This window comes from Schistocerca serialis, chromosome 7 (genome assembly GCF_023864345.2).
Source record: "Schistocerca serialis cubense isolate TAMUIC-IGC-003099 chromosome 7, iqSchSeri2.2, whole genome shotgun sequence".
NCBI classification, from domain to species: domain Eukaryota; kingdom Metazoa; phylum Arthropoda; class Insecta; order Orthoptera; family Acrididae; genus Schistocerca; species Schistocerca serialis.
Genome location: NC_064644.1, coordinates 434844704 through 434916792, shown reverse-complemented (window position 1 = coordinate 434916792; position 72089 = coordinate 434844704).

Genomic DNA, 72089 nt, shown 5'->3' with positions numbered 1-72089 from the left:
CGGTTTCAAGTACTTAGGATGCATATTCTCACAAGATGGCAACATAATGAAAGAACTGGAAGCGAGGTGTAGCAAAGCTAATGCAGTGAGCGCTCAGCTACGATCTACTCTCTTCTGCAAGAAGGAAGTCAGTACCAAGACTGTTATCTGTGCACCGTTCAATCTTTCGACCAACTTTGCTGTATGGGAGCGAAAGCTGGGTGGATTCAGGTTACCTTATCAACAAGGTTGAGGTTACGGATATAAAAGTAGCTAGGATGATGCAGGTACTAGTAGATGGGAACAATGGCAGGAGGGTGTCCACAGTGAGGAAATCAAATAAAAACTGGGAATGAACTCTATAGATGTAGCAGTCAGGGCGAACAGGCTTAGTTGCTGGGGTCATGTTACACACATGGGAGAAGCAAGGTTACACAAGAGATTCATGGGTTCAGCAGTAGAGGGTAGGAGGAGTCGGGGCAGACCAAGGAGAAGGTACCTGGATTCGGTTAAGAATGGTTTTGAAGTAACAGGTTTAACATCAGAAGAGGCACCAATGTTAGCACTGAATAGGGGATCATGGAGGAATTTTATAAGGGGGGCTATGCTCCACACTGAACGCTGAAAGGCATAATCAGTCTTAAATGATGACGATGATTATTATTATTATTTCAATGCACATCAACCCAGTTGTTGTCGTTTCTTTGCATTCTGTTTGGATTGGCTAGTATTACTTGTGCGTACCAGTGTCCCGGTTACAATATTCTACCAGAACTTGTCGTTAGATATTATATTAAAAATAATCTGGCTTTCCTTTATTTTATCCTACCTGTCGTAAGGTTGCCTCTTTTATGTCAGTGAAGTTCCGGATATTTGGACTATTTCTGTGCAAATTCAGGGCTCTGGTAGCTGATCTTCGTCAGCAGTATCATCCTCAATAACTAGTCACCTGCATTTTTGTCTGACAGAACATATGACGTCACTATTATCACTGTCGGTAGCAGAATATCAACATAAAGCCCACTGTTCTCATCACAAATTTTACGTTTGGAAACGTTTTGAGAGGATACGATTCCGATATTTAAAAGCATATCTTTCGATGTGCGGACGTATTAAAAAATAACAGCTAATATTGGAATTCTTAACATACTAAGAAGGTACACATGCGCCCCGAGATGCCATCCCACAATGTCAGTACTGAAACGTTTGACGACTGCTGCTCTAGGCACAATATTTTCTCTGGATTTGTGCTACTGACCTCGTTAACTGCGGTGGACGACCGTCCCGGCAATGTACTCCCCTCTGGACTTCTTTCTTCTGTAAGCTAACCATCACCAATTTATCCAGCAGAACTACCCTTTGAAAGAAGATATACACGATACGCCATCTGTTATACACAAGACTGCGTATGAGTCGTATGTTTAAGAACTGGTCCAGCAGTTTGCTGCCAGTGACAACGATTCCAACACATAAGTAGTTACTGGACCGTATCTAACAGGTGCGTTAAATGTGCTGGTCCGCACCCCTGAGAACACTGCTCTCTACCAGAAACAAACCAGCGGCAGATGTGTTAGCACCTCACATGCACACAACCAGCTACCTTCCTGGGAGGGGTGCTCCTAATACCAATATGCATTAAGAGTTTCTAGTACCGTAAAACAATCACCTGGAACTACCCCCCAACTCAGGCTGAACGAAGACAGCCTCAACCCTGACGAACACTATTTGAATACCATCAATCAGTTTTCATCCAACAGCCCATCACGACTGTCGCCTCAATGAAACCGCCACATCAGCCCAATACCACCATCTCGCTTTGTTGACACTCGCTGAGAACACCCACATCACTTTTCACCATACAAAAGGGAAAAGCAGCCCCACGGAACAGTAACGGAGGAATTGACAATGACGTTTCTTTAAAAAACAGCGTGAAAGAAATTCTTCAAGCCATTATAATTTTCATGAAACCAAATATCAGAACTGTTGTCAAAGATGCACTTCACAATATCCATCCGTCAGAGACTGGCTTTTCGAAGATCACGGCTCTTCATGAATGACTCACAAGGGAACATTCTCAAGTGTCAATGAAATATCTTGATGGAACATGGTGGGTGTGTAGAGGGTCCAAAATAGTGTAATACCTTATTTTCTTTGTTTGTGGTCTATTTTACTTTTAAAGGGTAAAACACACCCCGAAAGGTAATTTGACGTTTCAGGTTTAGGGGGAATATCATCGAACCAGCGATATATAAAAAATGTTTTTCGCATAAAAGTTGATACGTAACTAATGTCCTCAATAATTTATAATCAACTTTTGTGATAATTCGAAATTTTGCAGAATACCCTGCCACCATTAACTAATTTTGAAAAATTAAAACTTTTGTGAAAACAAAAATTAACGAAGCTTTCAAGGCACGTACATCACTGTGTAAGAAAACTGCTTCCAGAAACGCCGTTTTTGGAAAACAAGCTGTACACAATGCACTGCCATAGTACTTTCAACATACCTCATTAAAATATCTAAACATTTATTACTATTCTTATTATTTAGTTTACTTATATTTGTATCTTGTTTTAAATTGTTATTCTACTTTTTACTCTCATGGTTTTTTTAATTTACACCTGTAAATACCTACGCGAATTTTGTCAACGGAAAATAATAAGCAAGCCATTATTTTGATGGAAAATAATTACAATATGCAGGAGCGTATTGACATGTAGGTCCTGTTACAATACGCTGAGGTGGTAAATGTCATGGTATACCTCTTAATACCGTGTCAGAGTTCCTTTTGTCCGGCGTAGCAGCAATCCGACGTGGCATAGCCACAACAAGTCGATGGAAGTCCTCTGCAGAAATATTGTACCATGCTGCCTCTATAGCCGTCCATAATTGCGCAAGTGTTGGAAAACCCATGGTTGTTTGGAAACATGAAGTCCATGAATGGCTGCAAATGCTCTCCAAATAGCAGAACATAACAATATCCAGTTAGTGACAGGATCAGTTGGGCCAGATGACCCAGTCCACTCCTTGCAAACACCATTATGGAGCTACAACCAGCTTGCACAGCGCCTAGCTGACAACTTGGGACCGTGGCTTCGTGGGGTCTCCGTCACATTTGAAACCTAACATCAGTTCATACAAACTGAAATCGGGATTCATTTGACCAGGCCACAGTTCTCCAGTCGCGTAGGGTCCAACCGATGTACGTAGTCAAGAGCAGAGAAGAGGCGTTGCAAGTGATGTCTGCTGCCATGGCCCATTAGCACCAAATTTCGCCTAACGGGTACGTTTGTCGCGGAATAATGAGTTCCCTAACGACTTCCGTAATGGAATGTCCCATTCGTCTAGCTCTAACTACCATCCTAAGGTCTAAGTCTGTTAATTACCGTCTGGGGCCATAATCATGTCGGGAACCTTTTCACGTGAATCACTTGAATACAAATAGAGCTCTACCAGTTCACTGCTCTGTTACACTTTGATTACGCGAGGCCACCGTCATCTGCATATGTGCATATCGCTTATCCATAACTTTTGCCAGCTAATTGTATGTCAAAAAACGCAGCTACTGCAGATCTATGCAATCTCTTTAATCATTTGTAATAACGTTGCCTGAGTTCCGGCATACTTTCTTTGCCCAAAAATTGCTCTAAGCACTATGGGACTTAACATCTGAGGTCATCAGTCCCCTAGAGTTATAACTATTTAAACCTAACTAACCTAAGGACATCACACACATCCGTGCCCGAGGCAGGATTCGAACCTGCGACCGCAGCAACCGCGTGGTTCTGGACTGAAGGGCCTAGAACCGCTCGGCCACCGCGGCCGGCATACTTTCTTTGTGTTTCTCCTCACTACGTGGCTAATCCCCTATTTACAAACCCGAACAACTTGGACAGTGTCATAAATTACAGAATATAAAAACTTACTGTCCACTCATCTTTACCAGTAATGTGTAAATGAGGAGAATGGCTTTCCTTTCATCCATGTTCAACTACGTCTTGCGTTCGGGAATTCTGTAATTCGTTTACGTTTCTCTTAGTGAAGGATGTTTCCCTTTACGTCTTTCGTTACAAAAATACATGTGGCGTACCGTTTCTGCCTACTGTCTCACGTACGGTGTCAGGTTTGTAGTCTGACAGAGGGTACGGTAATGCTGTAAACGAGTACCTTTCCCAGGCAAGAAGTTTTTCCGTAGCTAGTCTTTTCGAAAGGCCAGCCGAATGTGGAGGCCCACTTACAAAATATTAGGAACGTATTATGTGTTAAACACAGTTCGTGATTTCTATAATTCCTTACCGTTTTCGAGGCTCTTAGTTTTCATGCTACTTTTTTCTCCGGAAGTTAGCAGATAAAATTTTAGTTTTATGCAGGGTGATTTTGCTGAATGGGACAAACTGAAAAGGTCCCTGACGGGATAAAGAGCAAGAAAGGTCCTATAAACATACGCCTGGCAATGCGTTCCAGGAAGGCACATCCAACTGATGATGCAGATAAAAGATCCTTGGCAGTGATCCCCGTATCAGCAGCAGGCATGTGATCCTCCAGAATGGGGTAAGCCAGACAACGGCGTGGAACTTTCTCCACATCAACTGCCACTGTCCGTATAACTTACACGACACGTGTACGCCTTATTACCTACGAATTTGTCTCCAGGGCGACGGTTTGGTCTCTGGTTCGTCGCCCATGCCACCACGGTGCTGGAATTTCTCTCCTTTACAGGGGGGCAGTATCGTTACCCCTAACAACATATACATGTGTGATACGAAGTATCCCCATGGTGTGGTGACAGCGAACAGTCAATAGCGGTTCAGCTTCAATGTGTGGGCCGGCATTATTGGCGACCGCCTCGTGGGGCCAACCATCCTCCCATAACGCTTCACAGGTGAGGCATATCTGCACTTCCTGCAGGTTGCCCTGCCTCTCCTACTGAATGACGTGCGTTACGTGATACAAAAGATAACGTGATTACTACATGATGGTGCTCCAGCTCACTGCCCTGACTAATGTAGAGCTAAAACACCAAAACAGACAGAACATCCCCACTTGTCTGGCGCGTTCTAATGTGTGATATCAATCTTTGAAACCTAGGCTGTCAAGGCTCTTTTATCTCTACCTTCATGTATGAGAACCTCACTTGGAACGAACATCCAGCCTAATTTCCTTCTTCTTCAACTTCTGCTTCTTCTTCAACTTTTATAGTCCTGTCTTCCTCAGTTGCGTGTAATATTACGGTATATTAATAATTTTTACTTATGGACCGTCTGACAGCAACTGAATAAAACACAATTTTAGTGTCATACGCGTTTCGCCTTTATTTTCTGCAAGGCATCATCAGTGGCCTGGAATATGTACATATGTTAGCTATTTTATTTACATTTTTGTCATTGTGCCTATAGGTTATAAACAGTTCTGGTGGTTGGTATTTCCTATTAAGTAGTAATGTTTTGAACTGTACTTACAGGTTGTGTGGACAATTCCTACATATTACGCTCCTGTTGCATTTTTGTTGTTGTTCTTCTTCTTATGAACGCCAATTTGCGGTTTTTTTTCCCCATTCCACAACACTATGCACTGAACGCTTGTTTTAAAGCAATGTTTTGGTTTCTGTTGCCGACTGTCAAATGTTTTTGCCAAAGATCGAATGTTATTGCCAAACTTATGAGTGTAACTATTGAAGTATCTGTGGTCTGTTCGTGTATGCATTTGTGTGTGCGTTTGTGTATGTATGTGTGTGTGTGTGTGTGTGTGTGTGTGTGTGTGTGTGTGTGTGTTTTGGTGTGATATATATTTTTTTGTGCTGTGTGTGTGTGTGTGTGTGTGTGTGTGTGTGTGTATTTTGGTGTTTATATATTGCTGTGTGTGTGTGTGTGTGTGTGTGTGTGTGTGTGTGTGTGTGTGTGTGTGTCTCCAGATGATGTGGGGAAGAGTTTCCTTTTCTTTTTTTATAATTTTTTGTTTTATGTTATCATTTCCTTTACTAAGTGTAGTAGGGAGCCTGTGCTGATGTGTGTTTGTTCATTTATCACATGTTTGTTTTCTGCTATGGCTTTCAGGATGTGGAAGTTTTCTTGCATTTGTATAAGATGTTTGTCATGGTTGCTTGTCCTCATTATTTTCATTTCTTGTTCCATGTTTGTAGGATGATGGTTGTAGTGTTTTAAATGTTCTGCAAATGTGGAATGGTTTGTTTCATACTTCCAAAATCTGATATGTTCTTTGTATCTTGTTTGAAAATTCCTGCATGTCATGCCTATGTATACTGCATCACAGCTTTGACATTCAAGTTTATATATTCCTGATTGTTAGAATTTGTCTCTATTGGTAGCTGGCTGGATTAGGTGTGACTGAAGGGTTTGCCCAGGCTTATATGCTATTTTGAAACCCTGTCTCTTTAGGATGTTTGCAACTCTGTGTGTTAGTTTATGTGTGTAGGTCATGGTGTACCATCTGGTTCTTTTCTGTGTGGTGTTGTCATTGTGTGTGTTTGTAAGTTTTCAGCTTGTGAGTTCTTTTGTATTGTGGAACTGTTGTGTTTGTTTTTTATTTGTGTTTTTATTTTTTGATTGAGCTTGTGTACCATATGTGTGTCATACCCGTTGTTCCTAGCTATTTGTATGATTGTACTCATTTCTTGTTCATAGTTTCTCTTGCTGAGTGGGATTCTGTTTAATGTATGTAACATGTGTCTTAGTGCTGCAAGTTTCTGGCTGTGGGGGTGGTTGGATGTGGAATGTATTATTGTGTCTGTGGCTGTTGGTTTTCTAAAGATGTTAAATGTATGTTCATCGTTTTCTTTTTTAATTGTAATGTCAAGAAAATTTATTTGATTTTCTTTTTCTTTTTCAAGTGTGAATTTTATGTCAGACGGTCCATAAGTAAAAATTATTAATATACCGTAATAATTCTGCTTCTTCCTTTCATCCTAGGCGAAAGCCTTTTTCCATCAGTACCCAACAGTCTAACCTGGCGTTGTCGCTCCATCTTTTGCTTTATCTTATGTAATCACTCATTAATGGAATCCACTTTACATTCTTTTCTAAAGTTTTCCTCTATTTCTCAATGTCTTCCCTCTAACCCTTAGAAAAATTTTCATTTCTGCGGTTTCCAAAAGTTTCTTTCTTCTTGATGTTTCCAACGTGCTTTCATCTGTATGTTATGTCGTAACTGGTCTCACTATTATTTTGTATTTTCTTGCCTTAGCGTCTGTTCCTATGTACTTCTGTTTCCAAATAGTATCATTTAAACACCTGCCAATTCATTTGTTCTCCAACTTCCTTTTCGTCGTTTCCACTCCTACACAGTTCAATACTAAGATGTTTAAATGTCAGTACCCATTGAATAATTTTTCCATCAACGTCCAGTTAGTATCTAATTGGTTCCACAAATGTCGTCATACTTTTGGTTTCTTGAGTGGGTATGACCATATTTAGGTTTTTGTTGCCACTTTAAATGTATGTAAAAGGTTTTGCAAGTTATCTTCACTGTTTGTCGACAGAACTGCATTGTCAGCCTAAAATATTATATTTATTTCTTCGTTGCCCACTCTATAACAACCACCAGTCGGTATCTTCCTTATCACCACGTCCACCACTACATTAAAAAGTAGCTGGCACAAAGAGTCACCTTGCCTAATGCCATTGTTAACTGCTGTGCTGCTAGCTAACCTGGAAGCAACTTTTCCCTGGATGTAGTTGTTCGAATAAATGTCTTCAGTTGTTTTTATTAAGTTGGAAGGAATCACCGTATTGTGGAGCAGATTTAAAACATCTGTTATGGAATCGAAAGCCTTCTGTTATCAATAAAACAAAGAAAAGCTGGTCTGTTGTATTCAACGGAGTTCTCTACAACCTGTATAAGAATGAATGCTGCATCTGCGCGTGACGTACTCAACCTAAAACACACTGCGCCTCTACCAGGGTTGTAATTGTATTTTCTTTCCTTTTATTTTTGTTATGAGCTTAAGAACTGCACGCATTAGATATATACCTCTGTAGTTGGATGGGTCTTTCGTATCTCCTTTTATGTTCATGAGAATTGCAATACTAGTTCTCCATTCGTTGCAATTTTGTTACGAGTTATAGTATTGTTAATCAACTTGGTCGATTGTTCAGTTAGTAGATATCCTCCATGCTTCTGCAATTCAGTGAGAATCCTATCTTTCCCTCGAGACTTCCTATTTTTTAACAGACCTAAAGCTTCTTTCACCCCTGTACGTGAAATAGTTACATCATTTACCGTACTGAGAAGGGGTGCAGCAGGCTAGTAGATACAGCTCCTCGTGACTTCGCAGACCGCGCTAGCCGGGAGGACAATGGATTAATGCTCTGGTTAAATTGTGCACCCACGGACTGCACAGCCACTTACTTGTCATCACTTAAAGCCCTCAGAGCGCCCCGTTTTATACAGTGTCGACGTCTGTTTATTTTACGGTTTTCTCTCTTTTGGTATTCACTCTGGACTAATATTATACGCTCACGACGAACTAGCTGTGTTTTGGACCCAGTGTTTGATTACGTGAACTTAGCCATTACATACCACTCGTAACTGCCATTTGTTCTACCGGCCACAGCGTCATTGGGTACCCGGTGATACGAACTTTTGCTACAGACGCGTAGAAGGATTGTAAACAGAGGATCATGATCCCACGAGACTCCACGCTCTCGTCTGAATGCGAGCGCCAGATATATTGTGAAAGAGGAAAGACGGCTTGGCTTGAGGCAACGTGGGTGTAATCCTCCTACGACACGGCGTAAAACGCACACACACACACACACACACGTTCATACTCTGAACGGGCCAGGTCCCGCCTGTGCGAGAGCTACTTTGGCGCAATTTGACTGAGGCAACCTCCGCTGAGTCCTCGTTAGGTCGTCGCGTCGCCCCCTGGGGAGAGCGAGGGAGCTTCCCGCGCGCTTTACGGCCTCCCTGCTTTTACTTTCTCCGCCCGCCCCCAGAGGGCGTTTACTGCCGGCCCGGCCGGCAAGCCGGCACACAGTTTTATTTCTTCTCGCCTCCCACTGAGTCTGCTTCTGCATTCATTAGGCAGTGCGGCACTGGTGCCCATCTCATCTTCATCAGCATTACCTTTTCTCTGTCCGCTGTTGGTCAAAGAACGCAGCTTTCAAGCAAAGAGGAGAGATCCGACGTACTGCGGGAATTAAATTCAAAAGCGCCGTTCTCCAAAAAAATGTTTTAAAACATGTAGTACCTCAAAATAAGGTCCCTGTCTATGAAGGTGGCTGTTCACTTGTTAGACAGGCAGTGAGGTCGCTGTTACCTCAAATCGTTCCAGTATTCACGATTTTCGCACTTTCAGTTTCCTTCTCGTGCTCATCTTTTAAAGGTAAGCTGGAGAAAGATATTTGTGAGTGACGAAACTCGGACAGCATTTACCTGCTGGGAGATCTGAAGCAGAATTCGAGGTGTTTCAACAGTAGAGGGCATAATTTCAGGTATGCATTCCCCGTAGTAGACAATAAAATACGTATTTACACAATTTGATAATTGCAGACGAACAGATGACACTTGGTAACAAACCTCTGCAAATTACTGTGAAACAACCGACAACTGTTACGGATCAGTCAACCAATTATAGTAAAGGGCAGTGTAGAGGGAGGCGAAGCCTGTGCGGGGAAGATCTGTATGCCTTCGACAGTTCATCACTACTGGTACGCGCGTCTCTACCAGAAACATTTCGAGGCGATTAAATCAGACTAGTTCGTATGCTCGGAAGCCCACTTTAGCCACGCTACCATCAAGAAAAAGTTCGTTGGTGTAGGGAGCATGTTGATTGGAGTCAGCAACGGTGATGTTCTCCGATGAATCCTACTTCACTGTGGCGCGCGTTCTGGCCGCCAGTTATTGTGGGGAGAGAGAGGGTCACGTTATACACCACAGAACGTTTGTGAATGTAATCTATTGGTCTAGGCGTTATGATGTGGGCACAATGGCCGGACACCTCTGCATACCCTTGCATGAAGTACAGTTAAAGCAAAGCGGTATTGTAGGGAGATTATTCTGGATCCTGTTCGTCTTTTTAGAGGTGTGGGAGAGCCACACTTTCTGTTTATGGACGACAGTGTCCACCCATACAGGAAAACTGAGGTGTCGGATCCACTGGATACTGAAGATATTGAACGTATGGATTGGCCTGCATACTCACCGGAGCTAAGACCTTTACAGCATGCCTGGGTTGCTCTTGACAGACGTGCTTCTCAACGAACACTCCCTCTCCGAACCGTTCAAAGAATTGAAATTACCTTGAAAGAAGAGTGGCTGACATCCTGTGGCCCCAAAAAGGCACGTGCTCGTGGATCAACTTGTAGTCGTGCATTATCTTACTGAAAAATGGTGTCTGGGGTGTTGTGCAGAAAGGAGATGACTACACGTCGTAGTGTGTCGTTCACATAGGTCCACGGGTCACAATGGCCTGAACATGCACCAACAACCATTCTTTGTTGTAACCCCACACCACAGTGACTTGAATCGACTCTGTATGTCTTTTGCGAATCGAGTCACTGTGATGGCGCTGCCCGTGTCTGTAGTGAACCAAAATGAGGCCATCATTTTCAAATAAACAAAACCCGAATTCGTCTGAAAACGGTTTCCCCATTGACGTTGTTGCATACAACGCAGCCGTCTAGCATGTTTCAGCACATTCGTCAAAGGTAGGCAGAGAAGTAACCCATGCCAAAACAAACGGCGACAGCCTGTCATCCCTTAAGGTGTACGATGTGTTACACTGTTCCACTGTTGCGCCAGAGCTGACGAGGACGCAGATCTGCCCTGAAACGCCATTCGGATGAGGTGTCGATCTTCTCGGGTGGTGGTCTGGGTGGCGCGACCTGATCCATCTCGTCGTGTTCTGCGGCCTTCCGTGAACAGTTCCGCACACACCCGTTGCACGACCACAACTCTTCGTCCCACACGAGCAGAAATTTCCCGGATGGATGCATCGCATTCTCTCATGCCAATAATGCGCCCTTTCAGACTCACGCAGTTGACGGGACGTTTCACGCAAACATCTGCGAGGCATCCTGCACGCCTGCTCAAGTCACACTGATACATTATCTTCGGTTTGTAGCGACAACGAGAGCCGCTGGCACAATTTACCTGTAAGTGGTGATGCACAACTATATCGATGTTGATCCTGAACACGCGAGTCAACATGGTTCGAATGCTAATCGTTCCTGAAGAACATATTAGTGTACATGTTCTGTGAATATAAACGCCCTATCTCTAGTCGTTCAAGATGTCGAATCTTTCTTTCTGTATGTGAGTGTATATTGGTGCCTAAGGAGGGCCTATGGGTTACCAATATCGACGTTTATGTTAGAAGTCTGATGTGTGTCAAACATGAACGTTACTTATGTCTGTTATCCAGCTTTCCCCTGTAGTGAAATCTGCACCATTATTCATTACAAATATACCACTCCACCTCTATTACGTACGTACTATGTTTCATGTCATCCGTCATTGTCTGCATACTGCATACTTCAATTTCATACTATGTAGAACTATGAAATTGTCAGAGTTTTGAGAGTTTGTTGCTACCATAGTTCTTTATTTGATTGTCCGACACATGCCTTCTCAAATTTTCGCATGTATGCTTTTGAAATGCTATATACCCATGTAATGCCACGTCTTGTATCTTATGATATGAAGATATGAGTGTCGTAAAGCCGTTGTATTCTCTCCTGTGGAATGTCGACGCATAAATGTTATAGCTAGTGCTTGAAATCGCGGAAAGTAGCACTGGGATGAAGTTCACTTCCGAGCTGGTCCCACACATGGTTTATCGGGGATACTCTGGGGATCTTGGTGACTACAGAAGTACCTCAAGATCAACCAGACAGTTCAGAGAAGCAATGCGATGTGTGGACATACGTTGTCCTGTCGAAAAGTGGCACCACGATGAGACCAAACACATGAGGATGCAGGATGTCCGTGACGTACCTATGTGCCGTCAGAGCTCACAGAACAACCACAATACATTCTAAATGAATAAACAGACCTCTCAGTTGTTTTAGACATTTACTGTCATGTATTTTAAGTGCGCACTGTTCAATGTGTGACAGATACAATCCACTCAATATTGCAGTACATAAAATGGAGTACTCAAAAATGGTTCAAATGGCTCTGAGCACTATGGGGCTTAACATCTGAGGTCATCAGTCCCCTAGAACTTAGAACTACTTAAACGTAACCAATCTAAGGACATCACACACATCCATGCCCGAGGCAGGATTCAAATCTGCGACCGTAGCGGTCGCGCAGTTCCAAACTGAAGCGGCTAGAACCGATAGGCTACACCGGCCGGCTGGAATATTCATTAGCACTGCTGACTAGTTGTTCTTTGAGGTAAATATTACGTTGTTATCTCTGCCTAACGTAAATGCATATGTCAAAATCTTGTAAGTGCTTCAATATCACCAAAATTCAAAATTGTATGTACCTACTATTAATCCAACTTTACACTGTTCTCAGGATTCAAATCTGCGACCGTAGCGGTCGCGCAGTTCCAAACTGAAGCGGCTAGAACCGATAGGCTACACCGGCCGGCTGGAATATTCATTAGCACTGCTGACTAGTTGTTCTTTGAGGTAAATATTACGTTGTTATCTCTGCCTAACGTAAATGCATATGTCAAAATCTTGTAAGTGCTACAATATCACCAAAATTCAAAATTGTATGTACCTACTATTAATCCAACTTTACACTGTTCTCATTACACTGTATTATGCTCTGTAGGTGCTTCAAAGTGTCTTAATGCTGAAGCTGCAGTCATGAAATAAAATTCTAACAGCTGAAATCAAGATAGCTTCATTTAAAAAAATTATAGAAGCTGTGGACCACTATTACTAGAAAATTGTTAATCCGCCTCACAGATATGGTCTAGGACTGCTCACCTCCCTGTCATCCTAGCACCCGGTGGTAAAGGCTTCGTTTCTGGAGGGATCACAATTTACTCTCTCCCCGTCCTACTCACAACAATAACTTGTCATCAGGCCCAGTCTAACGTACCAAAATACCTAGGATTTTAATAATAATAATGAAATAATTTTGAGGTGTCGGCCATCGTTTTGCCCGACGCAGTGCAGCAACTTGACGTGGCATATAAGTCCACTGTAAGTCCACTGCAAAAATATTGAGCGATGCTGCCGTCTATTTTTTTTTTTTTTTGTTTTTTTGGTCATCAGTCTACTGACTGGTTTGATGCGGCCCGCCACGAATTCCTTTCCTGTGCTAACCTCTTCATCTCAGAGTAGCACTTGCAACCTACGTCCTCAATTATTTGCTTGACGTATTCCAATCTCTGTCTTCCTGTACAGTTTTTGCCCTCTACAGCTCCCTCTAGTACCATGGAAGTCATTCCTTCATCTCTTAGCAGATGTCCTATCATCCTGTCCCTTCTCCTTATCAGTGTTTTCCACACATTCCTTTCCTCTCCGATTCTGCGTAGAACCTCCTCATTCCTTACCTTATTAGTCCACCTAATTTTCAACATTCGTCTATAGCACCACATCTCAAATGCTTCGATTCTCTTCTGTTCCGGTTTTCCCACAGTCCATGTTTCACTACCATACAATGCTGTACTCCAGACGTACATCCTCAGAAATTTCTTCCTCAAATTAAGGCCGGTATTTGATATTAGTAGACTTCTCCTGGCCAGAAATGCCTTTTTTGCCATAGCGAGTCTGCTTTTGATGTCCTCCTTGCTCCGTCCGTCATTGGTTATTTTACTGCCTAGGTAGCAGAATTCCTTAACTTCATTGACTTCGTGACCATCAATCCTGATGTTAAGTTTCTCGCTGTTCTCATTTCTACTACTTCTCATTACCTTCGTCTTTCTCCGATTTACTCTCAAACCATACTGTGTACTCATTAGACTGTTCATTCCGTTCAGCAGATCATTTAATTCTTCTTCACTTTCACTCAGGATAGCAATGTCATCAGCGAATCGTATCATTGATATCCCTTCTCCTTGTATTTTAATTCCACTCCTGAACCTTTCTTTTATTTCCATCATTGCTTCCTCGATGTACAGATTGAAGAGTAGGGGCGAAAGGCTACAGCCTTGTCTTACACCCTTCTTAATACGAGCACTTCGTTCTTGATCGTCCACTCTTATTATTCCCTCTTGGTTGTTGTACATATTGTATATGACCCGTCTCTCCCTACAGCTTAACCCTACTTTTTTCAGAATCTCGAACAGCTTGCACCATTTTATGTTGTCGAACGCTTTTTCCAGGTCGACAAATCCTATGAAAGTGTCTTGATTTTTCTTTAGCCTTGCTTCCATTATTAGCCTTAACGTCAGAATTGCCTCTCTCGTCCCCTTACTTTTCCTAGAGCCAAACTTATCGTCACCTAGCGCATTCTCAATTTTCTTTTCCATTCTTCTGTATATTGTTCTTGTAAGCAGCTTCGATGCATAAGCTGTTAAGCTAATTGTGCGACAATTCTCGCACTTGTCAGCTCTTGCCGTCTTCGGAATTGTGTGGATGATGCTTTTCCGAAAGTCAGATGATATATCGTCAGACTCATATATTCTACACACCAACGTGAATAGTCGTTTTCTTGCCACTTCCCCCAATAATTTTAGAAATTCGGATGGAATGTTATCTATCCCTTCTGCCTTATTTGACCGTAAGTCCTCCAAAGCTCTTTTAAATTCCGATTCTAATACTGGATCCCCTATCTCTTCTAAATCGACTCCTGTTTCTTCTTCTATCATGTCAGACAAATCTTCACCCTCATAGAGGCTTTCAATGTATTCTTTCCACCTATCTGCTCTCTCCTCTGCATTTAACAGTGGAATTCCCGTTGCACTCTTAATGTTACCACCACTGCTTTTAATGTCACCAAAGGTTGTTTTGACGTTCCTGTATGCTGAGTCCGTCCTTCCGATAATCATATCTTTTTCGATGTCTTCACATTTTTCCTGCAGCCATTTCGTCTTAGCTTCCCTGCACTTCCTATTTATTTCATTCCTCAGCAACTTGTATTTCTGTATTCCTGATTTTCCCGGAACATGTTTGTTCTTCCTCCTTTCATCAGTCAACTGAAGTATTTCTTCTGTTACCCATGGTTTCTTCGCAGCTACCTTCTTTGTACCTATGTTTTGCTTCCCAACTTCTGTGATGGCCCTTTTTAGAGATGTCCATTCCTCTTCAACTGTACTGCCTACTGCGCTATTCCTTATTGCTGTATCTATAGCGTTAGAGAACTTCAAACGTATCTCGTCATTCCGTAGTACTTCCGTGTCCCACTTCTTTGTGTATTGATTCTTCCTGACTAATGTCTTGAACTTCAGCCTACTCTTCATCACTACTATATTGTGATCTGAGTCTATATCTGCTCCTCGGTACGCCGTACAATCCAATATCTGATTTCGGAATCTCTGTCTGACCGTGATGTAATCTAATTGAAATCTTCCCTTATCGCCCGGCCTTTTCCAAGTATATCTCCTCCTCTTGTGATTCTTGAACAGGGTATTCGCTATTGCTAGCTGAAACTTGTTACAGAACTCAATTAGTCTTTCAACCTCTTTCATTCCTTGTCCCAAGCCCATATTCTCCTGTAACCTTTTCTTCTACTCCTTCCGCTACAATTGAATTCCAGTCGCCCATGACTATTAGATTTTCGTCCCCCTTTGCATACTGCATTATCCTTTCAATATCCTCATACACTTTCTCTATCTGTTCTTGCGACGTCGGCATGTATACCTGAACTATCGTCGGTGTTGGTCTGCTGTCGATTGTGATAAGAACAACCCGGTCACTGAACTGTTCACAGTAACACACCCTCTGCCCTACCTTCCTATTCATAACGAATCCTACACCTGTTATACCATTTTCTGCTGCTGTTGATATTACCCGATACTCATCTGACCAGAAATCCTTGTCTTCCTTCCACTTCACTTCACTGACCCCTACTATATCTAGATTGAGCCTTTGCATTTCCCTTTTCAGATTTTCTAGTTTCCCTACCAGTTCAAGCTTCTGACATTCCACGCCCCGACTCGTAGAACGTTATCCTTTCGTTGATTATTCAATCTTTTTCTCACGGTAACCTCCCCCTTGGCAGTCCCCTCCCGGAGATCCGAATGGGGGACTATTCCGGAATCTTTTGCCAATGGAGAGATCATCATGACACTTCTTCAAATCCAGGCCACATGTCCTGTGAATACACGTTACGTGTCTTTAATGCAGTGGTTTCCATTGCCTTCTGCATCCTCATGTCGTTGATCATTGCTGATTCTTCCGCCTTCAGGGGCATTTTTCCACACCTAGGACAAGAGAGTGCCCTGAACCTCTATCCGCTCCTCCGCCCTCTTTGACAAGGCCGTTGGCAGAATGAGGCTGACTTCTTATCCCGGAAGTCTTCGGCCGCCAATGCTGATTATTTATCAAAATTTTGGCAGTGGGGGGGGGATCGAACCCGGGACCGAAGACGATTTGATTATGAATCAAAGACGCTACCCCTAGACCACGGGTATAATTACGAAAGTGTTGCCGGTGCACGATTTTGTGCACGAACTGACGTCTCTCCATTACGTCCCGTAAATGTTTGGTGGGAGTCATGTCGGGCGAGCCGGGTGGCCAATTCATTCGCTTGAATAGTCCAGAATGTTCGTCAAACAAATGTCAACAACTGTGGCCCGGCGCCATGGTGCGTTTTCATCCATAAAAATCCCATCGTTGTTTGGGAGCATGAGGTCCATGAATGTCTGCAAAGCGTCTCCAAGTAGTTGAACATGACCATTTCCAGTCAAAGATTGGTTCAAGTGGACCAGAGGGCCCAGTAAATGCAATGCAAATACAGGCCGTACCATTATGGAGGCACCACCAACTTTCACAGTGCCTTGTTGACAACTTGGATCCATGGTGTCGGGGGGTCAGCACCACACTGCAATCGGCTCTTACCAATTGGTATTGGGACTCATCTGTCCAGGCCTCGGTTCCCCTCTTCATCGAATCGATATGGTCACGAGCCCAGGAGAGACGCTGCAGATGATGTCGTACTGTTAACAAAAGCACTCGCGTCGGTCGTCTGCTGCCGTAGTCTATTAACGTCATATTTCTCCGCACCGTCCTAACGGATACGTTCGTTGTATGCCCCATATTGATTTATTGATTTCTGGGTTAACTACACAAAGTGTTGCCCATCTGTTGGCACTGACAACTCTACCCAAACGCCAGCGCTCTCGGTCGTTACGTGAACGCCATCGCCCATTGCGTGGTCCATGGTGAGAGGTAATGCCTGAAATCTGGTATTCTCTTGGCACTGTGGTTTTTGGAAAATTGAATTCCCGAACTATTTCAAAAATGGTTCTAATGGCTCTGAGCACTATGGGACTTAACTACTTAAACCTAACTAACCTAAGGACAACACACACATCCATGCCCAAGGCAGGATTCGAACCCTCGACCGTAGCGGTCGCGTGGCTCCAGACTGTATGGCCTAGAATCGCTCGGCCACAACGGCCGGCCCCGAACTATTTGCGAAATGGAAAGTCCCATCCATCTAACTTACACTACCATACCGCGTTCAGAGTCTTTTAATTCCCTTCGTGCGGCCATTATCAAGTCGGAAACTTTTTCACAAGAATCACCTGAGTATAAATGCCAGCTGCGCCAAGGTACTATCCTTTTATACCTTGTGTACGCGATACTACCGCCATCTGCATTTGTGGTTATCGGTATTCCATGACTTGTGCCACCTCAGCGTATAATGCCTGTCAAAAAAGTGAGGCACCTGGAAGACATGGGCGGATGTAAATGCAACTTCGTACACGTTCACACCCTAGGCGGGTATGTAAATGATTCAAGCTGCACAGTTCCCTGTGACAATTTGAACGGCTACACGAGCCCATCAGTTGTGTTCGTGTTTAATGTTGTTGCCAGGCCTGGTGTGGTATATAACTGGCAGGAAAAGCATTAGATTTCGAGTGATCACTGTGTAAGGACAAGGACATACCGCGTACTCGTGTGAGACAGCGTTATCAGCACCTGACAGAGTTTGAGAGGGGCCTCATTGAGGATCTCCACTTTGCTGGCTAGTCTAATAGTTCAATATCCAGATTTGTGGTGCCTTCGGGTGTTGCAGTGGCCCGATGTTGGACTGCATGAGAACGTGATTGCGTCTTCAGTATTCCGCTCGACCACGTCTGACCACCACAAGTGGAGTTCACCGCATTAGGCACCAAGCACGTAGTAACCCCTTCACAAATACGCCTGGCACCCGAGAACGAGAAATGGACTCCCTGCCACATATTGTATCATAGTGCGCCGTTGGTCGGAGACTAGCAGCTTCTGCACTACCACAGATGACCAATGGTGGTGAATATGGTGTGGACCTGGAGAGAGCTCCCATTCTTCCACTGTTTTGGAGAGGCACAGCGGTGTTACCCGCTGGCGTCATGGTGTAGGATGTCATGCGTACAACTTCAGTTTCTTCTAGAGTGCCCATTAATCTGCCTTTCTAGACCCTACGTAGTATGTTTAAAGATCCCCCCGAAACGCCCGCTAGACCCGCTGGGCAGAACAGGTAATAGGATTCTGGAAAGGGCATCTAATTGTTATTTATTGTAATTTAGTAATTTTTTCAAGCAACGTGGCACATAATCGGATCTTCACCTAATGCAACTCTTTCCGGCTGAAGGCCAACAAGAAATCTAAAAAATCTACTAAATAAAAATCCAACTAAGATAGCAATAAAATAATTTAAAAACAAAAAAGCAACATATGCAAAGTTCCACACAAATGGCTGAGGGTCACAATTAAATTGCAAAGTTTTACAATATATTACCATATACCTTTAAAGGCAGAAGGTCAGCACGTTTAACAACAAGAAATCCTAAAAATCAACAAGATAACAATCCAATTACGATAGGAGAAAAATAATTTAAAGAAACAACATATGCAAGGTGCAATACCAATGGCGGAGGGCCACAATCAAACTCCAAGATTTCAAAATATATTACCATAATCTTTAAAGGCACAAGGCCGCAGTGTTTAAGCTTGAAAGATAAATTTAAAAATTAATTTGCAAAATTTAAAGAAACAAACAATAACCATAAGCCTAAAATTTAAAATAGCTGACAACGGATAATTAAACACCGGTGGCACTCAGAAGCCCTCCAGGGAGGTCGGTCTGCCCTCGTTCACTTAGGTGAGACAGGTGGTGAGCCCTACTATACTTGATCCGTCGGAACCCAACCAGGGGGCAGCTACGGAGCGACCAACAACTTGCTTCCCGTCAACCAGTACATGAGAACCTCAACCGGCAAAGTTACAAACGTGACAATCCACAATGGAGTACGTATTAGCTGTCAAAATTACACACCATGTTGGACAGCGACAACAGGTGAGGAACGGACTCTGCTAGAAATTACGTTAGTGGCCAGGGCAGGTAACCGGAACACTAACGGCCACAAGACAGAAAATTACACTGGTGGACTCAAATCGTAGTCGACCAAAATAGTTAATTGCACAGCATGGCCGCTAGACCTCAGCAGTAGAACCACTCCCTGTTGCACACCGGAAAGCCTCCCCAACAACAAACCACTACTCAACTTTGACGTTCTGAGTCGGCGAACCACGAATCTTGTAGCGATCGGACAGCTCCACACAAGCTGCGACACTGCGCAGGGCCCGGCAGCGGACCCGGGCGACTGTCTTCCCAGGTCCGCACCAACCGACCGCCAGCCTGCTGATCCGTCCGCGACTGTTGCTCGGTCGCGACTGCACTGCTGATGTGTCTCCGACTCACTTCGAGACACACGACGGTGGAAATACTGACTCGGAACCAACCATGCAGAGGAAACACGCCCACTGGCTAAACGACATCCCTGCACCAGGAAAGAACCGACACAAATTCCACAAGATGATAATTGAAGGGTGCCAGAAGCGCTGAGAGAACCAATTACACGTCGCCCGATCAGACGACAGACCTCTCAGAGCCGGTATGCCGACAACATTTAAATAACTTGTCAAAGGAAAACACACCAACTACACACACAACCTGACAAACACTTGCATCAAGACCAGAACGATACCCAACAGTAACTAAGCACACACGAACACAAATCGGGCTCGCAACCCGAAGTCCCGACACGAACTGCCAATCGGAACTCCTTAACGACAGACAGCGACCGGGAAGAAATATCAGTCAAGCAAAGATACCACGAGAGGGGATATATCGATACGCGCTGCTAACGCCGCTCACAGACAGGCAAAGCAGTAACTCAGTGACACCAGTAATTTAAATCAACGTAGTGAGGTGGAAGTACGTTAAAAACAGGGTGTAAAATACATAATTGGCGGGAACACGAGCCACGCACGGCTCACCCCTGATGCTGTTAATGTTATTACTGTAGTATCAGTGACGTGCACAAGATGAAGATTTACAGTTCTCGCTTATGTTTGTGTGCTCCCAGAACCTGGTGGAGAACGTCAGTGTGTTTTCCCCGAATAGAAATTTTCACATTCGTCACATCTGATTTTATAAATCTCAGACTGTGTAAATGATCGTAATGTATAAATGTGTAATTGGTTGTACCTGCTGTTAATCTCACTATACATTGTTCTTATTACGTTGTATTGCATTCTGTAGATGCCTGAAAATGGCTTAATGCTGAAATAGCAATGGCAAAATAAAATTCTAACACCTTAAAGCAAGACGATATAATTTCAAAGAAGGATTAAGAAGTGTTGGTCTGATATGCTGGATAGCCTGAATGTGTTTTTCTGGTGGATACCCATCCTTGTTTAGGGAAACTCTGGCTGATTCCCGGTCACTACCTAAGAATGTGCAATACAAAAGTGCAGGATGTCCTATTTGTAAGGGGACTTGCAAAAAGTGCTATAAAAATCTTCATAAAAGTGGATACGAAACAAAATTTGTACATGTACATAGTTTAAGAATGAAGGTACAGGCTGAGCGAAAACTCCCCGTACCTCCTAGCATCGAACGCTAATTGATTTAATATTAATTTTGTACATGATTGTGCAAGAAAATGGATGTTGGTAGATCTCCTATATTCATATGATCTGATGCAAACTGTGTTTTTTCCAACTAGGGTGCAGGGGAACAGTAGCACAGTCATAGACAATATTTTTATTCATTCTTCATTACTAGATGGGCATTCTGTTCGTAAAAGTGTGAATGGCCTTTCAGACCATGATGCACAAATTTTAACACTAAAAGGTTTTTGTACTCTAACCAATGTCGTATTTAATTACAAACTACGTAGGAAAGTTAATCCAACAGCAATAGAGAGTTTTTCAAAACTTGTCAAGGAACAAGAGTGGCAAGATGTTTATAGTGCCGATAATATAGATGATAAATACAATGCTTTCCATAACACATTTCTCATGCTCATTGAAAGTTGCTTTCCATTAGAACATTCTAAACGGGGTACTAGCAGTAATGGATAGCCCGGTTGGCTGACTAGTGGGATAAGGATATCATGTAGAACAAAGCGGGAATTATATCAAAATCTTAGAAGTAGTCACAATCAAGCTACAGTAGCCCATTACAAAGAGTATTGTAAGGTGCTTAAAAATGTTATTAGCAAGTCAAAAAGTATGTGGTATGCAAATACACTCCTGCAAATGGAAAAAAGAACGCATTGACACCGGTGTGTCAGACCCACCATACTTGCTCCGGACACTGCGAGAGGGCTGTACAAGCAATGATCACACGCACGGCACAGCGGACACACCAGGAACCGCGGTGTTGGCCGTCGAATGGCGCTAGCTGCGCAGCATTTGTGCACCGCCGCCGTCAGTGTCAGCCAGTTTGCCGTGGCATACGGAGCTCCATCGCAGTCTTTAACACTGGTAGCATGCCGCGACAGCGTGGACGTGAACCGTATGTGCAGTTGACGGACTTTGAGCGAGGGCGTATAGTGGGCATGCGGGAGGCCGGGTGGACGTACCGCCGAATTGCTCAACACGTGGGGCGTGAGGTCTCCACAGTACATCGATGTTGTCGCCAGTGGTCGGCGGAAGGTGCACGTGCCCGTCGACCTGGGACCGGACCGCAGCGACGCACGGATGCACGCCAAGACCGTAGGATCCTACGCAGTGCCGTAGGGGACCGCACCGCCACTTCCCAGCAAATTAGGGACACTGTTGCTCCTGGGGTGTCGGCGAGGACCATTCGCAACCGTCTCCATGAAGCTGGGCTACGGTCCCGCACACCGTTAGGCCGTCTTCCGCTCACGCCCCAACATCGTGCAGCCCGCCTCCAGTGGTGTCGCGACAGGCGTGAATGGAGGGACGAATGGAGACGTGTCGTCTTCAGCGATGAGAGTCGCTTCTGCCTTGGTGCCAATGATGGTCGTATGCGTGTTTGGCGCCGTGCAGGTGAGCGCCACAATCAGGACTGCATACGACCGAGGCACACAGGGCCAACACCCGGCATCATGGTGTGGGGAGCGATCTCCTACACTGGCCGTACACCACTGGTGATCGTCGAGGGGACACTGAATAGTACACGGTACATCCAAACCGTAATCGAACCCATCGCTCTACCATTCCTAGACCGGCAAGGGAACTTGCTGTTCCAACAGGACAATGCACGTCCGCATGTATCCCGTGCCACCCAACGTGCTCTAGAAGGTGTAAGTCAACTACCCTGGCCAGCAAGATCTCCGGATCTGTCCCCCATTGAGCATGTTTGGGACTGGATGAAGCGTCGTCTCACGCGGTCTGCACGTCCAGCACGAACGCTGGTCCAACTGAGGCGCCAGGTGGAAATGGCATGGCAAGCCGCTCCACAGGACTACATCCAGCATCTCTACGATCGTCTCCATGGGAGAATAGCAGCCTGCATTGCTGCGAAAGGTGGATATACACTGTACTAGTGCCGACATTGTGCATGGTCTGTTGCCTGTGTCTATGTGCCTGTGGTTCTGTCAGTGTGATCATGTGATGTATCTGACCCCAGGAATGTGTCAATAAAGTTTCCCCTTCCTGGGACAATGAATTCACGGTGTTCTTATTTCAATTTCCAGGAGTGTAGAATAGCTAATTCACAGGATAAAATTAAAGCCATATGGTCAGTTGTGAAGGAAGTGTCTGGTCAGCAGCACAAGGCTGACGATATAAAGTCAGTTTGCAATAATAATATTTCTGTTACTGATAAGTCAGATATATGTGCAGTATTTAACAACCATTTTCTGAGCATTGCTGGTGAATTAAATAAAAATTTAGGACTACAGGAAATCATATAAATTTCTTAGCAAATGCCTTTCCGAGATTGACGTCTGAAATACTCCTCTGTGATACAGACAAGAGGGAGATTGAGACAATAATCAAATTACTGAAGACTAAGGACTCTCATGGTTATGATGGAGTGTCTAGTAGAATGTTAAAGTACTGTGCTGCACATGTTAGCCCTGTATTTAGCCATATTTGTAATTTTTCCTTTAGGAATGGTCAGTTTCCTGAGCGATGAAAGTACTCAGTAGTAAAGCCGCTTTATAAAAAGGGAGAAAGGGATAATGTAGATAATTTTAGACCTATTTCTATGCCATCACTGTTTGCAAAAGTTATCGAAATGGCTGTGTATGTAAGGTTAATTGATCATTTTATATCACACGATGTACAGTTCGGCTTTAGAAGTCGTTTGACAACTGAAAATGCTATATTCTCTTTCCTCTGTGAGGTACTGGATGGGCTAAACAAAAAGTTTCGAACGCTTGGCGTATTTTTTGATTTAACAAAGGCGTTTGACTGTGTTGATCACACAATATTGCTCCAGAAGTTGGACCATTACGGAATAAGGGGAGTAGCTCACAATTGGTTCACCTCTTACTTTATCAACAGGCAGCAAAAGGTCATTATTCACAATGATGATAACGGCTGTGATGTGGGATCTGAGTGGGGTACTGTCAAGTGGGGGTGGGGGGGGGGGGTGCCCCAGGGATCAGTGTTGGGGCCGCTCCTGTTCCTTATTTATATAAATGATATGCCCTCTAGTATTATGGGTAACTCTAAAATATTTCTGTTTGCTGATGACACTAGCTTGGTAGTAAAGGATGTTGTGTGCAACATTGACTCGGTTTCAAGTAGAGCAGTACATGACCTCAGTTCATGGCTTGTAGAAAATAAACTAACGTTAAATCACAGTAAGACTCAGTTTTTACAGTTCCTAACACACAATTCAACAAAACCTGACGTTTTAATGTCACAGAACGGGCATATGATTAGTGAAGCTGAACAGTTCAAATTCCTAGGTGTTCAGATAGATAGTAAGCTGTCGTGGAAAGCCCACATTCAGGATCTTGTTCAAAGACTTAATACTGCCATTTTCACTATTCGAACGGTATCGAAAGTGAGTGATATTTCGACACGTAAATTAGTCTACATTGCTTATTTTCATTCACTTATGTCGTATGGTGTTATGTTTTGGGGTAACTCTTCCCATTCTAGAAGGATATTTTTGGCTCAGAAACGGGCGGTTCGGGTAATAAGTGGTGTGAGTTCGCGAACCTCTTGTCCACCTCTTTTCACGAGTCTGGGTATTTTGACATTGGCCTCTCATTATGTATATTCCTTATTGTCGTTTCTTGTTACCAATATTAGTTTATTTCCAACAATAAGCAGCTTTCACTCGGTTAATACTCGGCAGAAATCAAACCTCCATTTGGATCGGACTTCCTTAACTCTTGTGCCATAAGGTGTGCAGTATATTGCTGCATCCATTTTCAATAAGCTGCCACTCGAATTGAAAAATCTTAGCAGTAATCCATGCACTTTCAAGTCGAAACTGAAGAGTTTCCTCATGGGTCACTCCTTCTATTCTGTGGAGGATTTCCTTGAAAAATTAACATGATTCTCATTGTATTGCTGATAGCGTTTGCTTAAACTTATGGACTGATTTTCTTTCAGGCTCATGAACATTTATTTTTATCTGTTATTACTTTTTATGTTGTAAGTTCATGTACTGACACGTTCCATGACCTTGGAGATTTGCTCCTCAATTTGGTCCTACGGAACTTGACATTTATATAAATAAATAAATAAATAAGTACCAACATACATATTAGGTGTCCAATATATCAGTAGGTTCCCCCTCATTCCGTAAACACAATTCCATACCCCCCACGTTTTCCTGGACATATTTTTCAGCATTTCCGGTGTTATAGTGCGAAATGCATCCTCAGCTCTTCATTTGTAGCATAACGACCTGCACATGCACCCGCTTTAGTAATTCCCCAAGACGAGTTGTAAGCAGTGGTGAGGTCAGGACTTCTTGGTGACCGTTTCATGGGAGATGAACCACGACATTCCCACCGTTCTGAAAAATCGTTATTAAGAACCTCGCGCACTGCAAGAGCATACTGGGGAGGCGCTCCGTCTTACAGCAAGCCTGAAAAGTCATAAGCGATCAGTGAGGCCACTTTCCCCAAGCAGAGTTGTTAACCACGTTTGTGACACGCGTAAACAATTTGTGCCATTCAGAGTTCCTTCAAAAAAGTACGGCCCAAGCAGATGTTATGATACCATTGTTGCCCATATAATTACGTGGATAGGGTTCTTTTCTTACACGAGTGTATAGTGAGTGTTCTCTTTGGTCCAAACGACAATAATTCTAGCTCGTGAGCTGCGATGGATGTCACATTCATCTGAAAACATAAACTTGTCACTATTCATTGCGTTTGGAAATTGAGTTAATGAAGCACGGCAAGCTAAAACGTGCTCATTCCAGTCTGAAAACGATAACTCATTTACGAAAGTAATCGAATAGATCTGACCGTGAAGGTTTTTTTTTTTCATGTGGTCTCCCATTGTTATCTTAGGTACACCGAGCTCCGAAGCACGTTTACTTGTCGACTCCACAGGAGATTGTTCAATCGAAACAGGAACTCCGGCACATGTTTCTTCTCGTGTCTTCCTCCTTCCACTCCTCGGCCTGTCTTCAACACTGCCAAAAGCAAAAGCAAGACTTCCCTAATCCAGATGTGATGCCTTTTGTCTTATTAAATCTTTCCTGGAATGCTCCCATAATCTGTCTTATCGTCTGCCCCGTGTGTTGTCATTCGTGCACCCACACACTTGTCACTAAGTGCTCTACACATATGCCATTGCTAAAATTGAAACTCAACTGCGACAGCGAAAAATGCAAACATGAATTCCGACAACTGATTCCATCAACAGGTAAGCAGTGATGTAGCTACCAACCTGCATAACAACATTTGATACTAAACGGAGTATAGGGGTACGGAGAATTTCATCATCCTGTACGTTGCAACAGATGAATGAGACCTTTTCGCCCCCCCCTCTCCTCCCCTCACCCCCCCCCCCCCCCCCCGTCCACCTGTATACACATTTCAACATGGCGCTACATGTTGGTAAATGTTGCTTCCAGAGTACTCGATTTCACGGCAAATGTTCTCATGTAACTCGTCGCGTGGTAATATCTGTGAAATGTAGCAAAAACGAGGTTCTGGGAGCTGTGTGTGGGCTTCGGGTTTCAGTGTAGTCTCGCTTACTCTTCGTGGTTCGCGTTCTGTGTGACTTGCTTGTTCTAGCGCTGGTTGGTTCTGACGATGAATCGATTTTCTATGAAAGAGCGAGTCTTTCTTATCAAACAGTCCTGCATTAATGGTTCCTACAATACATGTCCGTGACTGTTTTTAGAACGTTTCGGTGGTCGACGTATAACATCTAAACATTGCGTTCAAGAATTGATGACGAAGCTGGGAATATTGTTAGACTTGCAAGGCAAGGGGGGGGGGGGGGGCGCCCACACCTATTGCCAGAAAGTATGGATGAGGTTTGTTAGTGTCGCTTTCAGAGTCTTTTCCCTGTTTATCGCAGGAATGTGTACTCTCGCCTAGCATGTGTCATACAACTGCTAAGAAAGTTGGCCTGTATTCCAACGAGCTTACAACTGTTCATGAACTGATAACATTCACGAACAAGCAGCACTGTGTTGAACTGTGTATACAGTCGAGGGGATGTCACATCCAGCACCTCTTGTAGTGTAATTTCATGTACAAAGGTACATCATGTATAAAGTTGGTTTCGTATCCACTTTTACTAAGATTCAACGTGTTTGCTGGGACTCCTACATGTCTAACACCTGTTTGTTGAAATTAAACACATAGATTAAATGTAATTACGATTCCAAAAATGCTATTAAGTCAGATCGTTTCATTCGTTCAAATGCCTCTAAGCAATATGGGCCTTAACATCTGAGGTCATCAGTACCCTAGACTTAGAACTACTTAAACCTAACTAACCTAAGGACATCACACACATCCATGCCCGAGGCAGGATTCGAACCTGCGACCGTAGCAGCAGCGCGGTTCCGAACTGAAGCGCCTAGAACCCTTCGGCCATAGCTACCGATTGTTTTATTCGTCATAATAGGTCTATTTCGGCAAATACTCATAGTCTGGTTATCTGTATTACATGGTACATACTTTTGGTATGATATTTGTAACATTATAGCTAAATAACTATTAGAACATGTTATTATAAAATTTGTTAAATACGTCAAATGGGTTTAACATCCATTTGTTTTCGAGGCTCTGTCGCTGTCTCTCTAGTTTCATTACACTCCATTAGAGTTCTCGTAGTAATAACTGTTAGCTGTAGTGGATATGACTTATCGTCTGACATAATTTCCAGACTGCTTTCTTTTCTTTAGACCGATAACAATGAAACAGCTTATTTGACAGATGTATCAGCGAAATTGTATGGTTTCGCATCAGTTTTGTTTATCATGCTGTAACTTCGGTGATCTGTGCTAGTGCTATAGTTGTTGGCCTTGTGTAATTTCTGGTTATTTCGTACTATTTTGTGCCTCTATTCGTCTTCTTGATTGAATATTTCTGTAAAGTTTACGATGTAATTATTCTATTTTAGATCGTTTTGCTCATTAAGTATTTTTAGTAGGTAGTTGTTCATATGTAAATAGTCCGTCCCGATAGATGAGTGGTCAGCGTGACGGATTGCCGCCCTACGGGCCCTGGTTCGATTCCCGGCTGGGTCGGGAATTCTCTCCGCTCAGGGACTGGGTGTTGTGTTGTCTTCATCATCATTTCATCCCCATCAGGCGCACAGGTCGCCCAATGTGGCATCGAATGTAATAAGACCTGCACCAAGCGGCCGGACCTGCCCCGCAAGGGGACTCCCGGCCAATGACGCCAAACGCTCATTTCCATATGTAAACAGATTTCCATTCTTTCAAAATATTCATTAGTGGTCTTTTGCATGTTAAGTGTAGAATCTGGATAGCTTGTTCTAAACTATCTGCGGTGTGTAGTTCGGTTTTTAAGTCTTAGAAATATTGTACCAAAATTATGTACCACTTACAGAGATAATCTCACAGTGGCTGCATGCCGAAATAGACATGTGGTAACGAATAAAACTATCTGACTTAGCAGCGTTTTTGAAATAATAATTACATAATTTCCTTAAAAGACGTATACAACATAGCGGGCCAGGGTAAATGACTACTGTGATGACGGTCAGAATTCCTTGTGAAAATTTTTAAAATAGTTGCCAAATCTTCAGAAACAATGGGCCCTGTCCAGTGTGGAAACACTAGGAGCGTGGGATTTTTGGAACTGGCAGTACATCTGTTTACAGTTACTTTGGAGAAACGCTGTTCTGCAAAGAGAGGAATGGTACCTATAAACATTTATTATACTGTGCAAGCAACAATAGCATTCTATACATAAAGACACCGGATATAAAATTATTCATCCTCAAGCACACATCATTCGATCACTGTAAAACACTACCTCTAGCGAAGAAGAAAGTCCACGTGCATCTTTACGTATGTCATACAGAGGTGACGTAACCCACTGATATTAATTATATTCAGTAGAACTGCTAAATTGTAACAATCACAGATATTTTCTATTGGGTTAAGTCTGGGTGATGTAGCCGGCCAAACTAGGTGAAATAGGGAGCCCGAGTGTTTGTGAAACAGAAGCATGGAACACTGCAAATACATCTCTTGTCGTTTTGGAAGACCGACTTGTCCTGAGTATACTCATTACTAAGATGTAGAAGAAAGGAAAGCTCTTCGTCATCAAAAATTTGAAATTAAGCTCCTAGTGCGTCTTCATGTAATCTAAATGAATGAGTCTATGTCATGGTACAAAAATACTCACACATCACCACAGAACCACTTCTGGCCTGAACTTCACCGCCCAAGCACTGCGTGTTAGAACGTCTCATTCTGCTGTCAGTGCACTGGAGGGTCTTGAATCATTTGAAAAACGGCTGCACTGCAGCTTATCGACCCACACTACGTGCAGCCTCCAGTAACCTACTGACCTCTTTCTATGACGTTTATTCCTCTGAAGACGTGCAGCTTTATGTATCCCTGTCAGCAACGTTTCCGACTCCAAGTACCCATGGCATTCATCTCACTTCCCAATGTTCGCACGGCTACTGGTTGTGATGGACCTGCATTGACTATTGACTGTGAAAGGTGGATACACTGAGCCACAGCGCCAGAGATTGCGCCAAAGAGTATTATTCAGCCGCCTCCACTGGCAGTGCTTGGGGAGACCTCGTAGTAGTCAGTGCTTGTTCAGAACTCGTGGTAGGCAGTGCTGGTCGAGAACTCGTAGTAGGCAGTGCTTGTTGAGATGTGCTAGTGAAAAGTGCTTGGGGAGAACTCGTAGTAGTCAGTGCTTGTTCAGAACTCGTGGTAGGCAGTGCTGGTCGAGAACTCGTAGTAGGCAGTGCTTGCTGAGATGTGATACTGAAAAGTTCTTGTTGAGATGTGATAGTAACGAGTCGGTGTGGAAATATTGTAATGATTAGAGTGCTTTTCGTCAATATATGAAGGTAAAAGAAAAAAAAATTTTCCTTTTCTTTTTATTATCTCACTGTCTTAAATAATGCACCATTACAGGTTCAGTCAACAAAGCATCTGGCTTGTGTTCTTGTATTAGAGTGTAATTCTGCTTTCCTTACGCAATTATAGTATTTCTATTTTTTAGTTACTTCAGTATAAATGGTATTTAAAATTTCTTGTCTTGTTGAAGAAGAACCGTGCCAGATGTGTACGTTGAGTCACACTCCCACACACAGAACAATTACACTTGTGCTTTGGTTTCGTAGGTTTTATAGTTGCTGGGGACTTAATTAATTAATTGTGTTAACGAAAATTTTCATTTCATTCTTTGTTGTTGTTCTATGCAGTCAGATTGCGTACTAAGACTAGTCAGGGCCAACCGTTTACGAGACACAGCGTAATCGGACATACAGCCACCAAAATTAAAAATTAATTTCAAACATAATAATTAAGCCCCCATGCACGTGGCGACCCTGCCAGGATCGTCCCTTGGAAATCTTCTGATTGTAAAAATAGTAGACAGTAGTATTGTTGTAGTAATTTGTAGTTTAGTAATTCTAGTCTATTTTCCATGTGTAGATTTGGAAATTGGCATTCTTCTAATGGTATTTTTCAAAATTTAAATTTGTTGTCTTGTCTACGGGTTTGACAATTTAGTGCAATTATTTCAATTGTTCGTTAATCGTGTTTGAGGGAAACATTTCGTGTGAATGGTATTGTTGGAGATAAGGAGGCATTGTGTGTAATTTTCGTACAGTGGCGAGTTTTGTATGTTTTGTAAATGATTACGCGATCGATGAAAAAGGCAAAAATGATGGATAGTCAGAATGACGAAATTGTTGACATGGCGAACTCGCCAACACAGGGGAACAGTATGATGAATAATGAAGTGGAAAACAATTTAATAAGTCGGGAAAATAGTCCGGATCCATTTCAAAATTTTTCTCAATCAGAAAATTCACAGAATACGAGATTAACGATAGAAGATTCTGAAATAGTATCGAACACAGATAGCTTTATGGCTATGCAGAAGGAAGTTAGTTTTGCGGGAAATGTTAGGGGCGAAAAGAATTTCGAACCGGCTAATATGGAGCAGTTGATGGGTGCTATATTACATTTGGGATCACAGATGGGAACTTTACGATCTGAATTAAAAACTGATATGGGAACAATGGAAACACGGTTTAGGTCTGAATTAAAAACACAGATGGGAACAATGGAAACACGGTTAGACTCATTGGGATCACAGTTAGGATCTGAATTGAAAACGGTGGCAACACGGCTAGAAACAGAGATGGAAACAGTGGAAACATGGTTAGATTCACGAATAGGGACATGTTTCAAAAACATGAAAGATGAATTAAAGAAAGAAATTAGAGAAGAAGTACAACCGATTTTTAATTCTCACAATAACAGATTAATTGCAGTAGAGATTAGACAAAAGGAACAGGATAGAGAACAGGAAGAAAGAGATCGCGTGATAGTACAAAAATTTTCAGAGTTAAATTTACAACGTGCACATGATAAGGAAGAAATATTTGAGAGAATCGAGGAATCCGTACCAAATGACAGATTAAGTAACCTAACACAACAATATGAACAGTTAACTACCAAATGTGTCAACACTGAAACCCGAGTCGCGACATTTACGGAAGACATAAATAAACAGAAGGAAAAAATAGGTGACTTGTCGGAAAGAGTTGAGGAGATTTCAGATAAATTGACAAATCTTAGTTTAAATGAGGATAGAGATTCAGATGATACAGCTCCATTACCATTTGCAGAAACCGAAGAGTACCAGAACATAAATAAGCATGTTGAAAATCAGGGAAAATTTAACGAACGCGTTAAAAAGGAAGTTGAGGCATTACGAAAGCAAGTCAAACAAATTGAAGGCGAAATCGTAGGAAAAGACAGTAGAAGAAATTTAGAATCACAGGTACCAGAGGGGTTTGAAGAAAATAATTTGTTTCATTTACGGGATGCAACAAGAGAGCGCCAGGCGCGTGAATTTAACAATAATCGACATTGGGACTGGGACAGACGCGGTAGGTCTTTGTCGCCACGAGGCGAAAACTTTGACTATAAACACTTTTTGACTGTTCGGAAATTTAAGATCTTCCGCAATTCTAAGAATGACATACATCCATGTGCATGGTTAGATCAATTTATGTACGCACTTCCGCCAAAGTTGCCATTAAGCCACAAACTGGAAATTATGTGCGGTTATTAAAGTCCTCAGGGGATTCACTACACTAAGTGAATATGTGCCGTAGCGTGCATAGGGCCCCGAGCTGTAGTGGTGCTATTTCCCTTTTAGTTTTCTGCACCGCTGCCTACTCTTTTACTATTCTTTGCATCTGTCAAAACAACTCTTCGACTATCAATCTATCTAGAGAGTAAGTAAACAATAACCGGATATGACTAATTTACCTAAATGTGATTTCGGAAATTACCGTTTGGACTTACTGTACCTTCAGCAGCATTCATTCCTAGTTTAAATGAAATTTTACCTGTTTATCTTCGTGAATATATTACTTCATATGTTGACGACATTCTTATTGCTAAACGTTCTTGGAGTGAGCACAACAAAATTTTGGATTCATTATTACGCATCTTTGCAAGAGTTGGCATTACAGTGAACTTAGAAAAATCTGAATTTGGTCGTTCTCAGGTGAAATTTCTCGGTCACATTATTTCTACAGAAGGTATTCTCCCTGATCCAGAGAAATTAGACGCTATTCGTAATTATGCTGTTCCTACCACAAAACGTGAGGTTCGTAGTTTCCTTGGTGTCTGTAATTTTCTTAGACGCTTTGTTAAATTGGATGATTTGGCCACACCTCGTTTTTGCGATCTATCTGGAAAGTTCTTTTTTAAACGAAAATCGGTCGACAACTCTGTTTGGTTAGTTTGTATTCCTGATGAGTGGGTTAATAAGCTGATTTGGTATACGCATTTCAGTTATGCACACTTTGGTCCCAGAAAATGCTTTCATAAATTACGGGAAAATTGCTACTTCAGTAATATGGAAAAACGTATTCGATCTGTTCTGGCCAAATGCAAATTATGTCAAAAGGCTAAGCCGCCAACAATTTCTCACAGAGAACCGTTGTTTCCTATCATTCCAGCGAAATTAAAGGACATGGCTGCAGTTGATTTGTTCGGTCCAGTGGTTCGATCTACTAATGGTTTTGCGTACATTTTCGTAGCATCATCAAAATATGTGTGTTTTACACCGTTACGCAAAGCAACAGCTCGGTCAGTATCTAACGCTTTCATCAAACATTTTCTTAAAGAAGTTGGTCATGTTGATAAGGTTATATCAGATAATGGATCACAGTTTCCTTCTAAAATTTGGCTTCGTACTCTACGGCGTACTCTACGGCGTCGTAAGATTAAACCAATGTTCATTTCACTTTTTCACCCTCAATCTAACGCTTCAGAGAGATGGATGAAGGAAATCAATAAATTGTGTCGTCTTTATTGTCATCAGAATCACAGAACTTGGGATCAGTATCTTCATATTTTTCAAAACATTCTGAATGAACTTCCTAATGACTCAACTTCTTTACCACCTATACTGATATTAAAAAACAAAGCACCGACAAATCGCATATCTGAAATCGTTCCTTCTCCGCCTACACAGAAACTGCGGCATTCTGAAGTTGTGAACATGGCTCTACAAAATATTGCATCTGCGGCTGCTAGAAGAGAAAAATCAGCTAAACATCCTGGTCGTTTAAAAATCTTGTCAGTTGGTCAGGAGGTGTTAATTAAGTCCCATCGTTTGTCTCACAAAGGAAAAGGCTTGTGTCGCAAATTTTTTCTGCTTTATAACGGTCCATATAGAATTCGCAAAATTATTCATGATAACACTGTTGAAGTAGAAACTCTTAAATCTCGACACTCCAAGGGAATACATCACATATCTAACGTTAAAATTTTTGTGGAATGACATACTTTTGAGAGAACCAACAGTTTACGTAAACATGCAGAGAATACAAGGATACCGCGCTGTGTTTTGGCGGCGGCATATACTCAAAGCAACAGTCAAGTCTGCGCGCCGCACAAGGCAGTCGTTGACCGCAAACAATTACTTCCTACGTCACGCGCCTACAGCTGATCGAGCGCTCAGTGTGAATGCACTGACAGCCGTAAACAAATACACAGTCTAATTTCTCCGACTAAATTCAGTATAAAGCTATAGTGACTTGATGAATTATGTTATTAACGTTCAGTATTTTTCAGGATACGGTTCTATAAAATATTTAAGAACTTCAGGTAAATTCTGTGCGTGTCCGACGTTAAGACGACTTGCTAACGAGAAAATTTCAGAAAGAATGTAATTTCCAAGAAGAAACTAATAAACTAAAAAGGTAACTATTAATTGAGTTCATTTTTCAGGTAACATATTTCCACTTAGGTACGTACTTTAGACGTAATTTGCTGCTCGCGATTACGTGATTCATACTTTGTGCTAAATTTCATGTTCTATGAAACTACTTGTGAAGCGACGTGCTTGCATACGTTAACTGATTTTGACAATGATTATTAATAAACTGGGTTGTAACTTGTGTATATTATGCATCGCTTGGCTGCACTGCTTGTTCACTGATGTCATATTTTTTTAATTATGTGCCTGCTGTGCTTATTTATTTAAATTATAATTGTCACCTGATTAGTTGTGCTGATATGTATTTAAGTTATGTGATTTATCTGCTTGCGCCTTCATGTTTACTTATTAAGATTACATATGAACATTTATTTGCTTATACTGATATGTTGCTAATGACCTGTTTATTATGTTAGATAACATATTTGCTGCCTTGCTTATGGATTGCATATTTACACATTTCTGTTTTGTTGTCATAACTACTCTTTAATTTGGTATATAGAAATGCTGATATACTGTGTACAAACATAGAGTTTAGGTCACACTATTGTATTAATTATAGATTGTTCGCTTGGCAGAGCCTCGTTGTAAGAATTGTGCTGCATCCACTTGTTGACATTCTGTTCTCTACTGGTATATTTACTCGCTATTGCTTGTTTTGCTTACGCTCAGTGCCTTATATTTTTAAGATAGGAGAATGAACTGCTATAATTCGACATAAACGACATTAGCACAAGAAACTTCATAGAAGTCACATGAGCTGGAGGTTTTATGAAAGCTGTATAAACGTATGCTAATAGGAAGGAAGCTAACGACATGACATACCAAAACTAGGTTTAGACCATTAACAATTATTATACTGCATTTTTCGTGAGCAATTGAAATAGGAAGTGACACTTGACACAAGAAATACTCCACATGTTTGCTTCTGCCTTAATTCTTGAAGTGGTGTACACACTGTGATATATTATGATCATTCACACTCCGTAATCGTACTTAGTAACTGAGAGTTATTCGAACTAAGTCTGTTAGAGGTCATGTATGCATTTCTTTTGTTTATAATTCATAATGAATAGAAGATTTGGGTCAGATGGATTACACAGAGGCTGTGTGTTGACAGGGTGTCTTCGGATTGTATAGGATGATGAAGTTTGCATAAGTATTTATTTGTACTTGTTCGAGGAGACTGACTAGAGGAAAGAGTTGTTATGGAAGTGAAATGATATTGGTAATAAGGTTTATATGTATCGACGTATTGAAGAGGTATTATTGAGGTATTATTGAGATTATGTGAAGTTGATGATTATTGGAGTTTTGGTGGACAAGAGGTAAGGTAAATGCTATTGATGATAAGATTTATATGTATCGACGTAAGAGGTATTATTGAAGTATTGAGATTATGTGATGCTGATGATTATTAGAGTTTTGGTGTATAAGAGGTAAAGTAAGTGAGGTGCATATATTTTTTTTTTCGTTGGTCTATGTGGAACAAGGAGGATGAAGATAGCAGACTAGAACACTAAAATGGAAGGAAGATTGTCTACACACATTTGTTAAATCACTAAGCAGTATATACTTTCTTTTGGAGAGAGGAAGTATTTGCATATCTTGGCACACTGACAGTTGTTGAGCAACAGTACATTTGATCTGGCTTGGCAAACATTGGTCTTGACATGATGACTATGACGTTGACTAACTATTATTGACTGTTATACATTGCTGCCACTACTACTTGATACACATGTCGAACATCAAATCTTGGACAGAGTTACATTTACACAGTTAACACTATTCAATTACACAGTAGTACTTAATGTGGATGAAAGATGAGTGAGTGTGTTTTGTGTGTTTTCCTTTCCTAATCCTACCCACCTATCTCTTAAATATTATTTTATTTGTTGTAGTGGCTTGCACTGACACCCATAAATATTATAGGTTTACTGATATTTGAGTATTTGTAATAGTTAATATGACAATTATCTGATATCATTTGTGTGTTTATTAGAATTTGTATGTTTAGTGTAAGAGCATTGAGAATAATTTTGAAACCATATGTATGTGCAAACAAACTATTGTTCATGCCTGAACTGTCTGATTAGTGATGGTGAATATTATGGACTGTTACCTGCACTTTTTCAACATAATGGGTGCCACTTAGAAATGATTAATTTCTGCTGATGAACTGTGTGATTAGGATAGTGAATATTATGGACTGTTACTTGTACTTTTTCTACATGATTGGTGCCCCTAGGACATGTTTAATTTCTGCTAATAAACTCTGATGAACAGTGTGATCAGTGATAGTGAATATTATGGACTGCTCTCTGGACCTGCTCATCATTGCTAGGTGCAACTGATGGACTGCTTCTACTGAAATAATGTCACTTGTTGGTGTCTGCACCTGTTCAACATTGCTGAGTGCCACTGATGGAACTGCTTCTACTGAAATAATGTCAGTTGTTGGTGTCTGCACCTGTTCAACATTGCTGGGTGCCACTAATGGAACTGCTTATGCTGAGAAATGTGACCTGTTGCTGTGTGCACCTGTTCAACATTGCTGGGTGCCACTGATGGACTGCTTCTACTGAAATAATGTCACTTGTTGGTGTCTGCACCTGTCAACATTACTGGGTGCCACTGATGAACTGCTTCTACTGAAATAATGTCACTTGTTGGTGTCTGCACCTGTTCAACAATGCTGGATGTCACTAATGGAACCGCTTCTGCTGAGAAATGTGACTTGTTGCTGTGTGTACCTCTTCAACATTACTGGGTGCCACTGATGAACTGCTTCTACTGAAATAATGTAACTTGTTGGTGTCTGCACCTGTTCAACAATGCTGGATGTCACTAATGGAACCGCTTCTGCTGAGAAATGTGACTTGTTGCTGTGTGTACCTCTTCAACATTGCTGGGTGCCACAGATGGAACTACTTCTACTGAAATAATGTCACTTGTTGCTGTCTGCACCTGCTCAACATTGCTGGGTGGCACTAATGGACTGATTCTACTGGAATAACGTCACTTGTTGGTGTCTGCACTTGTTCAACACTACTGGGTGCCACTGTTAGAACTGTTTCTACTGAAATGATGTTACTTCTTGCTGTCTGCACCTACTCAACATTGCTGGGTGCCACTGATGGATTGCTTCTACTGAAATAATGTCACTTGTTGGTGTCTGCACCTGTTCAACAATGCTGGGTGCCACTGATGGACTGCTTCCACTGAAAAGATGTCACCTGTTGGTGTCTGTACTTGCTCAACATTGCTGAGTGCCACTAATGGAACTGCTTCTACTAAAATGATGTCACTTGTTGGTATTTGCACCTGTTGACCATTGCTGGGTGCTACTGCTGGAACTAATCATTGAAAGCATTTTATGTGAACATTTGTATAAACTGATTTTTTGTGTATTGTGTGAACTATTATGTAAAGTCACATGTATGAAAAGAAGTTGTATTGCTTACTCTATTTTATATATTAGGTTATTGAAGGGTCAGTGCAAAGCCAAAATTTTAACTAATTATGTGATATTTAGGTATTAATATTATCTTTTATTTTTGTCTGTATTTTTGTGGACGAATTTGGTGGTATTTTCACCACCAATGCTGGCAAAAATACCATCAAATTCTGGCCCGTGGAGGAGGGGCATATGAAAGGTGGCTACACTGAGCCACAGCGCCAGAGATTGCGCCAAAGAGTATTATTCAGCCGCTTCCACTGGCAGTGCTTGGGGAGACCTCGTAGTAGTCAGTGCTTGTTCAGAACTCGTGGTAGGCAGTGCTGGTCGAGAACTCGTAGTAGGCAGTGCTTGTTGAGATGTGCTAGTGAAAAGTGCTTGGGGAGAACTCGTAGTAGTCAGTGCTTGTTCAGAACTCGTGGTAGGCAGTGCTGGTCGAGAACTCGTAGTAGGCAGTGCTTGCTGAGATGTGATACTGAAAAGTTCTTGTTGAGATGTGATAGTAACGAGTCGGTGTGGAAATATTGTAATGATTAGAGTGCTTTTCGTCAATATATGAAGGTAAAAGAAAAAAAAAATTTCCTTTTCTTTTTATTATCTCAATGTCTTAAATAATGCACCATTACAGGTTCAGTCAACAAAGCATCTGGCTTGTGTTCTTGTATTAGAGTGTAATTCTGCTTTCCTTACGCAATTATAGTATTTCTATTTTTTAGTTACTTCAGTATAAATGGTATTTAAAATTTCTTGTCTTGTTGAAGAAGAACCGTGCCAGATGTGTACGTTGAGTCACACTCCCACACACAGAACAATTACACTTGTGCTTTGGTTTCGTAGGTTTTATAGTTGCTGGGGACTTAATTAATTAATTGTGTTAACGAAAATTTTCATTTCATTCTTTGCTGTTGTTCTATGCAGTCAGATTGCGTACTAAGACTAGTCAGGGCCAACCGTTTACGAGACACAGCGTAATCGGACATACAGCCACCAAAATTAAAAATTATTTTCAAACATAATAATTAAGCCCCCATGCAACTGACTGCAGCAATTCATGTCAGGTTTGAAAAACCGACTGTCGATTAGGAAGCTTTTATAACCACTGTTATTCCGTTTTATATGGCTGCAACTCGTACATTTTACGTTATAGACAAGTTGAAAAAAATAGTTCAAATGGCTCTGAGCACTATAGGACTTAACATCTTAGGTCATCAGTCCCCTAGAACTTAGAACTACTTAAACCTAACTAACCTAAGGACATCACACACATCCATGCCCGAGGCAGGATTCGAACCTGCGACCGTAGCAGTCCCACTGTTCCGGACTGCAGCGCCTAGAAGAGCACGGCCACCACGGCCGGCAGACAAGTTGAATATCCTTTGTTGAGACACCAACAAATCTGGAAATCTCATTCGTCGTGTGGTCATGCACGAGTCCTAACACGAAAGCTCCTTTCTGCCACTGTGACCCGTCCCATCTTATAGAGCTGATTCCATATGACTGACTGGCACATAAATACCGCTTCACTGGCATGACTTATTTCATTGGTGGAAATCCACATAACTACTCCTCCTTATTTCTAGATAAATAACTTTGATTAATGAGTTTATAAGCTGCTAAGGGCTACTGCAATGTCTTCGTAGATGTAATGATACTTACGGAATGAAAGAACTGTCTGGTAACTTATACTGTTGACCAGGAAACACACGAATGAATTACGAGTATTATCTCATTCTTTGGGAAGGCTCCTTTGCTGTTTCCCTACAAATACTTAACAACGTGGAAATTGATTACTTCTTACTGAGTTTCGTTTGGTAACTAAAGTCAAAAGCGCTATAGTTTTAAAAATCGTGTTTGAGAATGTCCATGGGACAAGACTAAACTCGAATCTATCAATAAACGCTACACCCTAAAGACAAACCCGTTGTTAAAAAAGTGGAGTACGAAGATGAGGGTGTACGAAACTGAAGGTAAAGAAAGAGAAAAGACGTATTTTGTTGACGGGGAATGAAATGGTAGGCTCATTACAAAACGGTGTGAATAATTTTTATTAATCAACGTTATTGGCTCATTGGCTTGGTTGAAAAATAGAAGACAGATATTAGAGCTCTTACAACAGGACCCATCGGCTATTGAAGGATGTCGTAGCAGCTCGGATTCGAAATATTTCCTCTTCCTCACACTGCTTCAATCATGTCAGGCGACATTTCATTTACCTGATCTCAAAAAATTGCTCCAAGAGATGACATTTTTGTAAAATGGAGAGATTAACTCGACTGTAAGCAACAAAGAGTTTGAGAGGATTATCTTTCCTGAGAGAAAAAAGAATTATACTCTTTATGGAACATACACGATGCGCTTACGGACATTATTTGGATGACAATAGTTTGATTCGGAAATAATAATATTTACTTTCCACAAAATCATCCATCATTTCAGCCAGGTGTAAGAGGACCCTTCATAGATTGTCACTGGGTTGATTCTACAACATTTACTTGATTTTTATTTTAAATATGTGTACTTGTATTTTCAACGATTCTCTTACTTTTGCGAACATTTTTGCACGTGCTGCTCGTGATTCTGTTAATATCGGCGTATAAAAACTTTATTTACGGGTATACTACGCTTGGTTCATTCGTGTAAAATTCATTAGGTTGTGCATACGGACGCAACGTGTTTAAGATGTTACTGTAACGCGCATAACGCCTCTTCTTACATGAGAAGCCTTAATCATTATGAGCGTGTTCGAACAGTAGGGTAAGTCATTTTCTGCAGAAACTATTATCATTATTAAGTAACAGTTTTACCTTCTTTTGGGTATCATCTGTTCAATGCACGACGTCCTCTTTCCGGCCGACTTCTCTGATCCAGACATGTAGGGGGTGGCGAAGAACAAAGGACGCTTTGTAGCCCAGAGGTTAAAGGAGATGATCTCCTGCTTGGAAACACAAGGGGACAGACTGGAACCCTAGTTGTTAAGGCAATATATTCGCATTCGAAAGAGATGAGGTTCGAATATGCAGCCTGTCATCCAGGTTTAGGTGATATGTGTTTTCCCTACTTCTCTTATGGTGAATGCCAGAGACCATTCCACTGCTAATCGTCTACGCAATTAATGCGGGCTTCTCCTCAGTTTCTAACAATGTTGTCGACGGAGAAATGTTCAGCCAGAATTTACAGGATGTTGGTGACACTTTCTATTTTTCAGCGAGTCTCCACCTGGCAGAGGCAACTGTATAATAGCTTGAAACAAATTATTTAGGTGTCAGTTTTCCTTAACTCTTCAGTTACTTTTAAAGATTTTTGTGGTTGTTGCTAATAATCGTGACTGTGGTTTTTCTTTCCAAAATGAAACAACAATCTCGCTAAATGGTATTCTCTATTTCAATGAGTAAAATTCAATTACAGAAGCGCACCTAGCATTAATTTTATCTGCAACAAGCTATTAAATGCAGTCAACATAAACTCAAAACTAACTGCGATTCTGCACAATGGTGCGTAAACAGCGTATGGTACTGGCGATACTTACGCACACAATTATTAGAAAGAACAGTGTACTTTACGAATATCGTTTTTACAATATAACGTATTATTCATGAACGTTCTTAGCTTGTAATGTTACGAATTTTTGTTATTCGCCATGATACATCATGTTGCGCTCGTTATCTTTATTTTTATATTCTCCCCTTGCGTTTATTGCCAAGCGACATTCACATATGAACTGTCCGTCTGTAAAAATGTTTCTCTGAGCACTAGACCCAAGACGTAATTTGCTGCTGCTACGTACGCATGAAGGACTTTTTTTCAGTAAATGTTTTAGCGAAGGACTACACAAGCTGTATAAAAGTTTTCGTTGCTGGCGGTAGGTCCCAATCTTGCGATGGAAATTTAATTCATTTATTTTTTAGGCAAGCTGGCGAAACTGCTAGGTTATTATACGATTATTATCCATTTTTATTTTTTCAGTAGTCTGAGCTGTTCCGCTTACTGGCCAAGCGCAATTCTCAGATCGGCTGTCACTATTAACTTTTTTGTAGTGTGACTTATTATGTCGATGTAGTTACTGTAGCTGGAAAAATTTAATTTCGCAACTATGGCTTATAGCTTTCGATTTAACTATAAAGGTCACAGTAAAATAGAAATGTAACTGAATGAACTCTACAAATCATACGTTTATAATTGGTTGGGACTCTAAAATTTACTTACGATGAATTAGCTGAGAGCAATGAAACTGTTATCCTTTTCTTCAACAGTTCCTAGCTGTATGCAATTCCTTAATTTCATTGTGTATAAAGATTTCATTCCCTATCAACCGTTAGAGAGTCAGGGACGAGCGGGCAGTGAGAAAAGACTCCCGACTGTAGTGTTTTATAATGAGTACCTCCAAACAATCATATATAACTTCTAATTTACTTCAGCTGTGGTCTACGTAAAATATTTTTAATTATTTTCATATTTATTTATCAATTTCGGCTACAAAAGGCACAATGATTTTCTGCTGAGCGTTGATGTAACAAGTCAGAAATTACTAAATGCCCTTCTATTAGTTCTAGCTCCGACGAATAACAACAAACAGAAAACAGTAAAATAGACTTCGCGTCGGCTGTTCTCCAGTTTTAGATAATATTTACAGCATTTTTTTTTTTACAAAAATAATGAAGCTCACTTCTGACAGTTGTTCGTGAAAGAGAGTAGCACAGACATAAACCAGGTACGCTCCCGGTACTGTTAACAGTGGAGCACTTCTGTCGCTAATCGAGTCAGTGGTCAGTCAAGTGACTGTAGAGTCGATAAAATAAGAAAGAGAATTTATTTTTTTCTACGTTGTACCCAACGTTTTCACGGCAGCATCCACACAGTTAGTTCTATACTATATCGCGATCTTCGTTGAATGATTTGCGTCTCACTAACTTCAGGCCGGCCGGGGTGGCCGAGCGGTTCTAGGCGCTACAGTTTGGAACCGCGCAGCCGCTACGGTCGCTGGTTCGAATCCTGCCTTGGGCATGGATGGGTGTCCTTAGGTTAGTTAGGTTTAAGTAGTTCTGAGTTCTAGGGGACTGATGACCTCTGAAGTTAAGTCCCATAGTGTTCAGAGCCATTTGAACCATTTAAACTAACTGCAAATTGTAATGTCGGGACTTCGCTTTAACAGATGTCTGCTGATATTACTGTGTTTTATGTTTTATTGTACATAAAAGAGCATATCTTCCAGTAACTATAATCCATTTTTCTCACATTACTTAACATATTTTGCATAGAATTATGACAGCCGATGGATGAAACGCTGTTTTTATAAGCGAAAGAAATTCGTCAGCAGTATAACTTTTAAGATTCGAAATGGTGCGATTTTCATTCAGTGTACTACAAAGCTATTTAAGAAGATTAACAAAATGTTGTACAAAATGTCAGATACTGAATGTACAAAAACTAAACGTTGACAAGCGTTGTCGATTGGCAATAAAAATGTGTACTGTCTCTTTACCAGCGTTTTTAATTATTATCGTATGGAGCAGTTGCAACAACAGACCCAATACACATTACCAACAGTGATTCATCGTACAATATGAATGTATAGCAATGGCTGTTTGAACTGGAATACTGCGCTTTATTATCAGGTCCAGGCTGGTAACTATGTCCTACCATCCGTTACTGGGCAGTCTACAATGCAGCATATTGTAAAACAGACTTTCGCAAAACGTAATTGTCTTACTATCAGTAAAAGTTCAGCTCTATCCGACAAAAGCCGTCCAGTTTTCACTGTATTTCTATTTATTTCAGCTACACGCGGTACGGAGCGTCGTAGCACACAGAACATTCAAGAATTTCTATTTTTGTTTTCCTCTCCTTATAAGGGAATATTGAAATTCTACATGTCGTATTTTGGTACCTGGAATTAGATGCCTTATTCATTTGCACTCTTCTTTCGTCTACTGCTCTTCAGTTATCTTATTTGCCCTGGTAAAATTGCTAGATATTGCCTTGCTCTGTTATATAATAATGTGTGTTCCGCTTTGTACTAAGCGGCTGATGTGATGTCATGGAGGAACTTTAACTCTGTAGTGCTCAGATTACATCTACCTTTACGAAGTTATAATAAGCGTTCCATAAGGCGAGCCTAGCATAGTACAATCATTGCTAATCCGTTACCGGTACGCAACAGGCGGCCTGGCCATTCTCTTTCTCTTCTAGGAGCAACATTTCCAAAAAATGGCTCTGAGCACTATGGAACATTTGAGGTCATCAGTCCCCTAGAACTTAGAACTACTAAAACCTAACTAACCTAAGGACATCACGCACATCCATGCCCGAAGCAGGATTCGAACCTGTGACCGTAGCAGTCGCGCGGTACCGGACTGCAGTGCCTGGAACCGCTCGGCCACCGCGGCCGGCAGCAACATTTCTCATTGTGCTCCAAGGTCCATATTACACTTGGTCAAATTGTAAATCTGGACCCACTTTTTTAAGTGATTCAGTGAAAACCAAGTTGAAAGACCAGTACAGTCTCTGTCTTTTGATGATTGGCACCAGTTTACCACTTGTAGTACTGTAATGAAGATCATCAGTTTGATACATTTCCTCCGTTTACTGTAACAGAAAAATACTATTCTGCTCTTCACGACATGTTGGCCACGTTATGTCATCGTAAATTGCACGGCTCATGGTAACTTTTATTGAGCCACATATTAAGTTATTGCTGTTGTCTCTTCAATTTGATAAAACTCTCTACGCTAGTCTACCTTGTTCAACTCTTATCTTCTCTACAACCTGCATCCATTTAACCTTCTTCTGTACTCAAGCCTTGATCTCATTCTATAATGTTTATCTGCCGCACTTGCCTTCATTACCAGATTGACGAACTGTCTGATGTCGCAGGATCCCTTCTTTTAATCAAGTTGCACCATAAATTTCTTTTATCCCCTGTTCGATTCAGTACATTACTTATTCGATCTTCACGTCTATGCTTCAGCATTCTTTTGTAGCACCACCTTTCAATAGCTTGTAAGGCGGCCACATTTTGCCACCAAATATTTAAAACGCTTGTACATTTCTATTTACATTAGAGCAGATTGGAGTAATCATTTAATTGGCTTTTACTGGCTAGCACCACTTACTAACAGTTTCTGTAACACTGCATGTCTGGGAGTTACTTAGGGCTGAGCGCTGACAAAAAGACCAGGTGGCTTCGCGCTCCTCAGGAGCCGCTATCGGGTAAGGAGAGGTGGGGAAGCATCTTATTCTGGAAGGGTGGACATTCATTGCCCTCAGAGAGAACTACGAGGCGGCGGTGGTTTATGGTGCCAGAGGCTGCAGATCCTCCGTAGCACAAACAGAATGGGCAGGATGTGCTGTCTAGCGAGACGAAAGAAATTTCAGAATAGTTTACTTGGAGGAAGATCGTCGGGGGCAGAAGAATTCGAAAGGACATCCTTTTAGTGTGAAGGAATGCGCGGGGTGACAAGTCGCGAGCTGATCTTTGTGGAATCTTCTCACAGGTAACGCCGAAGCACGCCTCCAGCAGAAACAAAGACGCATTAAGGAGCGGAAGTGGAATCGTACAGAAATTCTTCTGAAAGGAGTATGAGGTTCAGGTGACTGACTGGCACGTTAATGACCCATGTAGTGGGAGGTACTGATTTTGTAACGACTACTCGGATTCCTCGTCAGGAGCGCAAATGCAGGCGCCGCGTGTCCAGCTGGGAGCGGTGTATGGCGGGAGAAGAGAGACTTCCCTGCCGCCAGCAATCGCGACCACTTGCCTCTGAAAACCACTAGAAGGGACTCTGCTGGTGATAGCCAGAGCGGAGGAGCTGGCGGTCAAATTTTAAGGAGTGTTTCTTTCGACACAGGGTGCGCGTGATTCGTTTCTCTGAGACAGTGTACTTGTTTTGTTAAATCGAATGACGATTCTTCAGCTCTCTGTGGAGTCTGAAAGCCACTGAAGAGCTTCTTTACGGGAGGGCAGTTGATTCGCATTTCTGTTCCTGGCTAGTGAGCGAACGGAGATCTTCAGTAGTTAATCGTCGACATTTCACTTCCGTGCAAGTCCACACTCCAGTCAAATACCTTCAGGAAAGACTTGCAAACACATATTTATATTCGATGTTGACATATTTCTCTCTTCAAGAAATAGTTTTGTTGTTAATGCCAGTTGCATTTTATTTTCACTGGACTTTGAACATCATCATTTACTTTGCTAGCCAAAGAGCCAAACTCATCCACTACTTTTAGTGTCTCGTGGCCTAATCTAAATTCCTCAGCATCGCATGATTTAAATCCATTATATTCCGTTGTCCTTGTGTTATTTTCATTAAAATTCATACTATAATCTATTTTCAAAACACTATCCATTCCGTTCAGTTTATCTCCTTAGTCCTTTAACGGCTCTGACAGAGTTATAGTGTGATCGAGAAAACTCATAGCTTTTAATTTCTTTTCCCTCGGCTTTATTTCCCTTTCGAAATTGCTCCTTAAAGTTCTCTACTGCTCGCTCAACGTACAAATTGAAAAAAAATGGGAGATAGGCTACAACTCTGTCTCACTCCCTTCTAAACTACTACTTTCCTGCCAAACACATAACACCTTTCTGGTTTCTGTTTAAGTTGTTTATTACCGTTCGCTCCCTGTATTTTAATCCTGCTACCTTTAGAATATCAAAGAATGTGTTTCAGTTAACGTCTCAAAATGTAAGTGACTCAGTTTGTAACTAGCACCAGAAATACAATTTTAAGGAAAAGTAAGTCGTGATAACCATGCAACATTGACGGCCGTCGGATTGGCTGCTATCGTCAGGCGCAGCTTCTTCAACACAGTTTTCTCTGATGCATCAGCTGGGTCAGGTGACGTACACAGACGGATACTAATATACTGCTTTGCAGTTGCTGAGGAACACAGACATAGTTGGACAGGAATAGACAAAGATGGATGACATGAAACACAGTACATACGTAATAGAGATGAAGTGGTATATTTATAACGAAAACACTCGCCAAAGCAGGATAAGAGACATAAATAACGATTATGTTTGACATATGTCAGACTCCCAAAATAAAGATCGATATCGGACTTTTAGTAAGGAATATGCCGTTCTCGGGTGCTAATGCACATTTTACACCGGTTATTCATGCCGGCTATGAAACTGTTTAGGAGTCCTTGGGGGATATTGCCCCAATCTCTCAAAGCGGTTCTCGGTGCTTGTACAGTTCGGGGTGGAGATGTTCGTTGAGAATCACGTCTTCCAAGAGCATCCCAGACATGTTCTATAGGTTTAGGCCCGGAGAGAACTTAGGCCATTCCATACATTCAATATCCTCACTTTCCAGTGTGTTCTAGTCCTCTTCAGTCCTTTGTCGGCGGGCAGTATCACCCATAGACAGAAAGTCGGGAACTACTGCGCCCCTAAACTGATATACTAGATCCAGAATAATCGCTCTTCAATATCGTTGTACTGTAACCGTACCTCGCGCAAAGATGTCCAGAATGTTTGGCCATTGTGTATAACGCCTGCCCACACCTTAACGCCTAGTCCGTAACGATGACGTTCATGAATGTTTTGTGGTGTGTGGCGTGTTCTACTCTCCCTCCACATAAACTCGTGGTCAGAATCGCTTGTCAAAGTTCGTCGGAGAACATCACTCTGTACCACTGTTACTGACTCCAACCAGCATGTTCCCTACACTAAACAGCTCTTTCACGACGATGGCTTGGTTGTAGTGGGGTACATTTAACAGGCTTCCGAGCCGGACGAAGTGGCCGTGCGGTTAAAGGCGCTGCAGTCTGGAACCGCAAGACCACTACGGTCGCAGGTTCGAATCCTGCCTCGGGCATGGATGTTTGTGATGTCCTTAGGTTAGTTAGGTTTAACTAGTTCTAAATTCTAGGGGACTAATGACCTCAGCAGTTGAGTCCCATAGTGCTCAGAGCCATTTGAACCATTTGAACAGGCTTCCGAGCATACTAACCAGACTGATTTAAGCGTCGTGAAGTGGTTGTGGCAAAGACACATGTACTGGCATCAGTTGCAAGGTGTGCAGCAATCTGCCTAAAGTGAGATATCTGCTCATTTTCGGGACTATGTCCACGTATCAATCCGCTTGCGGTGTGGTGGTCCGTTTACAATCACCATCATGCTTTTGCATAGCATTTCCACCCTCGGCAGCCCCTTTTAATCGTGGGACAAAACTTTTGGGCACACCCATTACTGCGGACACAGTAGTGACACTTTGACCAACTTCGAGCCGTCCAGTTGATCTACTAGGATCGCAAGCACTGAAATGAAATCTTGTAGACTTTTTGCCCTAGCACATGGAATATCGCACTAATCGGTTCGACAACAGCCTTACTCAAACCCCATGATTTGTCAAATGCTTAAAGAGCATTATTGCAGAGGCTTCGTTGCAGTGAACACGTCCCGCCCACTAAATTTCCTTTTACTATCACTAGTTCAAAAACATGGTTCAAATGGCTCTGAGCACTATGGGACTTAACTTCTGAAGTCATCAGTCCCCTAGAACTTAGAACTACTCAAACCTAACTAACCTAAGGACATTACACACATCCATGCCCGAGGCACGATTCGAACCTGCGACCGTAGCGGTCGCGCGGTTCCAGTCTGTAGCGCCTAGAACCGCTCGGCCACCACAGCCGGCCTATCACTGGTCGGATGTTCTGCAGAAAGTGTCGGTTGTTACATAGCAACTGGCAGTCTTTCCTTAGCAATGATCACTAGTTCCTTAGCAACTGTCAGCAGTGTACATAATTTATGCAGTCTTAGAATTCAGCATACTTTCAACATAGGTATCCACGGGCTGCGGCATTAAGGTATTGGGCACACACATGATATCGCAAATGGTGGTTCTCAGCCTGCTATCTCATTCTACTCACACTATTGATGAAGGAAAAGCTACCCTACAACCATTTGTTAACCATTGAAATACGCACGTGATGTGTACCTGTCCTCAACTGCCATATCCCTAAGGGGTACATGCCACAGATTAGATCCTGCTGCCATATACCAGAGTTTTATATGTGGCACTTTGTCGTGTAAGTGTCCTCATTGGCTCCGGTGCTAAAGTATCTCACTGCACTTGAAGTACCAAGGCAAGAAGTTCTCGTTCGATGATGGACGAGAGTACAGAAAAAACAGTTTCTTCCAGTAAATGATACCATTCTGAAAATTATTTAATATCACTGAAATTGTGAGTTGGCTTCCACATTCGCTCACGAAACAAGTGTCAAACCTGGGAAATAATGCATGCTGTAGTTGTTCCAGGCTGGTGTTGGGTGCCATGCAACTAAAGATGTCGACCGGTGGAATCCTTGAAAATGTAAATCACATATCACGATCTGATAACCGCTATATGCAGTGTGATTAGTTAAAATTCTAAGACTGCAGGTTCAGGTTGTACTATAAGAGGAAAAAGGTATTAGAAACTACTAACTAAGTCACGCTAATGGCGGATCGGTGGCACCTCGGAACGTTGCTTCTCTCCCACAAAAGGCTGGAAAATGGAACTGGTAATACAATGATTATTGACATAAATATGTGGACTGGTATTATAATGAAGTACACTACTGGCCAATAAAATTGCTACAACAAGAAGAAATGCAGATGATAAACGGGTATTCATTGGACAAATATATTATGCTAGAACTGACATGTGATTACATTTTCGCGCCGTTTGGCTGCATAGATCCTGAGAAATCGGTACCCAGAACAACCACCTCTGGCCGTAATAACGGCCTTGATACGCCTGGGCATTCAGTCAAACAGAGCTTGGATGGCGTGTACAGGTACAGCTGCCAATGCAGCTTCAATACGATGCCACAGTTCATCAAGAGTAGTGACTGGCGTATTGTGACGAGCCAGTTGCTCGGAAACCGTTCACCAGACGTTTACAATTGGTCAGAGACCTTGAGAATGTGCTGGCCAGGGCAACAGTCGAACATTTTCTGTATCCAGAAAGGCCCGTACATGACCCGCAACAAGCGGTCGTGCATTATCCTGCTGAAATGTAGGGTTTCGCAGGGATCGAACGAAGGGTAGAGCCACGGATCGTAATACATTTGAAATGTAACGTCCACTGTTCAAAGTGCCGTCAATGCGAACAAGAGGTGACCGAGACGTGTAACCAATGGCACCCCATACCATCACGCTGGGCGATACGCCAGTATGGTGATGACGAATACACGCTTCCAACGTGCATTCACCGCGATGTCATCAAATACGGATGCGACCATCATGATGCTGTAAACAGTACTTGGATTCATCCGAAAACATGACGTTTTGCCATTCGTGCACCCAGGTTCGTCGTTGAGTACACCATCGAAGGCGCTCCTGTCTGTGATGCAGCGTCAAGGATAACCACAGCCATCGTCTCCGAGCTGATAGTCCATGCTGCTGCAAATGTCGTCGAACTGTTCGTGCAGATGGTTTTTGTCTTGCAAAAGTCCCCATCTGTTGACTCAGGAATCGAGACGTGGCTGCACCATCTGTTACAGCCATGGGGATAAGATGCCTGTCATCTCGACTGCCGATGGGATCCAGCACGGCGTTCCGTGTTACCCTCGTGAACCCGCCGATTCCATATTCTGCTAACAGTAATTGGATCTCGACCAACGCGAGCAGCAATGACGCGATACGATAAACCGCAATCGCGATAGGATACAATCCGACCTTTATCAAAGTCGGAAACGTGATGGTACGCATTTCTCCTCCTTACAGGAGGCATCACAACAACGTTTCACCATTCAACGTCGGTCAACTCCTGTTTGTGTATGAGAAATCGGTTGGAAACTTTCCTCATGTCAGCACGTTGTATGTGTCGCCACCGGCGCCAACCTTGTGTGAATGCTCTGAATAGCTAATCAGTTGCATATCACAGCATCTTCTTCCTGTCGTTTAATTTTGCGTCTGTTGCACATCATCTTCGTGCTGTAGCAATTTTAATGGCCAGTAGTGTATTCAAACACATGTTGTTGTTGTTGTGGTCTTCAGTCCTGAGACTGGTTTGATGCAGCTCTCCATGCTACTCTATCCTGTGCAAACTTCTTCATCTCCCAGTACTTACTGCAACCTACATCCTTCTGAATCTGCTTAGTGTATTCATCTCTTGGTCTCCCTCTACGATTTTTACCCTAAACGCTGCCCTCCAATGCTAAATTTGTGATTCCTTGATGCCTCAAAACATGTCCTACCAACCGATCCCTTCTTCTAGTCAAGTTGTGCCACAAACTTCTCCCCAATCCTATTCAATACCTCCTCATTAGTTACGTGATTTACCCACCTTATCTTCAGCATTCTTCTGTAGCACCACATTTCGAAAGCTTCTATTCTCTTCTTGTCCAAACTAGTTATCGTCCATGTTTCACTTCCATACATGGCTACACTCCATACAAATACTTTCAGAAAAGACTTCCTGACACTTAAATCTATACTCGATGTTAACAAATTTCTTTTCTCCAGAAACGATTTCCTTGCCATTGGCAGTCTACATTTTTATATCCTCTCTACTTCGACCATCATCTGTTATTTTACTCCCTAAATAGCAAAACTCCTTTACTACTTTAAGTGTCTCATTTCCTAATCTAATTCCCTCAGCATCACCCGATTTAATTTGACTACATTCCATTATCCTCGTTTTGCTTTTGTTGATGTTCATCTTATATCCTCCTTTCAAGACACTGTCCATTCCGTTCAACTGTTCTTCCAAGTCCTTTGCTGTCTCTGACAGAATTACAATGTCATCGGCGAACCTCAAAGTTTTTACTTCCTCTCCATGAATTTTAATTCCTACTTCGAATTTTTCTTTTGTTTCCTTTACTGCTTGCTCAATATACAGATTGAATAACATTGGGGAGAGGCTACAACCCTGTCTCACTCCTTTCCCAACCACTGCTTCCCTTTCATGCTCCTCGACTCTTATAACTGCCATCTGTTTTCTGTACAAATTGTAAATAGCCTTTCGCTCCCTGTATTTTACCCCTACCACCTTCAGAATTTGAAAGAGAGTATTCCAGTTAACATTGTCAAAAGCTTTCTCTAAGTCTACAAATGCTAGAAACGTAGTATTGCCTTTCCTTATTCTTTCTTCTATGATAAGTCTTAAGGTCAGTGTTCCAATATTTCTATGGAATCCAAACTGATCTTCCCGAAGGTTGGCTTCTACTAGTTTTTCCATTCGTCTGTAAAGAATTCGCGTTAGTATTTTGCAGCTGTGACTTATTAAACTGACAGTTCGCTAATTTTCACATCTGTCAACACCTGCTTTCTTTGGGATTGGAATTATTATATTCTTCTCGAAGTCTGAGGGTATTTCGCCTGTCTGATACATCTTGCTCACCAGATGGTAGAGTTTTGTCATGACTGGCTCTCCCAAAGCCATCAGTAGTTCTAATGGAATGTTGTCTACTCCCGGGGCCTTGTTTCGACTCAGGTCTTTTAATGCTCTGTCAAACTCTTCACGCAGTATCTTATCTCCCATTTCGTCTTCATCTACATCCTCTTCCATTTCCATAATATTGTCCTCAAGTACATCGCCCTTGTATAGACCCTCTATATACTCCTTCCACCTTTCTGCCTTCCCTTCTTTGCTTAGAACTGGGTTGCCATCTGAGCTCTTGATATTCATACAAGTGGTTCTCTTCTCTCCAAAGGTCTCTTTAATTTTCCTGTAGGCAGTAGATTCAAACACATATTGAATTAAAATTAGCTTAATCATTGGAAATTATTCAGAGCCACAGAGAACGATGTTTACGCGATAAGATCAGGATAGCGAAAGAAAAAAAGTGAACAGCCAGGCATATGCTAGCTGCCCTCGAAACAATTGATGGCGGCGCCCTCCTTTATTTATATATGTAGTATAAACGTTGTTGTATGAACTCTCTGATCCTGAAGCGTTGCACTAAATTTTACACACAAAAAATCTTGTCAGCCAACATGGAGAATAGCCACGAGAAAATCGGATAGTGATTTCTGTAAAAGGGCAGCCCGTTCATTTTCACTTCGGCAGCGCTTCTTGCCAATCAGAAACTCACATCTAATCCCCGTGTTTGAGCCTTCCAATACTGTAAGTAAACTGAACCGAACCAGACGTGGGACTGGTAGATCAGCAGTTAATCTCTACAGCTGGAGACGGCAGAGAGGTGGCGCAGGTAGAAAGGCGCCTTACGTGCTTAGGCCGGGTTCCTGGAAGAAATACGTCAGGATCGTTCTAAGGCAATTTAGTGGCTAGCAAATCTAGATATCGCTCTTGCTTTTCCTTTTGATTCTTTAACTGGTTATAACCGTTAATGCACAGGTACTTGTGACTCTCCAAGAACATCAAACGCTAAACGCTAAACGCTAAACTTGGATGTAAACGAAACTTGGTTGTGTATATCACCTCGCTTATTCCAAATAGTACAGTTTACCCGCATGCGTGGACAGTACCTGACTCGGCGGTATCAGTTGGTAGACCTCAACAGGACGATTGCTGGGAACAAGCTACGACTCACGAATGACATGGTATGCCACGTCTGACGTCTTCTACGGAGACTAGAACTAGTGGCAAACCTTCACCTATCACTGGGCAGTATTTGATGCGGCGCTCATCCCTTCATCACGCTCAAGTCTTATGGGTCATACGTGTGGCCTCAATTCACATAACGTTACTGTCGTGTACCGCCCTACGGTCAAACTGCCACTCACCAAATTAGATAAAATAAAGTACAGCTGCGTTAGAACAAAGAAAAGCCTTAGCGTATTTTATTTGTTATCTGTTTATCATTACTTGCTCCAATACGTTGTACTATTACACGTCTGTAGGTTAGCTTACAATGTTATCTGTTACCTTAGAATAAAAAATATAAAGCAGTTCATGAGGTTACACTACTTGTAACTACTTTCTTAGTACAAAATTCGAATTCATCAAGTCTTAACCATTTACTTTCATATCACATATACAGGGGACCCGAACTCCATCACCAAAAAATTGGAAGTTGTTCGGGAATATTTTCTGACCATTTTTGTGAAAGAGACCCGTCGTCTCCGATGACTCGTAACAACGTAACCACATTTCGCTTTGCTCCTTACCCTCATTTATTTTTTTAACCCTTCCGTGATCGATAGTATACATAGGTATCACTCAAGTATTATGCAGTTTGGAGTGTTGGGACATATCTGTCTAGTGTTAGTATGTAATGAGATGCCTTCGTAACTCGGAGAAAAATACTACCGAGCATGGGTGGATAAACAGTGGGCTGTGACCGTTCAAATGGGGCGGTATATGCTTACAGGTGGCACAGTGCGTTTGTTCTCCGACAATTAGATCGGATTATCATCTTCGCCATTCCAAAAATGACTAATGTAACTAATTGTGTTCTTGTACATCATAGACATCGTTTACAAACATTGCTACACACCTCAGTAGTTCTGCTGGTTTGTACATAATTTGTATTTAGTGGAACGTACATGCTCCAGGAAATTTCAGAGACTATAGAAAACATTGGTGTGTGGTTAGTGAAAACTTGTGTGCGATGTTTCACGTTTTTCATTGTCAGGAGAATAACGTGTTCGCCGAGCGGTTCTAGGCGCTACAGTCTGGAACCGCGCGACCGCTACAGTCGCAGATTCGAATCCTGCCTCGGGCATGGGTGTGTGTGATGTCCTTAGGTTAGTTAGGTTTAAGTAGTTCTAAGTTCTAGGAGACTTATGACCTAAGATGTGCTCAGAGCCATTTGAATCATTTGAAATTTTGTTGGTAGTGTAAGTGTATCATTTATCACAAAGAAACACCGTTTTTGACCTTTTATATATCAAATATATACAAAATAAATTTTATCCATGAAAGGGTTAAGTATGCTTTCACTTTTACTTTTTAGTATAACTTTCTTCCACATTTCTATATTTGTAACTATTTACGTAGTGTACCCGTGTGCTTGTTAGAAGCTATAAGTAACCATTAGCTGAATTTCTTATGACTATCCTGTGTGTAGCATTCCTAAGCGTATAAGCCGGCCGAAGTGGCCATGCGGTTAAAGGCGCTGCAGTCTGGAACCGCAACACCGCTACGGTCGCAGGTTCGAATCCTGCCTCGGGCATGGATGTTTGTGATGTCCTTAAGTTAGTTAGGTTTAACTAGTTCTAAGTTCTAGGGGACTAATAACCTCAGCAGTTGAGTCCCATAGTGCTCAGAGCCATTTGAACCAACCTAAGCGTATAATTACGTACATCATATATAATCCCTGTGGACATTACGCATGTGACGTTCTATATGTGACTGTTTTATTATCATATAAACTTTTATTCTCAGTCTTTGGAATTATGAAGCAAAACATTTACACAACATTTGAACTAAGCAGTATCGGTATGTATGTCAACCAAATTACTACTTCATAGAATATCATCTCACATGCAAAAAGAATAAACACTCATCGTTCCCTAAATGCACTAAACAACGTCTGAAGCTGGTCCTAATAATGTCATAGTTTACCTGAGCGAAAACGGGTAGGTGAGCAATGCTAAGCAATGCAATTACAGTCTATTGCAACACGATACGCTAAAATAAATCACGCTGCTTGCAATATAAAATAAATAAATCTTACGAAGTACAATGCAAGAGTGCTAACCGCCATCAGATCGCATATTAACACTCGGATTTCGCGAGCTACAGTGCAGTCCGAACAGTTAATGAGATGTGGAGGATCAATATCGAATAATTTAAAAGCTGTTGAAACTCATTTGCGTGTTCATTAAGCGAATTAGAGAAAGTGAACAAATATATATTGTTCATCGTATATTATTAATCTTGGTTATGAACAGTCCTAATAACTTTTGAATATTGAACGTAAATTTCGTGACAATAAGATTTTAAATAAAACTTCTTTTACAATGATTACTTAAAAAGAAATGGGGGTAAAGAGTGATGTGATTCATTCGTGAATCCATGCATATTATGAAGTTCTTGAAATAACACTGTCTCAACGGTACTTCTAATAAAAGAAAGAAAGCACAAAAATTTACAAACCAAAACTGAGAATGTTCCGTAAACGCGACATTCCGCATTCTGAAATACCAGCGCATGCATATGCATAGCCAGGTATTACCTTATTACCTAATTTCCAAGCTGCAGCTGCAGCATTTCGAAATCAGACCGCCGGCCGCGGTGGCCGAGCGGTTCTAAGCGCTTCAGTCCGGAACCGCGCGACTGCTACGGTCGCAGGTTCGAAACCTGCCTCGGGCATGGATGTGTGTGATGTCCTTAGGGTAGTTAGGTTTAAGTAGTTCTAAGTTCTAGGGTACTGATGACCTCAGATGTTAAGTCCCATAGTGCTCAGAGCCATTTTTGAAATCAGACCTCTACATCAGCACACACCTACTATGCTTAACACTCAACGCAGAAGTGATGGCCAGTGAAGAATCTATTCTATAACAATACAAAGCCAACAAACAAGAGGTAAAAGCTATGCACGTATACTGACATTCATACCAATACAGACATGATTTGCGAAATTCAAACATTCAAGGAAAATTATAACGTCCATTGTGAGAATGCGTCTCAATCATGGATCTTTCCCTGCCCACTTACATAGAATCGGCGTATCGGAGACACCCTACTGTCAATGTGAAGACGAAAGAATTGGTGATGTAAATCACATCTGATTTCAGTGTAGACGCTATGAGAAAGGCCGAGTCAACTTTTTAAAGGAGCTCTTAAGACTTGGTCACTGCCAGCCGCTTTGCAAGATCCCAGTTCTCGGAGCACAACCAGGAGTACATATGATGCCATATCCTTGTTTCTTGCGAAAGAAGACATAACAATCTAAAATGAATTGAACTTCACTAAAGAACTTAATTAAAAATAATTTCTTAGCAGTCAACTGTGATTTGTAATCTGATTACAATAATTTTCATGTGAAAACATATGAATGTATGCCCTAAACAGTATGAATGACGAAGAAAAAAATGTGACCTTGTTATGTGTCTCAGTACATTCATTTGTGATGGCTAAAAAGTTTGTATGCCAGAAGCCAATGAAAAGGAAAAACAATAACAATACAAACTTTGGAATCCAGAGAGCCTTTTTTATGCATGTAATCAGGAAATGTGTTTTCTGTGGCAAATAGCTCAAGAATTTCGCCACTTCAATATTATGGAAATTTACACTGTGACGAACTGAAAATATTTGTGGGGTAGTGTAAATGTTGACAGTACGCCTGGTTCTTATTTTGAAACTAACTTGTTCCGTCCACTCAAGGTACTTGCTGTAGACAACAGTAATGCCAGCTTCACTCTTCGCCGCGAGCCTGCATTGAGTGGTGCTCTATTCTGTGTCGCCGGCCGCGGTGGCCGAGCGGTTCTAGGCGCTTCAGTCCGAAACCGCGCGACTACTACGGTCGCAGGTTCGAATCCTACCTCGGGCATGGACGTGTGTCGCCGCGAGCCTGCATTGAGTGGTGCTCTATTCTGTGTCGCCGGCCGCGGTGGCCGAGCGGTTCTAGGCGCTTCAGTCAGGAACCGCGCGACTACTACGGTCGCAGGTTAGAATCCTGCCTCGGGCATGGATGTGTGTGCGGTCCTTAGGTTAGTTAGGTTTAAGTAGTTCTAAGTTATAGGGGACTGATGATCTCCGATGTTAAGTCCCATAGTGCTCAGAGCCATTTGAACCATTTATTCTGTGTCGGATTTGTTTTTCCAGAAGTGCTAGCTGTTCGTTAATATTAATACTGAGCAATATGGGTACACATACTGAGGAAGTGTCGGCTCTTTGCACCCCGTGTATGCGTTCAACTGAATGCAAGGAAAGAACGAGAAAACGACGCCTGTGCTGAGGTATTCCCGCAGCGATGGCCACCACATCACAGTAGTATGGCTCGTGAGGGTTTTTGCGTGACTGTGTGTTGTTTATTGGACGATTCGGTGATTGCGTAATATAGTCTTTTTAGCTGCTTTGAACGTAGACTCCAAAGAAAAAAGAAAACCACGCCGCACCACGAAGGAATGGAACAGAAAGCGAGCAAGCGGTTGATGTGATATGCTACTACAGACATACAAATGATTACAATTTAAGCAAAATTGGATGATTTATTCAAGAGAAAGGGTTTTACAAATTGAGTATGTCAATAACGCATTGGTCCAACTCGGCCCTTATGCATGCAGTTATTCAGCTTGGCGTTGATTGACAGGGTTGTTGGATGTCTCTCTGAGAGATATCGTGCCAAATTCTGTAGAACTGGCGCGTTAGACAGCCACAATCCTGCGATGGTTGCAGGGCACTACCCATAAAATTACAAACGTTCTCAATTGGGATGAGATGCTACGACCTTGCTGGCCAAGGTAGGGTTTGGCAAGCTCGTAGACAGGCAATAGAAACTCTCGCCGTGTGCGGGCGGGTGTTATCTTGCGTAATATAAGCCCAGGATAGCTTGCCATGAAAAAAGGCAACAAAACGGGGAGTGGAATATCTTCGACGTACCGGTGTGCTGTAAGAGTGCCGCTGATGACAACGAAAGGCGTGCCCTATGGAACGAAATGCCACCCCAGACTATCAATCCTGGTTATCGGGCCGTATGGCGGGCGGCAGTAATGTTGGTAATCCAGCGCTGTCTAGGACGTCACCACACACGTTTTAATCGTGGAATATAATTGACCGGAGTAGAATTGTCTTGAAACTAAATCCCGATGACGAGAGAAGACGCGTCTGGCGACGCCCAGGACATCCGTTGGATACCAACCTGATGTCGCCCGCCATATGTCCGACAAACAGCAATGATTGTCTGGGGTACCATTTCATTTCATAGCAGGATCCCTTTCGTTGTCGTTCAAGGCACTCTTACAACACAGTTACGTCGACGATATTTTACGCCTCGTTTTGTTGCTCTCCATGGTAAGCCACCCTGTGCTTACATTTCAGCAAGATAATGCCCGCCTGCACACGACGAAAGCTTTTAGTGCTTGTCAAACCCTACCTCGGCCAACAAGGTCGTAGGATCTATCCAAACTGAAAGCATGTGGAGCATTAAGGACAGTGCCCCCCATCCATCTTGAGACTGTGACGACCTGTTGTTGTTGTTGTTGTTGTTGTTGTGGTCTTCAGTCCTGAGACTGGCTTGATGCAGCTCTCCATGTTACTCTATCCTGTGCAAGCTTCTTCATCTCGCAGTACCTACTGCAGCCTATATCCTTTTGAATCTGCTTAGTGTATTCATCTCTTGGTCTCCCTCTACGATTTTTACCCTCCACGCTGCCCTCCAGTAGTAAATCGGTGATCCGTTGATGCCTCAGAACATATCCTACCAACCGATCCCTTCTTCTTGTCAAGTTGTGCCACGAATTGCTCTTCTCCCCGATTCTATTCAATACCTCCTCATTAGGTATGTGAACTACCCATCTAATCTTCAGCATTCTTCTGTAGCACCACATTTCGAGAGGTTCTATTCTCTTCTTGTCCAAACTATTTACCGTCCATGTTTCACTTCCATACATGGCTACACCCCATACAAATACTTTCAGAAACGACTTCCTGACACTTAAATCTATACTCGATGTTAACAAATTTCTCTTCTTCTCTTCTTTCCTTGCCATTGCCAGTCTACATTTTATATCCTCTCTACTTCGACCATCATCAGTTATTTTGCTCCCCAAATAGTAAAACTCCTTTACTACTTTAAGTGTCTCATTTCCTAATCTAATTCCCTCAGCATCACCCGACTTAATTCGACTACATTCCATTATCTTCGTTTTGCTTTTGTTAATGTTCATCTTATATCCTCCTTTCAAGACATTGTCCATCCCGTTCAACTGCTCTTCCAAGTCCTTTGCTGTCTCTGACAGAATTACAATGTCATCGGAGAACCTCAAGGTTTTTATTTCTTCTCCATGGTTTTTAATACCTACTCCGAATTTTTCTTTTGTTTCCTTTACTGTTTGCTCGATATACAGAGTAAATAACATGGGGGAGAGGCTACAACCCTGTCTCACTCCCTTCCCAACCACTGCTTCCCTTCCATGTCCCTCGACTCTTATAAGTGCCATCTGGTTTCTGTACAGATTGTAAATAGCCTTTCGCTCCATGTATTTTACCCCTGCCACCTTTAGAATATGAAAGAGTGTATTCCAGTCAACATTGGCAAAAGCTTTCTCTACGTCTACAAATGCTAGAAACGTAGGTTTGCCTTTCCTTAATCATTCTTGTAAAAGACCTAAAGCGCCAATGGGACAGGATTTAGCACAGTATCTCTCAGAAGGACATCCAACAACTCTTTCAATCAACGTAAACCGAATAGTGCATGCATAAGGGCCAAAGTTAGACCAAACGTTATTGACATGCTCAACTTGTGAAGCCCTTTCTCTTGAATAAATCCTTAAATTTTGCTGAAATCGTAATCATCTATTTGTCATTACATGTACATCATATCTACCGATTTCAGTCCCGTTAGGATAATTCCTTTTTGGTGCGTAATTGCCCTTTTTTTTGTAGTAGAGTGCATTTTCACAGAACCAAGACCTCGAACAAAACCATAATTGCAATTTACACTGTAACGAACCACTAGAACTGCCGATTGTTTACACTAAAGTACACGAAAATATCCCGAACATTCTCTGGAAAAAACGTCGGTGGCATTCGGAATAAGTGTGTCTGAAGCAACATTGCACGTTCTTCTTAACAACACAAGCACTGCAATATCGTATTTGTCCGCCGATATCAGCAGCGACTTGCAATAAAAATGCCCTCCTCTATACGGGAATAACATCATGTGTGTACGACTACAGTTTATAACGCAGGAACGGCGACATGTGGTAGTTTGGATCTAGCCGTGAATCCTGCACAGATAGCAAAATCATTTAAAACGACCGCTCGTATAAAGGGGGAACCCAGCTTCGATTCCCAGTGTGACACAAATTTTCATTGTTGTCATTCTCTTAAACAGTTGACTGTTGTTAGTATTCGCAACTGCGAATACATTTCATGTCTAGCGTTAAGACATGCCACGATCGCATGGAATGGAATACATACGCAGCTTTCTGAGACCTAGATCGTCCTTAACATTACAAAGAAGACTATTTGTCTTTGATGAGGGGATCGAAACATACTGGACATCATAATATTACTGCACAAGTCTACCGATGTTTCCCTACATCGGTACAATATTAAGGAGATAAGCGATTCCTCAGGTGTCACGGATTTTGACAGCAGCGCCCGCAGAATTTTTCGATCTGAGTACCCATTCCTTCGGAACGCTATCCGTAAGTATTGTAGTTCTTCGACGAGACGCTGTTTGTCCAACAGTTTACGAGTCCTGTGAACAAGAGTCTTTAGCACGGAGACAGAGGTCATTGTGTACATTTCATCACCCTCCGCCACGTGTGGTGTGCTGAAGAGTGTTGATTCAGATGTGCATGTCGGTGTACAGAGTTCCGTCGCCTAAACGGCGTGACACCGCCCGTGAAGTCTTCCTTCCTACCGCTTACGTCACAATTGTAAACACGTCGGTTGGCGCTGTGGAGCTAACGGCAGCTTAACAGTTCCGGCGGTGAAAGTGTCCGGCGGCGAGTAACGGTCCGGGACGAAATGAGGAGCTGTTGAGATATTCTGGTCGACTGGTGCTGTTGGAAGCGCTGGCTGGACATGGCCGCTTGGCGCACTGGCATTACCGTAAACTCTCCCGTCACTTGGTTCGCGCAGACCTACACCACAGCCTTATTCAAACGATATCAACTGCCGGTTCTACTGTTTGTCTCTTCTGTATTAGCAGACAAATACCGTCTGACCATTCGTCATATGAGCTAGTTTTGGCTGAGAGATGAGATCTTGAGTGTTCATGTTGAAAATCGGCAGTAATTTCGCAGCTTAACCATACGCTGGTATAATGACACACGTGCTCCTTGAGTTGTGTGGCGACTCTCTGTTAGCCTTTTTGAATGAAAAGGAAGGAAGATTGGGTTTAAAGTCCCATCGACATCGAGATCATTAGAAACTCAAACTCGGATTGCGTCAAGGATTCAAGGATGTGGAAGGAAATCTGTCGTGCCCTTCCAAAGGGACCATCCACGCATTTTCATTAAGCTGTTTAGGGAAATCGCGGAAAACCTAAATCTGGACCGCCGAAAGTAGGCAGAAGAGAAGAGTGCAAATTTAGAAGCCGTCACATCACACTTCCGTTAAGAGAAGCCCGTGCGGTTGAGTAGCCAGGCAAGCCAGGCACTACCGGAAAAATAATTTCTATACCGATCCTGAATACTCCAGTCTATAACTTTTTCTTAGGAAATCAATTTTAGTTAAAAATTGCATGGACGTAGCGCCTGACACTCAAAATACTATGTAACATCTTGAGCAGTGAGACTCAAATTTAATTTTTTTATTCAATACCTGTATGTTATTAGATTTCGTATCATACGACAACAAACCTAAAATATTGATTAATTATTAATCACTCAGTTATACAGACAAGGAAACATAATCTGTGCATAATTAAGCATCATCAGAAATAACTCAATGTTTTAGCTGCTTTCGCGTCTGTTTGCGTAAACTCGATTCGTAGCAAAGGTCATCGATTTTGAACTGTTCCTGCCAACATAATGATGCTAAACAGTGTAGCTCGGTGGAGCCACACAATGTGCATTACTATACAGCAACTCCACGCATATAAGAATGATTTTCTTTATACGTAAATTTATGGTTTGTTGCCAAATGGCCATGTCATGCAATAGATGGTTAATGGTAACAAGAAGCCCTAGTGTCCAAACAGCTACTGGTTTATACATCAGACGATAATATTGTGCTGGGGAAATGACAGTATTAGTACACATTTAAAAGTTGTGCCTTTTTATATGTGTTCAATACACAAAACTGTTTCAAGAACAATATTATAACATTCTCCGACAAAATGGTTCAAATGGCTCTAAGCACTATGGGACTTAACATCTGAGGTTATCAGTCCCCTAGACTTAGAACTACTTAAGCCAAACTAACCTTACATCACACACACCCAAGCCCGAAGCAGAATTCGAACCTGCAACCACAGCAGCAACGCGGTCCCGGACTGAAGTGCCTAGAACCGCTCGGCCATTGAAGCCGGCATTCTCCGAGATCTACCGCGTAATACAGAACTGGCATCCAGTCATTAAAATAGTTACTCGAGTTCATTATAGCGATAGTGCGTTACTTCCACGGCCTAAAAACACATCATCTTAGGCTATTTGTATCATTATCGTATTTCAGTGAACAGTAGTTAAAATTGTAGAGGAAGGTGAGGACGGAATATATCCAGCAAATAAGAGGACTCTGAGTCCAAGTTCTATTCTGAGATGTAGCGGTTATAACAGGAAAAAAATTCATGATAGACAGCATCAAACCTGTCTGGAAATTGATTAAAAACATGGTTATGTTGAACGAAACTATAGTCATGTAATGACAGTATGGGACAATACAGAAAGACGCATGTCAGACAGAACGGACACCACTCAAACATAAATTTCTGTAAGAGCACGAGGGCACTTTGACGTTTGTTTCGGTGCGGATGCACTAACATCGTTCGAACTCCTGTGGTAATCAATAATATGCGAATAGGAAGTTCACGAGCGAGTGGTGTTGCATTGCAGTGTGCGAAAAGTTGGAAATTTGAATCGGTCGGCGACAGCGTCCCGATGCCCGAGCATCAAGGCAACCGCTCATGAGAAGCGGCAAATCCGGGTTCAAGTCCCGGTTCGGCAACAGTTTTCAACTTTCGCGTTTGCGGTACCACAGTGCCCTGTGGGGATGGACGATATGAACTCACACATATCCGTTCCCTGTCTTTCCCGATTCTCTATTCCATATAAATTATACGACACTGTTGGCTGTGATACCCTGAGAGTTATGTCTGGCGCACAAACGACCCTTTCCTTGCGGCGTGCTTTAACGTTTTGAGAATAATAATATTCTGCTCGATGCTGATGGGAGAAGTTAGAGGGTGAAACACGGTGCCATCACACAGCGTAATCCTCTCGAATAGCACCAAGGGGACCGTCCACCGTAATGTCCTCGTCAACATTGTCAGATGAACTCACTGCATGAAACTGGGCAGTGGTCTGGAATTTAAAGCAGAACATTGGCACAAAGACTGGCGATCAGCTGGTTTACGCCTCTATCTCTCTTTCCCTTACCGGCCAAATATTGCCGCTGAAAGTTTGTCCCTTCATCAGGATTCAAAACAGGCTGCTTCGGAGTCGAGTGTCAACGCGGAGTCGGATAATGCGAATCATGACAGGTTGTGTGACACTGGGAGGTCGCCAGAAGATGGAAGGACAGTGTATCAAATAGTCCTTGAAACATTGCCGTGGCAAGACGTTTTACATAGATTCTCGTTAATATTCGCACACTTCACTCTTTATAACAGTATGTGTTTCTTTCACATTCAAACATTTAACAAACAAATTAAATATCTCTAAACAAAAAATGTTTTCTCTTAATAAATGTAAAGTAATATCATGAAACTGTAGTTTCTTCTGTAACGTTTCACAGCTTAAAATGATATTTTATTTAATATTCGGTCACAACATTGTTGTCTTGGAATACAGCAATAATATTGTTACACGATATTCGTGAGATACTCCTCTGCTTTACATAGGGTGTTCAAAAGGTTTTGCACAGTCATCTCTAATTTTTTTATTTTTTGCAGCAGGAGAATGAAATTTTTTGTGAACATACTTGGAACATTTAACTATATAAGTCTGTACATAAAAGTATTTTCTGTTATTTACAGATGAGCCATAATGAACAGTCAAGTAGATGTCAGGTTGCGACAACGGTCGGTGATGGAGTTCCTCTTCAAGACCAGCGATGAATCTGCCACATCGATTCACAGGTAGTTGCTCCCTATTTATGGGGAGGACAGAGCACTATCCAGCGGTGGAAGCAGAGGTTTAAAGAAGGTGATATCTCTGTACTGGATTGCCCACGATGCGGTAGACCATCGACAGCAATGAGTGATGTGGATAAGGAGACCATTGATCAAATCATCCAAAATGACATGTGTGGCGAAACTACAGCTTGCTGAAATGAGTCGTTTGTCATTGGGTAGTGTGGCATTACTGGTACAGTCACTAGGGTACAGAAAAATCTGTACACGTTGGGTGCCAAACCCCATTCAGCCCTTATGACGCAGGAGGAAGTCAGGAAAGTGGGTTGGAAAATTGTTCCTCATCTCCCCCTACAGTCCACACTTGGCACGTCTGATTTTTACCTCTTTGGTCGTCTGAAGGCCCGCCTCTGCGGTAAGACATTCGATAGTGAGAAAGACCTGATTTCCTGTGTCAAGCGATGGTGTAAGACTCAATCCCCAGAATTTTACCAAAGTGCATTTACATCATGGAAAGAACGATGAGCCAGGTGCGTCACAACTGATGGAGGCTACATTTAGTAGGCTCAATGTATAGCTAAATGTTCCAAGCATGTTAACAAAAAATTTCATTCCCCTCCTGCAAAAAATAAAAAAATTAGAGACGACTGTTCAAATCTTTTTGAACGCCATTTGTACAATCGCTTTCAAAAGCTGTAGCCTGTTACCAACGCATTTTTCTGTTATGTCTTTCGTTCTTCCTACAACTTATCAGAAGATTTTATTGACTACACCTCTTCTAACCCTTATATAGAGTTCGTTTCATAAGTATGCTGCAAGTTACGGTCTGAATTACTGTGGGACGTGGTAACGAAATCACTCTTTTATGTAGTATATGATTCAGGTCATTATCTTCGAGATCTAATCCCCAACTTGTTTCTATTCCTGTGCAAATTTTGCTTCAGTTTCTTGAGACACCCCTCCTGTTGCAATCCCACTACTGTAGATGGCAATATGCTGCGCATCAGTGTTTTGTAATAGGCGAATGGAAATACCGGGTGATCAAAAAGTCAGTATAAATTTGAAAACTTAATAAACCACGGAATAATGTAGATAGAGAGGTAAAAATTGACACACGTGCTTGGAATGACATGGGATTTTATTAGACCCCCCAAAAAACAAAGTATTGCTAGACGCGTGAAAAATCTCTTGCGCGCGTCGATTGGTGATGATCGTGCGCTCAGCCGCCACTTCCGTCATGCTTGGCCTCCCAGGTCCCCAGACCTCAGTCCGTGCGATTATTGGCTTTGGGGTTACCTGAAGTCGCAAGTGTATCGTGATCGACCGACGTCTCTAGGGATGCTGAAAGACAACATCCTACGCCAATGCCTCACCATAACTCCGGACATGCTTTATAGTGCTGTTCACAACATTATTCTTCGACTAAGCTATTGTTGAGGAATCAGGGTGGACATATAGAGCATTTTCTGTAAAGAACATCATCTTTGCTTTGTCTTACTTTGTTATGCTAATTATTGCTATTCTGATCAGATGAAGCGCCATCTGTCGGACATTTTGTGAACTTTTGTATTTTTTGGTTCTAATAAAACTCCATGATATTCCAAGCATGTGTGTCAATTTGTACCTCTCTATATACATTATTCCGTGATTTATTCAGTTTTCAAATTTATACTGACTTTTTGATCACCCGGTACACTGCTTGACAAAAATAGGAAAGCACCAAAAGATAGGCCGGCTATCCAAGTAATTTCGTACATCCACACACCATCGGCGAGTATTTAGGCAATTGAGCTGTAATTCTCTGTGACAGGCAGACGGATAACGGACTGCATTAGCCTTGTTCGTGTTTAGTATTGTTACTAGGCCTAGCAGGCCATATAAGGAGAGTGAACAGCGCTTAGTGATCATTCTAAAGCACACGGAAATTTCGCATCCTCGTGGGAGATAGCGTTATCAGCACCAAGCAGAGTCTGAAATGAGCCTAACTGTGTGTCTCCATTTGGCCAGCTGGTCGCATAGTGCAGTATCTATGGTATCGTCCAGAGACAATGTCGAGCATGCTAGAGCTATGCTCAGTTCGTGACCTCATCCGAAGAAGTCATGGTCATAGTGATCGTCATCAGCGGGTATGGCGGTGATCTTGGGACAGATCCCATTCTTCCAATGTTGTCGAAAACCAGAACATAATGTGCGGAGCAATCGGGCATGACTTCAGGTCATAACTGGTAGTAACTGAAGGAGTTATAACGGAACAGTGGTATGTCGCGGACATCCTGTATCCTCATACAATACCTCCCATTTGACAGTGTAGCGGTGACGTGTTTCAACAGGACAATTCTCGTCCACACATGGCAAGTTCCTCTATGAACTGTCTGCATGATTTTTTTATTTACTTATTTACACTTCAAGTTCCGTAGGGCCAAATTGAGGAGCAAATCTGCAAGGTCATGGAACGTGTCTGTACATGAAATTACAACAGATAAAAATGAAATGTTTATGTCCGCGAAAAAAGTCTATCCATAAGTTTAAGTAAACGCAATGAACAATACCACTAGAATCAGTTTAATTTTTCAAAGAACTCCTCAACGGAATAGAAGGAGTGAGCCATGAGGAAACTCTTCAGTTTCAAGCGCTTGGATCACTGCTAAGAATTTGAATTCGAGTGGTAGTTTATTGAAAATGGATGCAGCAGTATTCTGCACAACTTTCTGCACAACAGTTAAGGAAATCCGATCCGATCCAGGTTTGATTTCTGCCGAGTATTAAGTGAGTGAAAGCTCGTTATTCTTGGGAATAAGCTAATATTGTTAACAAGAAATGACAATAAGGAATATATATATATTGAGAGGCCAATGTCAAAATATCCAAACTCGTGAACAGGGTTCGACAAGAGGTTCGTCAACCTACACCACTTATTGCCCGAACCGCCCAGTTCTGAGACAAAAATATCCTTGTAGAATAGGAAGAGTTACCCCAAAATATAATATCATACGACATAAGCGAATGAAAGTAAGCAAAGTAGACTAATTTTTGTGTCGAACGATCACTCAATTCAGATACCGCTCGAATAGTAAAACTGGCAGCATTAAGTCTTTGAACAAGATCCTGAACATGGGCTTTCCACGACAATTTACTATCTGAATACCTATAAATTTGAACTATTCAGTTTCACTAATCATATGCCCATTCTGTGAAATTAAAACGTCAGGTTTTGTTGAATTGTGTGTTAGAAGCTGTAAAAACTGAGTCTTACTGTGATTTAGCGTTAGTTTATTTTCTAGAAGCCGTGAACTTAGGTCGTGGAACCGAGCCATGTTGCAAACAACATCCTTTACTACCAAGCTAGTGTCATCAGCAAACAGAAATATTTTAGAGTTACCAGTAATACTAGAGGGCATATCATGTATATAAATAAGGAAAAGGAGTGGTCCCAACACTGAACCCTGGGGCACCCCCCCACTTGACTGTACTCCACTGAAACCCCACATCACAGCCATTCTCAACATTGTGGGTAATGACCCTTTGCTGTCTGTTGCTAAAGTAAGATGTGAACCAATTGTAAGCTACTGGCCGTATTCCGTAATGGTCCAACTTCTGGAGCAATATTTCGCGATCAACACAATCAAATGCCTTAGTTAATTCAAAAAATATGCCTAGCGTTCGAAACCTTTTGCTTAACACATCCATTAACTCACAGAGAAAAGATAATATAGCATTTTAGTTGTTAAACCATTTATAAAGCCGATCTTTACATTTGATAGCAAATAGTGTGATATAAAGTGATCAATTACTCTTACATACACAGTCTTTTCAATAACTTTAGCAAAGACTGATGGCAGAGAGATAGGTCTAAAATTGTCTAAATTATCCCATTATCCATTTTTATAAAGGAGCTTTACTACTGAGTACTTTAATCGCTCAGGAAACTGATCATTCTTTAAGGAAAAATTACAAATATGGCTAAATACAGTGCAGGATGTGGAGGTAATCCAGAGACTATCAAGATCCACACATTTGTGCCCAATGGATATGTCGGGGATTAGCTCGGACGTCAACTCTGTCCTAGTGCCAGTATTCAGGACACTGAGGACCAGTTTCAACAGCTGCTGAAGCGATACGAAGGCTTTTTCAAACATTCGTCTACTGCATCAGTGGGTGCATCCAGGCAAGGCAAGGCCCAGCGTCATACACATAAGGAGGATGGATCATATTGCCAAGTTCTTTGTAAATTTGACTAGATTTTGTAATCACTGAAATAACATTACACATCCTTTGAACTCGTGATGTTTCCTTTCGTTCCCTCCTCACCTTCTGGATGCTTTACATTTTTGTCAGGCAGTGTATTTTGCACGCTCGTCCTCATTTAGCTTCCACCCAGTCTTAGTTGTTCTGTCTCAACAGACGTTTAATTTACTTTCATCACAAAATATAACGTCATTCCATCACTCTGACCTTTTCTTGTCGTGGTTCTTTAGCCCTTTTGTCCTGGTTCACTCACTTCATGTAAGTTCTTTCACTTGCCGGCCATCCGCTACACTGCTGTTTCCTCACAGCTCTAAGGAGAGATGCTATACCTTCTTGCTTACCACGTACTTGCAGCAGCTGGTATAAGGAGACAAGTTATCGGTGTTCTATCACATTGCTACTTTCATCTGAGACATTTTACATCGCCCCTTTTAAGAATTTAATTTTATTTAGCGTTGTTGATGCTAACTGGAATAAAACCTTCAATAATCGACACTTGGCAGATTAATTATTCCCGCCACATTGATACATCGTTTTACATAGGGAGACAAAGTAAGCCAAAAGCTCAGTCTTGCAATGTAGTATAGAACAAACACCTGGCACAGTAAGCGGAGGACTAACAGATGTGCGTGACAGAGTTACAAAACGGACCAACCTTCCTCGAAGTCCAGCAGCACATATTCGAACTGTGAATCTTACCTGCGCTTAGCTGTTATGCAATTGTTCACACTTTCCGCACCGATACGTAAGACCTCATTAAGCTTTGCACTAACACTTGGTGTTCCAGCAGGGTTTGATGCACTATAAAATCAATAAAAAGCTAAGCTGGTAGAATCTCAGTATCTTGTTGAAGATTTATGTCCTTCAATATGGTTGGCGTAGTTGCAGCCGGCCGCGGTGGTCTCGCGGTTCAGGCGCTCAGTCCGGAACCACGCGTCTGCTACGGTCGCAGGTTCGAATCCTGCCTCGGGCATGGATGTGTGTAATGTCCTTAGGTTAGTTAGGTTTAAGTAGTTCTAAGTTCTAGGGGACTAATGACCACAGATGTTAAGTCCCATAGTGCTCAGAGCCATTTGAACCATTAGTTGCAACAATTATGCAAAGCTACAAGTGACACTCGCCAGAGTTCACAGAGCTTACGTCACCGAAAACCAATTCCGATTACCAACACACTTCCGCAGTTACCGAAAGAAAATTACCACGCACTGCTAATCTGCCACGCAGAACTTAGAAATGGAAGGCCGGTATAGTTTTTGGATCTGTTGGCAATACGTGACACGACATTCTCCAAGACATAAAATAATATAACCCCACAGCTGAAACTAGGAGGTCATCAGGACCATGTATTAACAACATTGACGCAGAATAGACTGAGGTAACAGAAGTCGTGGGATAGCGACATGTACATACATAGATGGCGATAGTATCGCGTACAAAAGATATAAAAGGGCAATCCATTTGAGACACCCTGCTTAACCCGCAGGACAGGACAGATAGAATAAATTTTGGAAAGCGGCCAAAATAAGGGGCTGTCAATTACATTAGAAGATACAACTTTATTATTTGATCAAACATTACAAGAGCCCAAAATTTTTTTTTAACAAACAGCTTTAATCTTTGGGAGTTAATGAATGGCTGAAATCCACTTCAATTTAAAAACGGCTGAAGGCCAATAACTTAAGACGCAAACACAATCAGAAATTTAAAAAGCAACCCTTATCTTAAAACCTTTAGTTAGGCTGAAGTAAACAAGTTAAATTCAAATCGGCTGAAGGCCGAACACTTAAAATCCAAAACATAATTTTTTTTAAATACCGAAGTCCTTACGCGAAACAGTTCTTTATTTTAGGCTGAAGGCCTTAAGAACAAACAACTGAAACTCAAACCAGATTTAAAAATTCAATAGGTTGAAGTAAACAAGTTAAATTCAAATCGGCTACAGTACGAAGATTTAAAAATTCAAAAAAAATTTTATATGCCAAAGGGCTTACGTGTAACTGTACTTAAAACTAGACTGAAGGCCTTAAGAGTAAAACAACTCTAATTTAAAACACAAAACCGGGTAGAAGCCATACAAGTACCAACAACAAGAACAACTCAAAAAAAAATGTAAGGCAGTCCACACAAGGGCGCCTAGATGTTCGAGAGTCGGCCTGTGATTCAAACAATACCGCTCGCTTAGGTGAGACAGGCAGTCGGGCCAACCACTCACTATCCGACGACAACCAAACCGACCGACAGTCAGCGGACCCACCGACAAATAACTTCCACTTCACCCGACCAGTGCACAACAGAGAGTTCAACGGAGCAATGTAGAAGATATTGGCGCTCACAACCAATCATGCACGGAGCTGTCAAACTACGCACCGTGCTGGACAGCAACAATATGAGGAAACTACACTGCCTGAAATTTAAGTCAACGCCCAGGGCAGGTAACCGGAACGTTAACGGCCACAAGGCAGAATATTCGGCTGGTACACTTCAATTCAAATCACCAAATACAGTGAAACTCCAACGGAGGGTGGCTAGAATTTTACAACTTGAAAACCACGTTGTTGCTCGCGGGAATATCCCAACAGCCAACACCAAACTCCAAATGACCCAATATGTACAGTCTTGAACTGCTGGTGGGTTAAATCAAAACTCAGCTTTCGTATCCAGGGTCGGTGAGCCACGGACCTCGTAGCAACGGGATCCGCGCCACACTGTCCGACAACGCCTAGAGACCGCCAGCGGGCCCCGGCCAAACTACGCCCCGCCGAGAATACCCCACTGCTCCTCACCAACCGACCGACCCTCAGAGCCAGTACGCCGACAATATTTAAAATAGCTGGTCATTCAAAGTCACACAAACTACACGCAGTTTCACGAACACTTGCACAAAGAACCAGACAATGCTAACGTCAGTGACTGTACAATAACAGGGACGAATCACGAGTCGAGACACACAGCCAACCCATAAGCGATCGACGGCCAGACACACGTCGTGCGGCAAGACGACCGACCGGCGACCAATCAAAGTCGTCGCCACTCCAATCATGTGTGTCGGCAAGCGTCGGGCGAAGGATGTCGGTCCGGACCTCACTGCCGCCGCGCCCCGACTGAAACTGTGCCGCGTGCCAAATCAAACACTGCCAGGCCCGAACTAACTGCTGGCACGTTCCAATTGACTGGTCGACACACGACGACCGGGAAGTAATAGCAGTCCAGCATAGATAATACAGCAGGGCTTATATCGATAAGGGCTGCTGCTGCCGCTCACGGGCAGGCAAAGCAGCAACTCAGTGACACAAGTAATTGAAACTAACATAACGAGGTGGCAGTATGGCAAAAACAAGATGTTAAATAAGAAATGG